The sequence below is a fragment of the Mauremys reevesii genome, unplaced genomic scaffold (genome assembly GCF_016161935.1).
Source record: "Mauremys reevesii isolate NIE-2019 unplaced genomic scaffold, ASM1616193v1 Contig108, whole genome shotgun sequence".
Lineage (NCBI taxonomy): Eukaryota > Metazoa > Chordata > Testudines > Geoemydidae > Mauremys > Mauremys reevesii.
Window position 1 is genome coordinate 104,996 of NW_024100725.1, and position 60,948 is coordinate 165,943.

At 46.6% G+C, this 60,948-nt stretch overlaps 2 protein-coding genes and 1 pseudogene across 2 annotated transcripts; all 3 read left to right on the forward strand.

Annotated features, from left to right (window-relative positions):
- The first annotated feature begins 8,032 nt into the window (after positions 1-8,032).
- LOC120392645 (olfactory receptor 52K2-like) lies at positions 8,033-10,132 on the forward strand. Its single transcript, XM_039517407.1, has 2 exons — positions 8,033-8,103; positions 9,067-10,132. The coding sequence occupies exon 2, from the start codon at positions 9,134-9,136 to the stop codon at positions 10,130-10,132; it is 999 nt and encodes a 332-aa protein (XP_039373341.1). The 5' UTR covers positions 8,033-8,103; positions 9,067-9,133.
- Positions 10,133-25,485: 15,353 nt separating this feature from the next.
- Positions 25,486-26,522, forward strand: LOC120392646 (olfactory receptor 52K2-like; the record flags this gene model as incomplete). Its single annotated transcript, XM_039517408.1, has 1 exon — positions 25,486-26,522. A coding segment is annotated over exon 1 (975 nt), but the record flags the coding sequence as incomplete, so codon positions are not given.
- A 24,493-nt stretch (positions 26,523-51,015) lies between these two features.
- LOC120392659 lies at positions 51,016-51,962 on the forward strand (annotated as a pseudogene).
- The last annotated feature ends 8,986 nt before the right edge of the window (positions 51,963-60,948 follow it).

Below are 60,948 nucleotides of genomic sequence, written 5' to 3' on the forward strand. Positions count from 1 at the left end.
TAAGTAATAGCAGAAAAGAAATGCATTAGATTACCTTTTTTTTAGCTTGTGAATTTTCCCTGTTTTTGTAAGTTTAAGGTTTTCCCTAGAGGGGAAATCCTCTGTGTTCTTGAGTCTTTTGTTATTCTGTAAAGTACTTACCATCCTGATTTTACAGAGGTGATTCTTTTACCTTTTCTTTCATTAAAATTCTTCCTTTAAGAACCTGATTGATTTTTCATTGTTCTTAAGATCCAAGGGCTTGGGTCTGTGTTCACCTGTACCAATTGGTGAGGATATTATTCTCAAATCTCCCCAGGAAAGGGGGTGTAAGGGTCTGGGGGGATATTTGGGAAAGGTAGGGCTCCAAGTGGCCCTCCCTGAATGTTTGTTTAAATCACTTGATGGTCACAGCGATACTAAGGCTAGAAAGGAATTTGTGCCTTGGGGAAGTTTTTAACCTAAGCTGGCAAAAATAAGCTTAGGGGGTCTTTCATGTGGGTCCCCACATCTGTACCCCGGAGTTCAGAGTGGGGAAGGAACCCTGACACCATCTCTTGCTGAGGAGCTCACCTGCTTGACAAACCCAGTGCAATGTGGGTGTGATGGGATGGAGAATAGGTCTGTGGTCCTTTCGTCTCTGCACAGCCATTAAACATGCTGGGGCCCTTGCCACAGGGGATGTGTTTTCTCCAGTAGCACTGGCCAAAATGTCCCACTTTGCTCTGCCCCTGGCTGATGGCCTACAGCTCCGAGGTGGCTGCATTTCAGTGGCACAGGGAATCCTTCAGGATAAAAGCTTTTAGTAGATGGACAATACAAGGCCAAATTCTGAGGCCGTGGTCCATATGTTCTCAGGCTCCACTAATGCAAAACTCCCTTTGGAGTAAGAACTGAGTAAAGACCTCAGGAGCCAGCTGTGTGTGAGTTAATGCTCAGGGACTCTTGCATTTCGGGGCTCTGGCTATTAACAGTGTCTCACCGGACTTTCTGATGGAAAATATGGAGGTGCTGGGGCTCCTCACTGGAATAATTATATGAATTTTTCAACATGGTCAAGACGTCTTTTCTCCTGGCTTCAGGCTTCTCCTGGCTGAACTGTGATGCCTGAAACTTTCCAAAAACAATTCAGCCAGAAGCAGACACCCAGTGTGCGAAATTTCAGTCCAAATGGTTAAAGTTTTGCAAACTTATAAGCAACTGAAAATGATGTCTCCTAATTGAAGGTGTCAGGCAGCTGTTAGGATATAGCTAGTCAGGCCTGTCTGCAAAGGCCCATACTTTAAGAATTTAGGTGCATTATCAGTTAGCTAGCTATTGAGGTACAAAAGAAGGATCAAAATCAGCCTGCCAGTTTATAGGTCTTCTCTCACTAGGATAGTCTGAGGCCTTGTTCTTAGCCTAAGGCCTTTGGCTAAACAGCAGGGGCAGCCTTAAGCTGGGAAGTGAATGGTCATGTCCTCACCAGTCACACTGAAATAAGGCAGTTTTGGGCTGTTAAAAAGGTGATTAATCGATCACCTCCAGAGGAAGGGAAGAGCCTAGCAGATGTAAAAGGAAACTTAGTTTGAGATCATCCTGTCCGGCAAAAACTCACTTATCAATAGCTGGGGTGAAATCCTCATTTCTGTATTGTTCTGTCACTGTAGTCTGCACTTCCCTGTTGTTTGTCTGTATAATCTCTGTCTGGTTCTGTGATTGTTTCTGTCTGCTGTATAATTAATTTTGTTGGGTGTAAACCAATTAAGGTGGTGGGATATAACTGGTTAAAGAACCATATTACAATGTTAAGCTAAGCAGAACTCAAGTTTTACTATATAATCTGCAGTCAATCAGGAAGTGGAGGGGGGATGGAAAGAGGGAATGGGGGTGGGGGAATTAGGATCATGTTTTGATAAAGGGGGGAATGGAAACAGGGACACAGGCAAGGCTCTGTGGTGTCAGAGCTGGGAAGGGGGACACTAAGGAAGGAAACTGGAATCATGCTTGTTGGAAGTTCACCCCAATAAACATTGAATTGTTTGCACCTTCAGACTCTGGGTACTGTTGCTCTCTGTTCACGTGAGAAGGGCCAGGGAAAGGGAGGGTGAAGGGATAAGCTCTCCAACAACAGTCCAAATGGTTAAAGTTTGATAGACTTATAACCAACTGAAAATGAGGTCTCCTAATTGAAGGTGTCAGACAGCCTTAACTAACCATGGTGCCACCAGCATCACCTGCAATGGCCAATCCACTTGTGAATCCCATTCAGCTATGCTCTTTGCTCCAATAATGCGGCAAGGAGTTCCACTGGCCACATATGGATAATGTAATCAATTTTCTTTTCTCAGTGTTATATGTGCAGACTTTCAATGTAATTGAATGATTCCTTGTTCGTGTATTATGAGACAGAGTAAATATAAATGTCTGATTTGCTTTCTTTATCGATAGATTCATAGGGTTTAAGATCGGAAGGGACAATTACATCATCCTGTCTGACCTTCTGTATAACACAAGCCATTAAATTTAGGGTTAGGTTACCCCTGTATTAAGCTCCATACTTGTGTTTAACTAAGACCTGGTCTACACTAGGATTTTACATTGTAGAATCATAGAGCCACATGGGGAGAAGGGACCTGCAAGGGTCAGCTAGTCTAACCCCTGCCAAGATGCAGGATTTGTTGTGTCTAAATGACCCCTAAACCCTTTTTAGGGTCCCTGCATTCCATAATACAGAGCCCTAGTCTGGGGGTCGGGCCTGCATTGCCTGTTCTGACAGGACCACTTTCCATTTGACTGTATTAAAACATTTTGTTTGCATGGGCCCAGCTCAACAAATGCTCCAGATCAACCGTTATGCCTGCCCAGGCCAACTAATTGTAACGACTCTGCCAAGGTTTGTGACGTCCGCAAATTTTACTTGCAATGATTTTCTATTTGCTTCCAGATCACTGATGAAAAAATTGAATATCATCTGGCCTAGAACTGATCCCTGCAGAACCCTACTAGAAACACCCGCATTCGCTAACAGTGGCCCATTGACAACAGCTTTCTGAGATCTGTCAGATAGCCAGCTTTTAGTCCATTTAACATGTGCTCTACTGATACTGTATATTGTTCATTTTTTTTACTGAATGTTTTCCCCTGCTAAATCAAATGCCTCAGAAAAATCGAAGTCTGTTGCATCTGCTTGGTTCCCTAGATCCACCAAATGTGTACTCTCATGAAAGGATGAAATTAGATTTATTTGACAAGACGTGTTTTCCATAAACCATGCTGTTGACTGGCATTAATTATACTCCTAGATTTTTTTTTAACTAATCTCATATCATCTTTTCCATTGTTTCTTAATATTGTCAAATATTTTTTTTAAAACTTTCACTTTATTTTGTAATACTTTACGTTTAACGCAGAACTTTCTTGTTTTTTCTTTGTGGGGGGTGGGGGGCTCTGCTGCTGCCTGATTGCCTACTTCTGCTTTCGAATGAGATGTGTGGTTGATTGGTCAGTTCGTAACTCTGTTGTTTGTAACTCTACTGATTCTACTGGTTCTACTGTAACATAAGAACATAAGAACATAAGAAAGGCCGTACCGGGTCAGACCAAAGGTCCATCTAGCCCAGTATCTGTCTACCAACAGTGGCCAATGCCAGGTGCCCCAGAGGGAGTGAACCTAACAGGCAATGATCAAGTGATCTCTCTCCTGCCATCCATCTCCATCCTCTGACGAACAGAGGCTAGGGACACCATTCTTACCCATCCTGGCTAATAGCCATTTATGGACTTGGCCTCCATGAATTTATCCAGTCCCCTTTTAAACATTGTTATAGTCCTAGCCTTCACAACCTCCTCAGGTAAGGAGTTCCACAAGTTGACTATGCGCTGCGTGAAGAAGAACTTCCTTTTATTTGTTTTAAACCTGCTGCCTATTAATTTCATTAATTTCACTGTAGATGTTGTTTAACATCCTCCATGACTGCTAATGGACTGGAAAGTGTTTAATCACGGCATGTCATATAAGCATCTCCTTCTGCTTCTTTCCAAATGCAGAACAAAAATATTCCTTGAACACACCTACCTTTTCTGCAACATTAACAAGTTTCCTTTCTCCCTCTAGGAATTGGCCTTTACCTTTTCTAGGATTTCTTTTGTTCTTAATATACTTAATAACCTCCTTTTTGTTCTCCTTAGCCCTGCAAAGCATGGATTCCCCCCTGATGTCTGTAACCTCCTGTATCAATTTTCATAATTTCCAATTTGTATTGCTTGCTACCTATTTTCCCTTATTCCTATTTGTTATATGTTGCTTTTCCCGCCTTAATTGCTGCCTTCACTTTCCTACTGACCTGGGTTTTTAACCAAAGTTCCCCACTTTCTTGATTGTGGAATCGTGGCTTTTTAGCTCTTTAATAAAATCTTCTTAAAGAACTCCCATTCTTCATTCCCATTTTTATGTCTAAATTTTTCCTCCCAATCAGTTTTGCTGATAATTTGTCTCAGCTTTGGGGAATTAGCCCTTTGGAAGGGTATCTGTAGATCGCTATTACTGGTTGGGAGCTGTTCTCTGTTTGTCCATTTCAATGTAATCGGTTCCATTCTTTTATTTTGTTCTTCTCTATCCTGTGCTCCCTTATTTGTCTCTTCTCTACACTGAACAGTCCTAGACTTTTCAGTCTGTCCATATATGCCAGCCTCTCCCCTTCTCAAACCCCGTTTCTATCTGTTATATCCTTTATAGAGACTGGGTGACCAAAACTGAGTGCATCTCCAGAGCAGAAACAACGAGGAGTACTTGTGGCACCTTAGAGACTAACAAATTGGTTTGGCTATAAGCTTTTGTGGGCTAAAACCCACTTCATCAGATGCATGGAGTATAAAATACAGTTGGCAGGTATATATACACAGTACATGAAAAGATGAGAGTTGCCTTCCAAGTGGGGGGTCAGTGCTAATGAGACAATTCAATTAAAGTGGTAGTGGGCTATTCTCAACAGGAGAAAAAATCAAACCGTTGACAAGAAGGTTTGAGTATCAGTAGGGGGAAATTAGTTTTTGTAGTGACCCATCCACTCCCAGTCTTTATTCAGGCCTAATTTGATGGTGTCCAGTTTGCAAATTAATTCCAGTTCTGCAGTTTCTCATTGGAGTCTGTTTTTGAAGGTTTTTTTGTTGAAGAATGGCCACTTTTAAGTCTGTTATTGAGTGTCCAGGGAGGTTGCAGTGTTCTCCTACTGGCTTTTGAATGTTATAATTCTTGATGTCTGATTTGTGTCCATTTATTCTTTTGCACAGAGACTGTCCGGTTTGGCCAATGTACAAGGCAGAGGTGCATTGCTGGCACATGATGGCATATATCACATTGGTAGATGTGCAGGTGAACGAGCCCCTGATGGTGTGGCTTATGTGGTTAGGTCTTATGATGGTGTCCCTTGACTAGATATGTGGACAGAATTGGCAACGGGGTTTGTTGCAGGGATTGGTTCCTGGGTTAGTGTTTTTTGTGTTGTGGTGTGTAGTTGCTGGTATTTGCTTCATATTGGGAGGCTATCTGTAAGCAAGGACTGGCCTGTATCTATTCAAGGAAAATATTCCCATGGTCAGAGACATCTGACGTACATTGTATAATATTTGTGAAGGTAAGTGTGAAAAGTTTGCTCGGGGTGCACTGCTGAGACAGAACACTTGGATGCTGATTTTGAGCATCCAGACACCAAGGCTATTAGAGGAGCACAATGAGGGGGCAATTCGAATCAGGGAGGCTTTGTGGCAACACTTTGAAAGTGAGAAAGAGAGTTTGTTGCTATGCTTGGGTTTGTAATGCAGAATGAAGTCCAGTTTTGGTAGGTGGGAAGCAGTTGTGATTGTTCAGGCCCAGGGTTCAATGTAAGGAAATGATACAACTGCCTGCTGGTTTGGTGCTGCCATCTGCTATCATAACTTCAGTGAAAACAAATAAAGAATGCTGATTATTGAAATAACTTTGCTTTTATTGCCAAAAACCCCACCACACTATGCACACACACATAGCTGAGCGTAAGTCCAGCTTTCATTTGAAAAGGTGTCTGCGGCGGTGGAGTGAACGGTAAAGTGAGACGTCCCAGAAATCGGAAAGGAATGTCCAAGTGGAGTTTGGGAAGGACATGGGAAAGAGTTGTGAATGTGCTGAAGGGGAGGGTGGGCACCCATCTGCTCAGTCTGGACCATCAGGAGGGACTGCAGCATGTTGGTTTGCCACAAGAAAAATTTTATCCGCCTCTCCATTGCATCCCTAGTGTATGCCTCATTTCTTTTCTTTTCTGCTTTCCGTCCATCAGAGTACTGCTGCACCTCCCAGAAAATATCTTCCTTACTCTGTCTTGGGTGCTTTCTTATCCAGTGGAAAGGGCTGCCTCCTTTCAAGGACATATCTGGAGAAGCAAAGGTAACATAAACAGAAGTATTATTGTTCAGTACATGTGCAGCACTGAAACACTACATTAAAATACACTGCTGGCAACGCACCAGACTCTTTCCCGCTGACCCTTGACAAGCACACATGCTGGCGAACACTACAAGCATGGTGAGTGTTCCCAGGGGCAGAGGACATTGTGCGTGGGAGAAAAGCAATATGAAAGTGTAGTGGGGCTGCTACCCCACTCCCTGAGAGTGTGGGATGCAGCAGGCCAGCGCGCCTGCTCAGACAGACAGCCAATGAGAGAAGGACTTATTGGGAGCCAATCAGGGCCCAGATTGGAGACAGCCAATCAGGGCCAGGCTCAGCCCTATAAAAAGGCTGCTCAGGGAGAGGAGAGTCAGTCTGTCCCAGGCCTTCAACAGGGGAAGGTCAGTCTCCAAAGCTGGGAGGTTAGCACCACGGACAGCGCAGTGTGGGCCAGGCTCAGGGAGCAGAAGGGAGCTCTAGCCCGTAGCCTGCCAGGCTGCAGGCCCCGAAGGGAAGGGCCTAGCGGGTGCAAGGGGCCGTAGGGGAAGCAGCCCAGGGAAGTGGACAGATGAGGGGAGAGAAGGAGGACAGCGAGGCTGCTGCCAGAGGGTCCCTGGGCCAGGACCCAGAGTAGAGGGTGGGCCTGGGTCTCCTCGTTCCCCCCCTTGCAGTACACCCAGTCATTGGCCATAGGGAGCGGCCATTACAGACTATGCCAGATCCCTGACAGGAGGGATTAGGCTTTGGGGTGTGTGGTTGGACATGGTGGCTGGGGTGTAGAGAGACTGCTGATCACCCCACCACCCCGGAAGGGGGTGTGGCTGGATGGAGGGGCACTGCCGGAGGGCAGTGGTCCTGAAGAGGATGCCGTGAGCTGGAGAGTGATGTGGGCTCAGACGCCAACCAGGGGCGAGATAGCAGGCAGGACACCACCAGGAGAGGGCGCTCCACTGGACTGAGCTAATTCCCAGAGACCACCAGCAGAAGGCGCTGTGGTGGTGAGTTCCAACCTTGTCACAGAAAGAGATCGTGGGGCACTTCTCGGGGGACAATTCTCTAAAGTTTCCCACCGCTTTCCACAGGCGGGGTCATTGTGGCAGATATCTCTTTCCTGAGGGCTAGCAAGGACGCAAGGGTGCATCTATTATATGCTTGTGGTTTCTGCCCCGGTTCCTATGCTGATCACCTGTGTGCTGAGTTGGTCCTTGCCCAAGTAATTGCAGAATGGCGGGAGGAAATGTCCCTCAATGGGGGAAGGAACAAAGAAACTCTGCAAGGAACCTCCAGCAGAGGATTGCAGAGAACCTGCAGGAAGGTTTCCCAGAGGTCTCTCTGGAGGATTCCAGTGAAATCTCGGTGTGCATCAACACCCTGTTCTGCCATACTGCCTAGCTGCACGGGGAAATGCCCAGCACCCACAAACACAGCCAGCCTTGAACATTTCTCTGTCCTCCACCCACCTCTTCACTTTACAGAGCAAAACCACTTACCAGGGGTCTCCTCTCCTGCTTCTGGCCAACCCTGATGGTGACTGCCGAGACTGGCTGGACACCTCCAGAGTGGAGAACAGCTTCTGACTGGACGCAGACTGGGCAACCCTGGCATGGGCTCCGCATCTTCTAATGCCTCCAACTCTTCATCGATGACTTCCTCCTCTGGGTTACGTTGAGTTTCCGTCAGCTCCTGCCCCACCGAAGTATCCACAGGGCTCTTGGTAGTGGAAGGTGAGTCGCCGCCAAGGATATCATCCAACTCCTTATTAAAATGGCAGGTCTCGGGGGCAGCTCCAGAGTGGCCATTTGCCTCCCTTGCCTTCTGGTACTCATGCCTCAGCTCCTTCATTTTCCTCTGCACTGCAGCATGTCCCAATCATAGCCCTTTTCCCACAAGCTGCAAGAAATCTGCCCATAAGTATTGAAATCCCTGCAGCTGGAGCACAGCTGGGACTCCTCAGCCTCCTCTCCCCAAATACTGAGCAGTTCCATAGTGGTCCAGACCATTTGCTGCATGGAGCTGCCATGGCCACCTGGGAAGATGTGATGTGAACACTCCACGCTCAGCAAACAGGAAGGGGAATTTTAAAATTCCTGGGCCTTTAAAGGGGGAGGAGTGGAAAATATTTACCTGGATGCAGGGCAGAAGAGTTGAAAGTCCTGACCAGAGTGGTTAGGATGGGTATTGTGGGATGCCTTCCAGAGGTCAATTCCACTGATGAAATCAATCCCAGGTTCTACACTGGCACTTTGGTGACAAAACTTTTGTGTAAAAAGCCTTACAAGTCTCATCAAAGTGCCTTTATTACATCACTGAACCCGAGGAGTTCTGTCGTCAAAAGTGGCTTTGTAGTGTTTACACCTCCACTATTTCTTCACCAAATGCTGCTTTTTGGCGAAAATGTGGCACTGTAGACAAGACCTAAGGAACAAAGAGGGATAACCAATATTCTCTCATGTTTCCTGCTGGCACCTATTAAGGATTCTCACACTCTGATGTGTAGGAATTATTGATGAAGGAAGCACCATAAAATATGAAATTACATTAGTAGGGTCAGTTGTTCATAATTCATTTTTCTGAATAATGAAAATGTCATTTTTCAGTGTGTGAAGACTGACCAATCTGCTTCATCCGTCAGAACAGCCTCCACTTATGCATGTAGTGTCTCATATTAACATTGTCTCTCCATCCAGCTGTTTGTCCTGCGACCATCACCCTAGATCCTGGGCACATACAGGAAGTCAGGGGAACGTACGGTACATGCAGGAGACACCGTTCTGCCTCAGTGTTGGACACCTTCTCTCCTTCACCATGTCAGACTCCAACTCAACCGACGTCACCAACCCCTCCACTTTCATCCTGCTGGGCATTCCTGGCCTAGAGGCAGCCCATGTCTGGATCTCCATCCCCTTCTGTGCAATCTATGCCATAGCCCTCTTGGGAAACTTTGCCATCCTGTTCATCATAAAGACAGAGCCGAGCCTCCATGTGCCCATGTACTATTTCCTCTGCATGCTGGCCGTCACCGACCTAGTCCTGTCTACATCCATCCTACCCAAAATTCTGAGCATTTTCTGGTTCAATTCCAGGGAGATCAATTTCACTGCATGCCTTACTCAGCTGTACTTCAGTGTCAGCTTCTCTACGATGGAGTCTGGGATCCTCGTGGCCATGGCTTTTGATCGCTATGTGGCCATCTGCGATCCCCTGAGACATTCCACCATCTTGTCAAACCCCATGGTGACCAAAATTGGCCTGGCTCTGGTGCTGCGCGGCGTCATACTCGAACTGCCCTATCCCTTCCTGGCGAGGAGTTTGCCATATTGCAGAACAAACATCATTCCCCACACGTACGGTGAGCACATAGCTGTGGTGAAGCTGGCCTGCGCCGACATCCGTGTCAGTAGTTACTACGGCCTCTCTGTGGCATTCTTCGTAGTTGCTCTGGATGTGTCTTTTATCGCCGTGTCCTATACCCAGATCCTCAGGGCCATCTTCAGACTCCCAACAAAGGACGCTCGACTAAAGACTTTTGGGACCTGTGGTTCCCACCTCTGTGTCATCTTAGTCACTTACATCCCAGCTCTCTTCTCCTTCCTCACGCATCGGTTTGGGCACAATGTGGCTCTGCATTTCCACGTTCTCATGGCCAACATGTACCTCCTGCTGCCCCCCATGCTAAACCCCATCATCTATGGGGCGAGGAACCAACAGATCCGGGATAGGATGCTCCAGCCCTTTACTCATAAAGGGACCTAAACTTTTCTCGTTGCGCTCTGGATCTCAGACCGAGCTCCGAGCTCCGTGCTGAGCTGTCTGGTGACATGGTGCTGGGCCCTCTTCCCTGAATCACTGACTAGCCAGTCAAATGAACTTTAAATCCTTTCCTGACCTGACTGTGCTGTGTCAGCGTGACAAACTGGGGAATCTGCCTATGTACAACTCACAGGGTTGCCCCCTTCCTAATTGCTGGTAACTGGAAGCCTGAGGCCCCACCTCTCTGCCCTGCCTCTTCCCCCAAGTTCCGCCCCTGCTCTGCCTCTTCCCCTCAAGGCCCCGCCCCTCACTCGCTCCTCTCCTCTCCACCCCCTGTCACTCTCTGGATCATCCCTGTGACACTCTGCACCCCAAAGCACCCCATATTTACCATGGCAATGTAATTATGGTATGTCTTGTACAAAGTACGCCCTGTGAGGTATCCTTCTAAAAGTCTTAATCTGCTAAACATTGATATCCCCTCAGATTGTGTGCACTCTCATTGTATGTGAAGCTATGAAATCCTGCTATGTGTGAGTTACTAAAGTGTGATGTGAGGCTGGAAACACCCAAAACCAGCCTTTCAGGTATGTCAAAGGAGTAGCCAGACAGTGTTAATTGCTGTCATGACCACCCATCCAGGGAAGAAACCACTAGCATAGGATATGAAAGCCTCCTCGGAGGGCACACCCCCCATGTCACATACATCAACTTTCCAGCAAGCTGGAAGAAACTATAAAGGATGGGGAGTGACATCAACACTTGTTTTCAGTCCCCCATAACTCAACACCTGCAAGAAGCTCTGAAAGGCAAAGGACTTTGAACGGGGGAGAGGAGCCCAGGCTGCAAAGCAGATACAGCCTGTGCCTAAAGAATCTGTAAGGCTTGTATCATCGGTCAGGGTGACATACTGTTGATTCAAATCCTATCTAATGTGTACAAGTCTTAGACTGCAAGTTTGTTTGCTTTCCAAGGTAACCTGCTTTTATCTCTTTGTTCTCACTTAGATTCACTTAACACCTATCCTTCTGTAGTTAATAAACCTGATTTATGTTTTATGTTAACCAGTGTGTTTTTTGAGTGAGGTGTTTGGGACTCTTAGCTCCGTTAGCAAAGGCTGGTGCATATCTTCCCCCATTGAGGAGGAGTGGACTATTTAATGAGCTTGTGTTGTACACATTCCTCTGCAGTGCAAGACAATCTAATTCTGGGTTTATGCTCTAGCAGGGGTGCAAAGTTGGGGAGCTGGTAAATTGGCTGATGCCTCCATTGTTGGTCCATGAGTGGCTTAGGTAAAGCACTCAGGTAGCTCAGCTGGGTGTGTGGCACCACCTGCTGTTGTGTTGGGTGATAACTGGTCCTGGAGGGGCTGGCTGTGGGTCACCAGCAGAGAAGCGGGAGAGGCCAACCCAGCTGAATGGTTTGGAGGCACAGCGGTTCCAACAGCTTCCAGGCTTCACCCTGGGGGTACATCCCATCACAATCTCCACTTTCCATCCAGCCCCCACAGCTGGGTTCCCTCTGTTCCCGGGCTGGGATGGGAGCTGCTTCAGCCTGACAAGGAGCCTGTCTGTGGGTAGGGGGTGACCCCGATTAATGACTCAACATCTCCCTCTGCCCTGCAGTAGCCGGACATCATTATACATAACGATATGAATAGAATTCTAAAGTCAGTTTCATGGTAGAAATGGTGAGCTTTTGAGTTGCAAAGAGTTCTTTCAGAATTAATCTGCACGTTGCAGTCCAATGTCCAATATCAGGGTGATCCAGAATGGAACTGGAGACCTCGGTATTGAGCTTCCCCTGATGAAGCTTTAGCAGTATTGAGATGACAGGATCAGGACCCAAGTATTTTTTATAGACCACTGGAAGGCTATGATAATAATTAAGAATAGTTGTTTCAAAGGGAAGTATAGATAATGAAGTTATTACACCCAAGTTTAATTTAAATATTAATATTTTCTTTTGATCTTTGAAGCAACAGATATACCAACAAAGAGGAATCATCTGTTTACATGGTTAATATCTAACGTGATATAAGTAAACACTTGCAGTTGGCATTACCTCTAATTCTCTAACAATACAGGTTTGCGTTTCAAAGCTCTAGTCCATTTACCGAGGTTATGTTGCTATTTATAGAGTATGGCCCTAATTGCCATTTATATAGTTCTCTAATATGTCTTTAAAGGTTGAATTTGAGTCAATTAGCCTGCTAGTTGCACAACCCTTTCTGACCCTGTGTCACACCTATTAACTCACGTTTGATTGTATGAACCATCTGTATCCTTATGTCTTTGGGTTTTACTGTACTCTTCACACAGGCTCCTTGTGCTCAGAGGCAAGAGGCTGGGTCGGAGGTATCTATCTATAGATAGGTTGGTCATTTAAGACTATCAGCCCTAACAAGAACTTGCCCGGATAGAAGGAAGGAGTAACTGCATTCTAGATAAAGCCAGTTTTCTCCAGCTTCTCTGCTGAGGGCTGGGCTGGGAAGGAATGGAACCTCCCCAGAAGAGGGAACAGAGGGAGGAGTGGTTGGTCCAGCCCTTTATAAAACACAGAGACTAGATGAGTCAGGAGAAGCTGGGGCAGGAGAGAGGCACAAGGACGGCAGACGGGACTCTTTGGTTTCAGCGCTATGGCTGCAGTTGAGAGACACACTCCAGATGGAGAAGAAGCCAGGAATTACAGGAGCTGGTCCCTGGACACCTTAGAGAGATCTGACCAAATCCCAAAGAACACTCCAGGGCAGTGAGGCCACTGAAGCAGGGAATGGTGGGCAGCTGTTCTGTGTGGTGTTTAACTGGATCTGGGTATCTCTTGTGCTCTCTAAAGTAGAGGAATTGTTTTACAACCCCTTTTGCAAGGACGGGGCTGTTTGCTTTAACGATCCTATGCCCAGAAAGAGAGAAACTGGGAACAGAGCGCGCCCAAGGAGGAGCACTCGTAGGGTGTGTTGAAGCAATGGGAGAGCCTGGGGGATCCCAGCCAAAACTAGTCTCAGGGCCCTGGCGCTTGGCCTGCAGGTCTCTGCTCCCAGAGGGAGGTGCTAGAATGGAAGCTGCACCCCGAGAGTGGGCCTAGAAAACCAGCCCTGGACTAGGGCCTGAACCCTGCCCCAACTCAAAAACACCTGGGTCCAGTGTGTGGGACCCAAACACAGCTGCCTGGCAGGTGTCCGGGTGCGGGAGCTTGAGTGGGGCTGTGACAGCAAACCTGGAGCTGGTGCACGGATGCTAGGGGACTGGGAGTGGACCGGGAGTGGAGCTGGGTGATCCCAAACCTGCAGGGAGGTATCCACAAGATCTTCTCTTCACCATAATGTGGCCCACACTCCTCTGCCCTCAGTGTTTCCCAGGGTGCTTCAATTCCCAGACTGATCCAGCCAGAATCCCTGAAGGAAACATTTCCTGAACTAGGCAGTGCCGGTTTAGGGTCAGGGAGAGGATTTGGGGTCAGGGAGAGGATTTGTCTCTCCCTTGGAAAGTGCTTCCCAGAATGGAAAAGGCAGGGAGTCCCTGTTCTACTGGATATCGTCCCATCTCTATCTCTCACTCTCTCCATCCATTTTGGTTACTTTTCTCTCCTTTCCTTTCTAACTCCCCCCCACACACACACACGCCTCCCTCTCTCTGCCACTTCTAATGTGCATCCCACCCTGGCTGCCAGTTACAAACACTCAAGGGTCTGTAATTCCATCCACTTCAGTGGCTAGTGCAGGTGTAGCACTGTGAACCGCTGCAGCTGAGTGCTGATCTGGCTGGGCAAGAAGCCGGGCGCATTAGTCTGGTTATTAATCCAGGTAAAACTAAGTCCCTGGCCATTACCATCAAGCAGCCTGCAACTGCAAAGCAACCAGCTCAGTATTAACCTGTCTAGAGGGATTGCTGGGCAGTTGGTAGCTACATAGACAGGGCTGGAGGCTGCTTGAAAGATGTGGGTGCTCCGTTCATACAGTGCAGCCCTTGGGGGGAAGTCATGGCCGCAGGCTGCTACAAAGCTTCAGCTCTATAGAACAATGGGTCCCCGAGCTCCAGTGGAGGGAAGCAAAATGTGGGGGACTGAGGAAGGCTGAGGAACTCTGGGCCGATGTTTTCAATGCTCGTGGTCTCCAGCAGCTTCTCCATATCAAAATCATCAGCACAAGATCAGGAGTGAGGATATAGTCAACCCACAACTGCCCCCATCAGCACTGTGTCAGTTTTTGGCAGCTTTCTTGTTGGGAACACATTGCTAGAGTGAAAGACCAGCGAGTTCTGAAGTGAGCATGCCAAGGAATTCCACGATATGGCCTGTGATCACCTGGGTGCCAAAAGCTTTGGTGGCACAACAGACCAGCCGCTGCACGAATATGTAACCTGACCCGCTTAAACACCTTCCCAAAGATCAGTCCGGGCAGCGTTCGGTTTGTAAGGAGACTATGTTCCTTTGGGGTTTCTCATGAAAATGATGATATACCTGATGGGACGAACAGCTCCCCAGTTACTGTGGCAAAAGGTCTATTGATCCAATAATGTGTGTGACGCTGTGGTCTGACAAACAGAAAGTGCAGTGACACTCACTGAACAAGGAAAGTGAGAGGGACATTTTCAGGGGGTCACATATTGCGTGTGTGTTGGGTAGCGGGGAAAACACTCTTTCATATTCCTTTGCTCTGTACCTCAGTTTGGTTTTCTTCTTTGGTACAGACCAGAATGTAGTCTTTTTCAGGACATGGATGAATACCTTATATAAAAACAAAAAATTCGATCTTAGAGAGCTCTAGTTTGATAGATATATTGCTCTGACATGCTGTACCCCAAAGCAACACTCTTACACCCCCATATTCACCACTGTCATATAGTTCCCACAAATCTTGTAGGAACTATGTCATGTACATAAGAACATAATCTACTTTGATCTGTATGCTTATTAGTTCTAATCACTTAAAATCTCTCTCTCTGTACTTAATAAATCTGATTTATATTTTTTACCTAACACAGTGTGTTGTTTGAACTGTAAAGGGGAATCTGCTCAGGAACAGGGGCTGGTGCGTTGTCCTCTCCACAGTGAAGGAGGGACGGGCTGGGTAATAAACTTACTCTGTTCAGGCTTCTGACCGGGGTAAAATGGTGCAGCTCTGGGGTCCTAGGCTGGGGAGCTGGGGGGAATTGGGTGGAACCTCTCTATTGTTGGTTCATGAGTGGTTCGTGAAAGCATTCCTGTGACTCAGCCAGGGGTGTCCCTGTCTATGAATGTTTGTAGGAGTGCAGGACCTGGAGGGTCCTCACCGTGTGAGATGGGACTCAGACTGGTGTGCCAGAGGGCTCAGCAGCACCCCACTTCCAGGCTGTACCTTAGGGAAGTCCTGCACAGTGGCACAGCAAGCAGGGTAAAATGCACAACTTGTTACAGAGTCACAGACTTTAAGGCCAGAAGGGACCATGGTGCTACTAAACAAGGTACAGACCCAATGCTAGGGAGCAAAGGGAGATGTGCTCGGGAGGGGAGCCAGAGAAGGGTGATAGGCTCATAGAAACCACTGAGGAGGTGGGTGTGGGTTCCTTTAACACTGCAGCAGGAGGCAACAGCACCTCGGGAAGGGAGGGGTGTGTGCAGCCTGCCACGGAGACAACTGTCCAGGCTGTTAGCTGTGAGCCCTTCCCGGCTGACGAGGGGAGAGATCCCACTCTAGAGAGCATAGGGGTATGTGTCCTAGAGGGGGGCCCAGTGAGGGAAACTGGGGGAGGAATAGTGGGGGTACAGGAATGTCTCCTCACTGATCACATGGGGGAGGATGCCCAGGACAGAATTGAAGATTCAGCATTTGTGCTCCCAGGCACCCAACCGGTAGCTCAGGCTTTGAGAGGGAACTGTGTAACTGACTTGCTGGAGGGCAGCAGTCACACAACTGACCTCTCTGGGATAGAGAGGGGGTGACGGAGGGTACCACAATCCAGCTCCCGACTTCTCAGGGCTCCTGAGGTGGTTGTGAAAACTAACTCTGTCTCTTTAAGACAGGATGCAGGTCTGTGGTGTCTGTGGAAATGCTAATGACCCAACTGACAGAGGGGAGGAGAAAATTCCCTGGGTTGGGAAGACACAGAAAGCAGCTGTGAAAAGACACACCTGTTAGCCCTGACAGCACAGATCACAACCCTCTAGGAAAGGGGGAGCGGAAGGTTCCAGTGCTGGGAGTGGGGATCACAAGGAAAGTCCAAGAGGGGGGTGGATTATGTCCATGGGTATAACCCTGGGGTTGGGAAGCAGCTCAGCAGAGGGCTAGCCAACATGTAAAGCCCACTTACTTCCTTACCTCATCAGACCCGGCATACCGAGACCCCAAAGATCGCCTTAAGCTGAGATCGCTACTGAAGGGTTGTGACGTTATTGACATTAACTGTGACCGTATAGATCATTGTTGCAACCAATGTCATATAGCAGCACCAAAACTTATACAAAGAAGGTCGAGTCAGGTGTCTATGAAAAGGTTGTAATTTGCTGGTAATGATTATGCTGTCTGTATGTGTGTATCATTTTTGTAGTTGAATTTATGACTAGTGGCTATGCATTTGATGAAATGGGTATAAACCCACAAAAGCTTATGCTCCAGTACGTCTGTTAGTCTATAAGATACCACAGGACTCTTTGTTGAATATTGGCCATGTACTTGTATCTCAATGTGTTTGATTCTACATAGCATCGGTGAAGCATTTAATCAGCTCCTTGAGAAAGGACTATTCTGAGTAAGTGTCAAATCAAGAAACACTTAACTGACAGTGGACCTTGGGAGACCCAATCCACATGTGAGAAGCCTTCCTGGGAACGTTCAAGATAGCAGGGGAGCAATGGCTGCCGCCTTAAAACTGAGTCATGCATGGACATGTGACTTACCCATGTGACTCCAAACTCCATCTTGCTGCTGTGATTTTCCACAGTAAGAACAAAGGGGTGTCCTTCCACCTGGCAGAGGATATAAAAGGCCCTGGAATCCCCTCCATTTTGTCTTCAATCCTGCTTCTGACCTCTGGAGGAACTGTGCTTGAAACTGAAGGTCTGAACAAAGGACTGAACAACCCATCCAGGCTGGGATGTTTTTTTACTCCATAGACTTGATTGGTTTAAATCAGCAGTAATCCCATCAAGCCTGAAACAAGCCTGAACTAAGAACTTTGCAATTGTTGTATGTATTTGATTCCATGTAACCAATTATAACTCTCATCTATATTTCTTTCTTTTTAAAAATAAACCTGTAGATATTAGATTCTAAAGGATTGACAAGCGAGTGATTTGTGGGTAAGATCTAATCTGTAGATTGACCTGAGTCTGCGGCTTGGTCCTTTAGGATGACTAGAACCCTTTTTCTTTTACTGGGGTGTTGGTTTTCATAATCATTCATCCCCATAAGGAGCGGTGCTGATGGTGATACAAGGGAACTGGAGTATCTGAGGGAATTGCTTGTGTGACTTCTGGTTAGCCAGTGGGGTAGAACCAAAGTCCTCTCTGTTTGGCTGGTTTGGCACCTTAAATGTAAAGGACCCCCAGCCTTGGGCTGTGACTGACATGATCTAAGCAATTTGTTCTGAATTGACACTCTCAGTAGTGTCCCGCCAAAGTCCGCCTCCCATTACAAGGGGATACTGAGGGGAAAGGAAAACCAGTAACTAAACACATGTTAAGGTTCAGGGAGGAGTTGAAAGACACAATGGGTATTGAACAAATCAAAGTGTCCAAGCAGAAGGTGTGGTATAATAAAAATACTTGGAAGCGGGGAGGTGTGGCATTCTGCACCCGAAAGCAACTCTCTGGGACTCCCATATTTACCAAGGTGATATGATTATGATGTATTTTATAAAAGTATGTCATGTAAGGTATCAATGAAAAAGTTATGATTTTCAGTGCCATGGTAGTGTTTTAAGTGTAGACGTGACTTACATTCTGTGCCCCAAAACAACTCCCTGGCACTCCCATATTTACCATGATGATATGATATGTAAGGTATCAATGAAAAAGTTATGGTCTGCTGAATATGATTACCCTATTTGTATGCATGTATCATTTTTGTACCTAAAGTTCTGAAAGTGTGCGAGGGCATGTGACCAGCTCATGTGACACTGGATTCCATTTGTGTCTGTACTTTTCCACTAACTGTTCCGGGGGCTTTTGCTTGGAAAAATGAAGTTCCCTCCAAATGGAAGACGCCATAAAAGGTGGAAGTAACAAAATCACTTGGCCTCACTCCTCCCCATAACTCAACACCTGGAAAAACCTTAGGAACAAGGACCAAACTCATGATTTGGTCCCAGGCTGAAGGGATTTCTAGCCTGTGTATGGAAGACAGGTGGAATCTGTCCTTCTGTAGTTAATAAATCAGGTTGATATTTTATTTACCTAATACAGTGTGTTGTTTGAAATGCCAAAGGGAAACCTGCTCAGGGACTGGGGCCAGTGCCTTGTGCTCTCCACATGGAGGGAGGGGCAGACTGGGTAAATAACTGACCCTCACTGGGCTTCTGACCAGGGTAAGACGGTGCAGCTCTGGAGTCCTAGGCTGGGGAGCTGGGGTGGGGGGGAATTGCCTGGAGCCTCTTTATTGTTCGTTCATAAGTGCCTAGTAAAAGCATTCCTGTAACTGCAGCTGGGTTTGTTCCTGGCTGTGTCTGACTGTGGAAGTGCAAAACCTGGAGAGGATTGCAGCTTGTCACAGCCTCACAGTGTGAGCGGGAGCCCAGGTTGGTTTGCCAGAGGGCTCAGCGGTACCCCTGTTCCAGGTTGCAGCCTGGGCAAGTCCATCACACCCACCTAACGAACAAGCCCTGCTATACCATGAATCCATTTCCTTCTTGTCATGCCCTCAGTTACTGACGAAGAGACCGTGGTTACAGCAGGGAAGTCAGGACTCTGTTCTGTCTGTCATTCTTTGTGTGACCTTCACCAAGCCATGTCTCCCTTTGCCTCATTTTACCTATCAGTATAATGGGTATATGTTCATAGCAAATTTCCTTTGCTATTTGTTTTGAATATCCTTCAATGAAGGTTGCTACACAGTATGATGATAAAAAGAACAGGAGTACTTGTGGCACCTTAGAGACTAACAAATTTATTTGATGTATTTAGTATGATGATACTTACTGATGAGAATTACTGATCTCCCCGTGTGCCTGCAGAAAGTGTTCGTGTCTCCCCTCAGTCATCTTTCTCCAGATCTCTCTGTCTACTATCTACCCATTAACACTGGGCCTTTACAGGGTATCAGACCCTATGCAGAGCTGGGCATTATCCTTAGTTTTCTTACTAAGCAACTACTTTTAAAAAATACACAAATACACAGAGCAGCCAATTCCTCTCTGACTCAGCGGAGAGGCCAAGGGTTCTCATCTCCCTTTGGGAACGTTCCTTAATTACTGTTTACTCCTAAGGCTGGATAAATAGCACATAAGCACAAACATTGAATGAGAGACATTGGCTAGAGTGTCTCCGGTCTCCAGCCTGTTTCCATTCAGTTGCACATTCTCCCGTAAAGGCAAAGCGAAGCCCCCTGGGATTACACACAGCTATATTATAAATGGTGCACATCCCTGTGTCAGCTCTCGGAGTGGGATGCTGCTGCAGATGCTGGGGTGAGAGAGGCGTGGGAAGCAGCTGCCTGCGGGGGATTTCCAGGTAAGACACGTCCGTCTCAGAATTCACAGGTACTCAGCTCTTGCTGAGGAGCTCACCTGCTCGACAAACCCAGTGCAACATGAGCGGGATGGTATGGAGAATAGGTCTGTGGTCCTTTCTGCTCTGCAGAGCCATTAAATATGCCGGGGCCCTTGCCACAGGGGATGTGTTTGCTCCAATATCACTGGCCAAAATGTCCCTCTTTGCTCCCCTTGGAGGAAGAACTGAGTAAGCTGTGTGTGAGTTAATGCACAGGGACTCTCACCTCCTCCTTTTGCATTTCAGGGCTCTGGCTGTTAATGGGGGGCGGAGGGGCTCTCACCTAACTTTCTAATAGAAAGCATGGAGGTGCTAGGGCTCCTCACTGGAATAATTGTATGAATTTTTCAACATGGACAAGACATCTTTTCTCCTGGCTTCATTTGAGAAGTCAGCTGAACTGTGATGCCTGAAACTTTCAAAAAACAATTCAGACGGAAGCAGACACCCAGTGTGGGAAATTTCAGTCCAAACAGTTAAAATTTGGCAAACTTATAACCAACTGAAAATGAGGTCTCCTAATTGAAGATGTCAGACAGCCTTAACTAGCCACCAGCACTATCTACAATGGCCAATCCATTTGTATCAGAGGGGTAGCCGTGTTAATCTGGTTCTGCAAAGAATCCTGTGGCACCTTATAGACTAACAGATGTTTTGCAGCATGAGCTTTCATGGGTGAATACCCACTTCTTCGGATGCAAGTAGTGGAAATTTCCAGGGGCAGGTATATATAAGCAAGCAAGAAGCAAGCTAGAGAAGCAATCCATTTGTGAATCCCATTTAGCTATGATCTTTGCCCGATAAAGTTTGTGGCAAGGAATTCCACAGGCCAAATATGGATAATGTAAACAATTTTCTTTTCTCAATGTTACATGTTGAGATGTAACATTGAATGTTCCCTTGTCGTGTGTTATGAGACAGAGTAAATATAAATACCTAATCTACTTTCTTTATTGATAGATTCATAGGGTTTAAGAACAGAAGGGACAATTAGATCATCCTCTCTGACCTTCTGTATAACACAAGACATTAAATTTAACCCAGTTACCTCTGTATTGAGCTCCATAACTTGTTTGACTAAGACCTGGTCTACACTAGGATTTTACATTGTACGTGTAGATGTAGAGTGGGTGAGAAGGGACCTGCAAGGGTCAGCTAGTCTCACCCTCTGCCAAGATGCAGGGTTTGTTGTGTCTAAACCATCCAGGACAGATGACTCCAGTCACCTTTGGAAAACCTCCAGTGAAGGAGCTTCCACAATCTGCCTAGGCAACTGTTCCATTGTCCTCCTGTTCTTACAGTTAGGGAGTTTTTTCTGAGATTTAATCTAAGTCTGCTCTGCTGTAGTGTGACGTTATGAGTGTAAAAGCAGCAAAGAGTCTTGTGGCACCTTATAGACTAACAGACATTTGGGAGCATGAGCTGTTGTGGGTGAATATCCACTTCGTCGTATGCATGTTATGAGTGTAATATAATATCTCATTGAAAGGTGACACAGGGCCAGAAAAAGTTAATTGACTCACAGACTGACCTGACCCATTGCCAGACTTTAAAGATTTGTTAGGAAGAAATGTAAATGAATAGAGTTTTGCAATGCAAGTCTGCATTGTTAGAGATAGAAGGGTAGATGTTTGCTCAGGTGTTGTGATGTAAGGAAACAAGTCTTGTCTATTACTATGGCTTTGATTCAAAGATAAGAAAGGAGTATTAATATTTAGGAGACACTTGAGTGAAATAGTATTATTGTCTATATGTCTCTTTGAAGGTTGTGGTAACCTGCATCTGAACTATTTAATGGATAAATGACCTTGTGCTAATTGCCATGATGTTTGGGAGAAGGAAAGTTAAGCCTATTGTTTTCTCAGGCCAAAAGGCTGCTGGAAATGTATAAAAACCCTGGGACACGATCGTTCTTCATCTCAGATCTGCTTACGGTTTCAAGAAGGAAACCCTCAGCCATAAGAATTGAGATCCCCAGTCACTGACTGAAGTCACCCTGAATATGGACATTGGACTATAACTTGTGGACTATTTCTAAACGGACTTTTGGAAACTACAAACTCATCTCTGCTTTGTATCTGAACCGCCAGAATTGAATTCAAGTCTGTATGTATATTGATCTTTTAACTAACATTCTACCTCTTTTCTTTTTTAATACATTTTTAGTTTAGTTAACAAGAATTGACTATAAGCAATTGACTATAATTGACTATATTTTGGGTAAGATCTAAGGTATAATTGGACTGGGTGTGTGACTGATCCTTTGGGATTGGAAGAACCTTTTGTTTTATATGATGAAATCAGATTTTCAGAATTTATCATATATTTGACATTTGTATCTGGATGGAGGCCTGAGACTGGGCACTTTAAGGGAACTGCATTGTTTGGACTTCTGAGTAGCCAGTGAGGTAACACAGGGATTGTTTTGGGCTGCCTTGGTAAATCTAAATATTGGAATATCCACCAGCATTTGGGGTTTGAGTGACCTAATTGAGTGGCTGACATGGACAGTATCGTTACATGTAGTTTGAACCCATTGCCTTTTGTTCTGCCCTCTGTCTCAAGAGAGAACAAATTTTCTCCATCTTTTTTATGGCAGCCTTTCAAATACCTGAAGACTGCTATCATTACCCTCCTCCTCTTTTCCAACCTAAACATACCCAGTTCCTTCAGCCTTTGCTCCTATGGTTTGCATTCCATCCCTTGGATCATCTTTTTCGCTCACCTCTGGATCCTTTCCAGTTTCTCTACATCCTTTCCAGACAGCAGTGACAAAAGCACAAAGCACTCCAACTGAGACATAACCAGCGCTGAGTAGAGCGGTACTATCACCTACCATGACTTGCATGCTATGCCTTTGTTAATGCAACCTAAAACTGCATTTCCTTTTTTTCCAACAGCAAAAGAATCCACACCCCTGAGAGTTGTTGCTATATCACCCTAACCCCGATGTAAACAGCATGAGGTTGATGGAACAATTCTTCCATCAACCTCGCTGCCAACTCTCGGGGAGGTGAATTACCTACACTGACGAGAGTACTCCTCTTGTCCATGTAAGTCACGTCTACAGTTAAAACACTACCATGGCACTGCAAAGTGCTTAAGTGTAGAAAAGCCCTCAGGCAGATCTTCCAGAGAAGCATCCAGTTTGGATCTGCAGACATGGGGAGTTGAAGAATCCACCACTTCCCTTTGCAGTTTGTCCCAACGGTTAATCACCCTGAGTGCTAATCATTTGGCCCTTATTTCTGATTGGAATTTGTCTGGCTTCAGCTTCCAGCCATTGGGTCTTCCTCTGCCTTTCTCTGCTAGATTACAGAGCCCATTAGTACCCACGGTTTTCTCCCCATGGAAGTCTCTGCTTGATTGTCTTTTTGATGAGATAAATAGATGAAGCTCTTTAAATCTCTCTCTGTCAAGCATCTTTTCCAGTCTTCAATCATTTTTGTGGTTTTTTTCTGCACTGTCTCCAATTTTTCAACATCCTTTTTGAAATGTGGATCCCAGAACTTGACGCAGTCGGTTTCATCAATGCCATTTGCAGAGGTAAAATCCTTCTCCAGCTCCAATGCATTACTCCCCTGATTATGCATCCAAGGATCGCATTAGCCATTTTGGCCAGAGCATCATGCTGGCAGCTCACGATGAGTTTGTTTTCCAAAATGACCCCTAAATCCTTTTCAGGGTCCCTGCGTTCCATAGTACAGTGCCCTAGCCTGGGGGTCGGGCCTGCATTCCCTGTTCCAAAAGGATCATGTTGCATTTCACTGTATTAAAACATTTTGTTCACATGGGCCCAGCTCAACAAATGCTCCAGATCAATTGTTATGTCTACCGTGGCTGCCTCATTGTAACCACTCTGCCAAGCTTTGAGTCGTTAGCAAATTTTATTTGCAACGATTTTCTATTTCCTTCTAGATTATTGACGAAAAATTAAATAGCATTTGGCCTGGAACTGATCCCTGCAGAACCCCACTAGAAACACCCCCATTCACTGACAATGGCCTATTGACAACTGCTTTCTGAGAGCTGTCAGTTAGCCAGCTTTTAGTCCATTTAACATGTGCTCTTTGTAGAGTGTTCATTTTTTAACTGAATGTTTTTCCCTACTAAATCAAATGCCGCAGAGAAATCGAAGTCTATTGCATCTGCTTGGTTCCTTTGATCAACCAAACGTGTACTCTCATGAAAGGATTAAATCAGATTGCTTTGACATGACCTGTTTTCCATAAACCATGCTGTTGATTGGCTTTAATTATACTCCTAGACTTGGTCCTGCTAGAGAAGGCAGGTCGCTGGACTCAATGACCTTTCACAGTCCCTTCCAGTTCTAGGAGATCAGATATCTCCATTAATTTCATTTTATTTTCATTTGAAAAGGTGTCTGTGGCTGTGGAGTGAAGGGGAAAGTGAGACATCCCAGAAATCGGAAAGAAATGTGCGGGTAAAGTTGGGGGAGAACATGGGAAAGAGTTCTGAATGTGCTGAAGGGGAAGGCAAGGACCCATCTGCTCAGTATGAAGCATCAGGAGGGACTGCAGCATGTTGGTTTGCCACTAAAAAAAAATTATCAGACTCTCCATTGCATCCCTAGTGAATCTCTCATTTTCTTTTCTTTCCTGCTTATCGCTTTCCTTCCATTGCCTTCATTCTGTCTTGTCTGCATCAGAGTACTGCAGCACCTCCCAGAACATATCTTCATTGCTCCATCTTGAGCACTTTCTTATCTGGTGGAGACACTCGGCTGGAGTGGAGGGGGTGCCTCATTTCAAGGACATATCTGGAAAAGCACAAGTAGCAATAAAGAGAAGCATTATTGTTAAGTACACGTACAGCACTGAAACACTACATTAAAATACACTGCTGATAACACACCAGTCACTTTCCGGTTGACCCCTGACAAGCACACATGCTGGTGAACACTGGAAGCATGGTGAGTGTTCCCAGGGGTGGGGGACATTGGGCATGGGAGAAAAGCAATTGGCCAATTACAGTGATAACATCAAGAACAGTGTCTACACTGGCACTTTGGAGACAAAAATGTTGCATAAAAACATTGCAACTCTCGTCAAGATGGATTTATTACGTCACTGAAATTGAGGAATTCCGTCATCGAAAGTGGCTTTATAATATTTACACCTCCGCTATTTTGTCACCAAATGTTGCTTTTTGGTGAAAAAACTTGGCAGTGAAGAGAAGACCTAGAGAACAATAAGGGATAACCAGTATACACTCATGTTTCCTGCTGGTGCCTCCTACGTTTTCCCACACCACGATGTGGAGGAACTATTGATGCAAGGAGCACCATAAAATATGGAATTGGCATTAGGAGGGTCAGCTGGGGGGAGGGATAGCTCAGTGGTTTGAGCATTGGCCTGCTAAACCCAGGGTTGTGAGTTCAATCCTTGAGAAGGCCACTGAGGGATCTGGGGCAAAAATTGGTCCTGCTAGTGAAGGCAGCAGGCTGGACTTGATGACCTTTCAAGGTCCCTTCCAGTTCTAGGAGATTGGTATATCTGCAATTATAAATAAAGTTGTTCATAATTCATATATCTGAATAATAAAAATGGTCGCTCTTCACACACTGAAAAATGACAATCTGCTTCATCCATGAGAACAGCCTCCACTTGTGCATGTAGTGTCTCATATTAACATTGTCTCTCCATCCAGGTGTTTGTCCTGCGACCATCACCCAAGACCCTGGGCACATACAGGAAGTCAGGGGAATGTATGGTACATGCAGGAAACACCGTTCTGCCTCAGTGTTGGACACATTCTCCCCTCCACCATGTCAGAATCCAATTCAACTGACTTCATCAACCCCTCCACCTTCATCCTGCTGGGCATTCCTGGCCTGGAGGCCGCCCATAATTGGATCTCCATCCCCTTCTGCACCATGTACACCATAGCCATCTTGGGGAACTTCACCATCCTGTTCATCGTGAAGAAGGAGCCAAGCCTCCATGTGCCCATGTACTATTTCCTCTGCATGCTGGCCGTCACCGACCTGGTCCTGTCTACATCCATCCTACCCAAAATGCTGAGCATCTTCTGGTTCAATTCCAGGGAGATCAATTTCAGTGCCTGCCTCACCCAGATGTACTTCATTCTCAGCTTCTCTGTGATAGAGTCTGGGATCCTCGTGGCCATGGCTTTTGATCGCTACGTGGCCATCTGCGATCCCCTGAGACATTCCACCACCCTGACAAATCCTGTGGTGGCCAAAATTGGCCTGGCCGTGGTGCTGCGCGGCATCATGCTCATACTGCCCCATCCCTTCCTGGCGAGGAGGTGGCCATATTGCAGAACCAACATCATTTCCCATACATACTGCGAGCACCTAGGTGTGGTGAAGCTGGCCTGCGCCGACATCAGCCTCAGTAGTTACTACGGCCTCTCTGCGGCATTATTGGTGACCACTCTGGATGTGTTTTTTATCGCCGTGTCCTATACCCAGATCCTCAGGGCCATCTTCAGACTCCCAACAAAGGACGCCCGGCTCAAGACTTTTGGGACCTGTGGCTCCCACCTCTGTGTCATCTTAGTCTTTCACATCCCACATCTCTTCGCCGCCCTCACACAACGGTTTGGGCACAAGGTGGCCCTGCATTTCCACGTTCTCATGGCCAATATGAACCTCCTGGTGCCCCCCATGCTAAACCCCATCATCTACGGGGTGAAGACCCAACAGATTCGGGTAAGGCTGCTCCAGCTCTTTACTCATAAAGGGACCTAAAGTTTTCTCCTGGTTCTCTGGATCTCAGACCGAGCTCCGTGCTGAGCTGTCTGGTGACATGGTGCTGGGCCCTCTTCCCTGAATCACTGACTAGCCAGTCAAAGAGACATTAAATCTTTGCCTGACCTTACTGTGCTGTGTCAGCCTGACAAACTGGGGAATCTGCCTATGTACAACTGATAGGGTTGCCACCTTTCTAATTGCTGGTAACTGGAAGCCTGAGGCCCCACCTCTCTTCTCTACCTTTTCCCCCAAGTTCCGCCCCTGCTCTGCCTCTTCTCCTCAAGGCCCCGCCCCTCACTCGCTCTTCTCCTTCCCACCCCCTGTCACGCTCTGGTTCATCCCTCTTACACTCTGCACCCCAAAGCACCCCATATTTGCCAGGGCGATGTAATTATGGTATGTCTTGTACAAAGTATGCCCTGTGAGGTATCTTTCTAAAAGTCTTTCTAAATATTGATATCCCCTGGGATTGTATGCTCTCTCATTGTATGTGAAGCAATGAAATCCTGCTATGTGTGAGTTACTAAAGTGTGATGAAAGGCTGGAAACACCCAAAACCAGCCTTTCAGGTATGTCAAAGATGTCGCCAGACACTGTTAATTGCTGTTGTCAACACTCATCCAGGGAAGAAACCACTAGCTCAGGAACTCTGTATAAGAAAGCCTACTCGAAGGGAGTACGGAGACAATGGAGAATGTTTGTCCAATGGAGGCAGACCACCTATGTCACATGCACAGACTTTCCAGCAAGCTGGAAGAAACTATAAAAAATAGGGAGTGACATGATCTCTTGTCTTCATTCCCACACAACTCAACACGTGCAAGAAGCTCTGTAAGACAAAGGACTTCGAATGGGGGAGGGGAACCCAGGCTGGCGGATGTGATTGCAGAGCCATTGGTCATTATCTTTGAAGACTCATGGCGATCAGGGGAGGTCTCAGATTACTGGAAAAAGACTAATATAGTGCCCATCTTTTAAAAAAGGAAGAAGGAGGATCTGGGGAACTACAAGCCAGTCAGCCTCACCTCTGTCCCTGGAAAAATCATGGAGCTGATCCTCAAGGAATCAATTCTGTAGGACTTAGAGGAGAGGAAAGTGATCAAGAACAGTCAGCATGGATTCACCAAGGGCAAGTCATGCCTAACTAACCTAATTGTCTTCTATGAGGAGATAACTGGCTGTGTGGATGAGGGGAAAGCAGTGGCTGTGTTATTCCTTGACTATAGCAAAGCTTTTGATTTGGTTTCCCACAGTATTCTTTCCCACAAGTTAAAGAAATATGGGCTGGATGAATGGACTATAAGGTGGATAGAAAGCTGGCTAGATCATCGAGCTCAATGGGTAGTGATCAATGGCCTTAGGACGGAAGAATCCCATTCACTGTTACAGACTAGAGACTGAATGGCTAGGCAGCAGTTCTGCAGAAAAGGACCTAGGGGTTACAGTGGATGAGAAGCTGGATATGAGTCAACAGTGTGCCCTTGTTGCCAAGAAGGCCAACGGCATTTTGGGTTGTATAAGTAGGTGCATTGCCAGAAGATTGGGAGACGTGATCATTCCCTCTATTCGCCATTGGTGAGGCCTCATCTGGAGTACTGTGTCCAGTTTTGGGCCCCACACTACAAGAAGGATGTGGAAAAATTGGAAAGAGTCCAGCAGAGGGCAACAAAAATGATTAGGGGGCTGGAGCGCATGAGAGGCTGAGGGAACTGGGATTGTTTAGTCTGCAGAAGAGAAGAATGAGGAGGGATTTGATAGCTGCTTTCAACTACCTGAAAAGGGGTTCCAAAGAGGATGGATCTAGACTGTTCTCAGTGGTATCAGATGACAGAACAAGGAGTAATTATCTGAAGTTGCAGTGGGAGAGGTTTAGGTTGGATATTAGGAAAAACTTTTTCACTAGGAGGGTGGTGAAGCACTGGAATGGGTTATCTAGGGAGGTGGTGGAATCTCCTTCCTTAGAGGTTTTTAAGGTCAGGCTTGACAAAGCCCTGGCTGGGATGATTTAGTTGGGGATTGATTCTGCTTTGAGGAGGGGGTTAGACTAGATGACCTCCTGAGGTCCCTTCCAACCCTGATATTCTATGATTCTATCTAATGTGTTTAAGTCTTAGAATGCAAGTTTGTTTGATTTATAAAGTAACCTGCTTTGATCTGTTTCCTATCTCTTATAATTACGTAACATCCATCCTTCTGTAGTTAATAAACCTGATGTATGTTTTATCTTAACCAGTGTGTTTTTGAGTTAGGTGTTTGGGAATCTTAGCTCTGTTAGCAAAGGCTGGTGCAGATCTTCCCTTCATCAAGGGTAATTTATCCATTAAACAGTTCAGGTACAGGTTACCACAACCTTCAAAGAGACATATAGACAACAATACTATTTCCCTAAGGTATCTTCCTAAATGTTAATATTCCTTTTTTGCTCTTTGGCCTGGTCTACACTAGGACTTTAATTCGAATTTATCAGCGTTAATTCGAACTAACCGCTCAACCGTCCACACCAGGAAGCCATTTAATTCGAACTAGAGGGCTCTTTAGTTCGAATTTGGTACTCCACCCCGGCAGGTGGAGTAACGCTAAATTCGCACTTGCTAGCTCGAATTAGGCTTGGTGTGGATGCTAATCGAACTTAGCAGCTCCGGGAGCTATCCCACAGTGCACCACTCTGTTGACGCTCTGGACAGCAGTCCGAGCTTGGATTCTCTGGCCAGCCACACAGGAAATGACCCGCGAAAATTTGAATTCATTTTCCTGTCTGGGCGGTTTGAATCTGACGTTCTGGTTGCACATCGGGGCGAGCTCCGCAGCACCTGCAACGATGCAGAGCTCTCCAGCAGAGGAGTCCGGGCAATCCCAGAATAGAAAGAGGTCCCCAGCATGGACTGACCGGGAAGTCCAGGATCTGATCGCTGTGTGGGGCGAGGAGTCTGTGCTTTCGGAGCTGCGCTCCAACAAGCGGAACGCGAAGACCTTCGAGAAGGTCTCTAAAGCCATGAAAGAGAAAGGATACAGCCGGGATGCGATGCAGTGCCGCGTGAAAGTGAAGGACCTAAGACAAGGGTATCAAAAAGTCAGAGCGGCAAACGGACGCTCCGGAGCCCAGCCCCAGACATGCCGCTTCTACGAGGCACTGCATGCCATTCTAGGTGGCTCTGCCACCAGTGCCCCACCAGTGACGGTGGACTCCGAGGACGGAATAGTGTACCGGGACAGTTCCTCCTCCCTGTTCGCCGATGGGGAAGATGAGGAAGGCGACATCGAACCCACTCCCGCTTTCCCTGACAGCCAGGATCTCTTCATCACCCTCACAGAGATCCCCTACCAACCGTCCCCACCCGTTAACCCGGACTCGGAATCAGGGGAAGGATCAGGCGGTAAGTGCTACAAACAGGGAAACATTTATTTTTTTAAGAAACAGGGATATATATAAAAAATAGAAATACTATATAAAAATTTTTAAATATGAAACTATACAAACAGCAGGTCTACACATATAGGAATGGAGCAATAGTCCTCTGGGGATAGTTCAAAAAAGCTCTCAGAGAGCAGCTGGAAAAGCCTCAGCAAGAGGTTTCTTGGGAGAGGTGCTTTATTGGGTGCTCCGTTGAAGCACACTCTTCGCGCCATGCCATCCTCAGGTACAGGGGGACCATCGCCTCTACGAGCATGGCAGCGTAGGGTCCTGGTCTGTGCAGGGCTTCTGTTAACATCCGCTCTCTCTGTGTGCGCCTGACACGCCTCAGGGTGATGTCGTTGTGGAAGTGCTGCATCTAATTAGTGGAATTAGTGTACTGTTACTATTGTGCATGGTAGACTTTTACTTTGCATAAGAATGACCCTCGCTTAACAGAGTTTTACTTTGCATAAGAATGACCCTCGCTTAACAGAGTTTTACTTTGCATAAGAATGACCCTCGCTTAACAGCCACTTGTGGCAGGCCTCAGAGGAAAAGCATACAGGGTCTTTCCGTTCACTGGCGGGAGATGCCGCATAACGCTCATCTTTTCTGCTTTGCACATTGCCTCCAGCAGGAGAGCACAGCTAAGCACTAACTGATAAGCACACTGTACTGTAAGGCTTACCAGGACTTTGTGCAAGAGGATGCAGCTATCTTTCCTCGCTTGTGCGCTCTCCAGTGCAATGGCGCCGCCAATGAGAGCGTATTCCGAAATCTCGGACTAGTTCTGAGATCTCCTGAGACTTGGTTCCCTCTTTGGTCTTGTTCACTGAAACTGACTAGACTGTGTTTACTGTTGGCAAACATGTATGTGTTCAAGGAAATCACCTACTTTTTCACATCACACAGCTTCGGCTCCTTCCCGGACTGCCCCGCCATCCTCCTCGCAGAGGCTGGCTCGGATTAGGCGCCGAAAGAAAAGACAAGGGACGACATGTTCCAGGAACTGATGGCCAGCTCCAGAGCGGAGGCGGCAGAGCAGAGACAGTCGAGGAGAGCCTGTGTCAGCAGCATCGCACACACCTGGAACGGGAGGATAGGTGGCGGCAGGAAGACCAGCAGGCGACTCAAACGCTGCTTGGTCTAATGAGGGAGCAAACGGAGACGCTCCGGCGCCTTGTAGATGTTCTTCAAGACCGCAGTCAGGAGGAGAGAGCCCCCCTGCAGTGCATCTGCAACCGCCCTCCAACGCCAAGAAGTCCTGTCCCCTCACCCAAAGTGACAAGACGGAGGCGGTAGGGGCCGTGAGAACTGTCCCTGCACCGCAGCACACCGATAATGTTAGAGACAACTGTCGCTGTAAATTTGTACAAGCTCTTTCTTTACAGCATCAACCAGTCCCAACTCCAAGTTCAAACCCCCCACTGTGTATTACATTATTAAAAGCGGTTTGGTGTTACTGACTGTTTCTGTCACGTTTCTGGTGTCAGAAGACTTTCTGTTGTTCTGTGGGGGGGGGGGGAATTGTAATGTCACTGCATAGCCCACAGTGCCATGCTACAGACTTGGCTGCAGGGTCAACTGCAGGGCACACACAGACTGCAGTCACTAGGCACCAGGAACAGTCTGTGTGGTGTATGCTGCCCCGGGTCTTTCCTTGAGGTGTATGCTTGTGCAGGGTCCTGGTGCCTGACATCCCCGAATGTAAAGGCAGGCTTCCCTTCACATGCATTTGGACCGTAGTCACGATCCTCCCCGGTGCCCCGAGTCCCAAAAATAGACCTCATCCAGGGGCAGATACTCACCCTTCCCCCACACCCCTCACCCCTTCCAACGCCCAAACCCACAGCCGTCATGGTAACCCCTATCCAAGGACGGCACCCCTCGCCACTTCCTGCAAACCCACCCATCAGTGCACACCTTAACCAGCACAGAATGCTTCCATGTTTCAACGAATAAACAGAAATGCAAAGTCAACGAAAGATTTATTATTAATTACTAAAACATGTCCTTAGTTTTAAAACGTCCTTGGGAAGTGGGGAAAACTTGGTTTATGATCAGGCTCTCTTAAAATCAAGTGGACAGTCACAGGTTACCCTGCTCTGCGAGGAAACTCGCTTTCAAAGCCTCCTGATGCATATCGCTTCCGCTGGGAGAGTCTCTCAGCACGGGGGTCTGGCGGATCGTAAACAGCAGCCAGGCGATTTGCCTCAACCTCCCAAGCGGCCAAAAAGGTCTCGCCCTTGCTCTCACAGAGATTGTGGAGCACACAGCAAGCAGCAATAACTACGGGATATTCTTTTCGCTGATGTCCGAGCGAGTCAGTAAGGTCCGCCATCTCCCTTGAGACGTCCGAAAGCACACTCCACCACCATTCTGCACTTGCTCAGCCGGTAGTTGAAGAGTTCCTTTTCAGTGTCCAAGGCGCCTGTATAGGGCTTCATGAGCCAGGGCATTAGCGGGTAGGCCGGGTCCCCGAGGATCACTGTAGGCATCTGCACATCCCCAACCGTTATTTTGTGGTCCGGGAAGAAAGTGCCTGCCTGGAGGCGTCTAAACAGACCAGAGTTCCTGAACACACGCGCGTCATGAACCTTGCCCGCCCACCCGACGTTGATGTTGGTAAAACGTCCCCTATGGTCCACCAAAGCTTGCAGCACCATTGAAAAGTAGCCCTTTCGGTTAATGTACTCGCTGGCCTGGTGGGCTGGTGCCAGGATAGGGATGTGAGTCCCATCTATAGCCCCACCGCAGTTTGGGAATCCCATCGCGCGAAGCCATCTATGATGGCCTGGACATTTCCGACAGTCACTACCTTTGAGAGCAGTTGCTCAACGATTGCGTGGGCTACTTGAATGACAGCAATCCCCACGGTAGATTTGCCCACGCCAAAGTGGTTCGCTACTGACCGGTAGCTGTCTGGCGTGGCAAGTTTCCAGAGGGCTATGGCCACTCGCTTCTGCACAGTCAGGGCTGCTCGCATCCTTGTGTCCTGGCGCTTCAGGGCAGGGACAGCAAGTCACACAGTTCAAGGAAAGTGCCCTTACGCATCCTGAAGTTTCGCAGCCACTCTGTGTCATCCCAGACCTGCAGCACTATGCGGTCCCACCAGTCTGTGCTTGTTTCCCGGGCCCAGAATCGCCGTTCCACACCATGAACTTGACCCATTGCCACCATGATCTCCACTGCCCGGCGTACCCTGCTTTGTGAGAGGTCTGCGCCACTCTCCTCACCGTGCTGCCGGAGCCTCCTCGCCCGGTTTCTCAGCATCTGACTGTGGAAGAGGTGTACGATAACGTGCGAGGAGTTGACAATGGCCATAACTGCAGCGATGATCGCAGCGGGCTCCATGCTCGCAGTGCTGTGGCGTCCACGCTGTAACCGACCAGAGAAGGGCGCGAACAGATTTCCCGCCGGCGCTTTCAAGGAAGACAGGGAGGGCGGGATTGACGGTTCAATGACGACACATTTTTCCCCCCAGCATGCATTGGGGGGAAATCCCACAATTCAAATGGGCAGCGGGGAGTGCAGGAACTGTGGGATAGGTTCCCACAGTGCACCGCTTCCAAAGTCGAAGCTGGCCCTGTGAATGTGGACTAAGAAGTTCGAATTTGTGTATTTAGTATGGATACACAAATTCGACTTATTAAGGTCGAATCCACAAATTCGACTTAAGTAGATTCGAAATAGTCCTGTAGTGTAGACAAGCCCTTTGAATCAAAGCTACAGCAATAGACAAGACTTGTTTGCTTACATCCCAAGACCTGAGAAAACACCTACCCTTCTGCCTCTAACAATGCAGACTTGCATTTCAAAGTTCTATTCATTTACATATCTTCCTAACAAGTCTCTAAAGTTCGGCCATGGATCAGGTCAGTCTGTGAGGTAATTAACTCTTTCTGGCCCTGTCACCTTTCAATGAGGTATTATATCACACTCATAACATCACATTCCCCAGGTTGCACTCTGGGGAAGTCTGGCACAGTGAGTAGAGTGAAATGCACAACTTGTTGTTCTGAGTGAGATTTGCACTTCACACACTGGTGTAGAGATTTTAAGTGAGATTTTAAGTGTGGTGGCTGGAGACCAGTCAAAGACGTTACCAGTTTGTTATTTTCTGTTTGCTTATTTTGGGAAAAGGAAGTAGAGACAGAAAAGCAGCAAGATGAGTGCAACCAACGAAAGGATTGTGAAATTCACATTGCAGGCAGAGGCTGCCAGAGAGGAGGCAGAACACAGGTGTCTATGGAACTAAAACAACAAGAAACTGAGGAGAAAGAGAGAGAGTCGAATCATCAATTGGACTTGCTGGAAAAGCAGAACCAGAACATTCCCACTCCACTGATTCCCACCTCTCCAAAAATCCTCAAATGGGAACAGCTGTGTCCTGCATACAACGAGGCAGGGGATATTGCTAAATACTTCATTACCTTTGGGAGGCTGTGTGAGATTCATGGTGACCAGAAGATGCCCACTTTAGTTGCTAATTTAACTGGTAAAGCTCTGGATATATTCAATAAAATGCCCGTTGATGATGCTTTAGATGATTGTAAATTCAAAGAAATGGTTTTGAAACAATTTCAGATTACCCCTGAAACACATAGAATGAAATTTAGGAATCTTAAGAGTGGTGCTGGTGTGTAACATGAAATATGTAAACAAAATGAAAGATTTGACGAGTAAGTGTGTAAGGGACACCGGTGTTAGAAGCCTTGAAGCAATGTTTGACCTAATTGGTCAGGAGCACTTCTTAAACATATGTGAAGATGATGACGGTGTCTATGGGACAAAAAGGTGTAAATTGTGGATAGATGGCTTCTCTAGCTGATAATTTTGAGCAGACAGAAGCATCTATTGTGAATAAACTACAGACAGAAAAAATGGAAGACTGCAGGAGGTACTATCATTGTAATACCACTGATCACCCGAGGGGTATATGCCCTGTGGTCAGAGGAAGCAGGCAGCAGGTAGCCCATTGAAATGCTGCGATTCTGAGCACAGAAGCCCCTTAGGCACCTGTCACGTATCATACTAGGTTTGTAAAATTAGCCTCTGCCCGACAGATATGAAGCGCTTATTGGCAGGGGACACCTTGGGTGTGAAAATACAGGGACAGACATTTCTGTAGTTAGGAGGAATATAGTACAACAAGGTGACATACTGACCGGACAGATGGCAGAGATTTTATTATTTGGTAGTTACAAAATCCTTGTGCCTTTGGCTAAAGTGAACATAGAAACTGAGGGTTTGGAAGTTGTAGTATCAGAGGGGGTGGTAGACGATACTCCTATTGGTATGCTAATTGGAAATGATTCCCTCCATGTAGCTCAGGCTGTTAAAGTGTCTGCCTGCAGCAAAAAGGAGCAGTCTGCTGGGACCTCAGATGGAAAGGGGAAAGTCCCAGGAACTGGTGAAGGAAACAGAGCCTCCTTGATTCCCCTGCAGCAGTGGGAAGCTGCATGCTTCCAGGGGTGGCGGTGGTTGAAACCAGCTCCTGCCCTTCTGCTGCCTCCGGGAAAAAATGTCCATGTTGCTGCTAAACAAGGGACAAACCCAATGCTAGGGAGTATAGGGAGATGTGTTCCAGAGGGGAGCCCAGTGATAGAATCATAGAAACGACTGAGGAGGTGGGTGTGGGTTCCTTTAACACTGCAGCAGGAGGTAACACCACCTCAGGAGGGAGGGAGGGGGGTGTAGAACCTGCTACTGAGACAACTGTCCAAGCTGTTAGCTGTGTCTGAGCCCTTCCCGGCTGATGAGGGTAGAGAGCCCACTCTAGAGAGCACAGGGGTATGTGTCCTATATGGGGGGGGCAGGGGAGAAACTGGGGGAGGGATAGTGGGGGTACAGAAATGTCTCCTCACTGATCACATGGGGGAGGATGCCCAGGACAGAATTGAAGATTCAGCATTGTGCTCCCAGGCACCCAACCTGTGGCTCAGGCTTCGAGAGGGAACTGTGTAACTGACCTGCTGGAAAAGCAGCAAAGAGTCCTGTGGCACCTTATAGACTAACAGATGTATTGGAGCATAAGCTTTCGTGGATGAATACCCACTTCATCGGATGACGCGCTGGAGGGCAGCAGTCACACAACTGACCTCTCGGGGATAGAGAGGGGGTGACAGAGGGTACTCCAATCCAGCTCCCGATATTTCAGGACTTTGTTCCTGACATGCTTGTAAAAACTAACTCTGTCTCTTTAACACAGGATGCAGGTCCAACTGAATCAATAGTTGTCTGTGGAAATGCTAATGAGATTACTGGCAAAGGGGAGGAGGAAATTCCCTGGGTTGGGAAGACACAGAAAAGAGTTGTGAAAAGACACAGCTCTTGGCCCACAGAACACAAATCACAAACCTCTAGGAGAGGGGAAGGGAAGGTCCCAGTGCTGGGAGTGGGGATCACAAGGAAAGTCCAAGGAGGGGTGGATTATTTCCATGGGTACAACTCTGGGATTGAGAAGCAGCTCTGCAGAGGGCTAGCCAACATGTAAAGCCAACTTATATCCTTATCTCATGAGACCCCAGCATACCAAGACCCCAAAGATCATCTTACACTGAGATCCCTACTGAAGGGGTGAAACATTATTGACATGAACTGTGACCATATAGATCATTGTTGCAACCAAAGTCCTATAGTGGCACCAAATCTTGTACAAAGGTGGTTTCAGGTGTCTAGGAAAAGGTTGTAATTTGCTGGTTATGATTTTGCTGTCTGTATGTGTGTATCATTTTTGTATTTGAAGTTATGAATATTGGCTATGTACTTGTATCTCAATGTGTTTGATTCTACGTAGCATCAGTGAAACATTTGATCAGCTTCTTGAGAAAGGACTATTCTGAGTAAGTGCCAAATCAACAAATATTTAACTGATAATGGACCTTGGGAGACACCAATCCACATGTGAGAAGCCTTCCTGGGAGAGCAATGGCTCTTAGCCAGCAGGAGAGCAATGGCTGCCACCTGCAAACTGAGTCATGCATGGACAGGTGACTTACCCATGTGACTCCAAACTCCATCTTGCTGCAGTGATTTTCCACAGTAAGAACAAAGGGGTGTCCTTCCACCTGGCAGAGGATATAAAAGGCCCTGGAATCCTCTCCATTTTGTCTTCAATCCTGCTTCTGACCTCTGGAGGAACTGTGCTTGAAACTGAAGGTCTGAACAAAGGACTGAACGGCCCATCTAGGCTGGGACGTTTGTTCTCCAGAGACTTGATTGGTTTAAATCAGCAGTAATCCCATCAAGACTGAAACAAGCCTGAACTAAGAACTTTGCAATTGTTGTATGTATTTGATTCCATTTAACCAATTTGAACTGTCATCTATATTTCTTTCTTTTTATAAATAAATCTGTAGATTTTAGATTTTAAAGGATTGACAACAGAGTAATTTGTGAGTAAGATCTAACTTGTATATTGACCTGGGTCTGGGGCTTGGTCCTTTGGGATCGGGAGAACCTTTTTTCTTTTACTGGGGTGTTGGTTTTCATAACCATTCATCCCCATAAGGAGCGGTGCTGGTGGTGATACAAGGGAACTGGAGTATATGAGGGAATTGCTTGTGTGACTTCTGGTTAGCTAAGTGGGGTAGAACCAAAGTCCTCTCTGTTTGGCTGGATTGGTGCCTTAAATGTAAAGAACCCCCAGCCTTGGGCTGTGACTTCCCTGCTCTAAGCAATTTGTCCTCAATTGATACTCTCAGTACTGTCCCGCCAAACGCTGCCTCCCATTACAAGGGGATACTGAGGGGAAAGGAAAACCAATAACTAAACACATGTTAAGGCTCAGGGAGGAGTTGAAAGACACAATGGGTATTGAACAAATACTTGGAAACACCTACCTATGATAAAAGATTTGGTGTTATTGTTAAATCTCATGATGCAATGTCTGTTGCTAATGGGAAATCTTATAACAAAGAATTTGGTACTGATGGCAAATCCTATGAAAAGGTGTAACATGCATGATTTTTGGGGAAAGCTTTCGGACATGCTACAAATAGTAAACAAGAAGCCGTATGAGGATACTGCTTCTCAGCTATCACCTGTAAACAGGCTCAAAGCTCGTCACAGCAGGGAAACCATAATAAATCTGGTCTTCTGTGTGGAAGGGGAAACTGAGGCACACCACTGCATGGCATTGATGAATATCTGTATTGAGTTATCACCAGTTAGAAAAGCACAATGGTTTTACAATGCCGCACAGATACAAAGAGAGGTTTTCTAGTGACGCAGAGAAGGCACACAGAACTTTTTAAAAACACATGTGGAGAACACTACAATGTTTGCAACACTTAGGTGTTGAATGTTCCAAACCTTGAGAAGGCCTTGTGCACACTCCCTCCCAATTAGTCAATGACAAACACTCCTGCAGTAAACTAAGTGGGGAGGTGTGACATTCTGTGCCCCAAAACAACTCCCTGGCACTCCCATATTTACCATGGTGATATGATATGTAAGGTATCAATGAAAAAGTTATGGTCTGCTGAATATGATTACCCTATTTGTATGCATGTATCATTTTTGTACCTAAAGTTCTGAAAGTGTGCGAGGGCATGTGACCAGCTCATGTGACACTGGATTCCATTTGTGCCTGTACTTTTCCACTAACTGCTCTGGGGACTTTTGCTTAGAAAAACGAAGTTCCCTCCACATGGAAGAAGCCATAAATGGTGGAAGTAACAAAATCACTTGGTCTCACTCCCCTCCACAACTCAACACCTGGAAAAACCTTAGGAACAAGGGCCAAACTGGGGATTTGGTCCCAGACTGAAGAGATTTCTAGCCTGTGTATGGAAGGCAGTTGGACTGTCCGTACCATCAGAGTGGCACACTGTATGGTTCAAATCCTGTCTAGTTTCTAGAACTCAGATTGTCATTTTGCTTTATTTCTTAGGTAATCTACTTTTATATGTACACTTATTACTTATAATCACTTAAAATCTGTCCTTCTGTAGCTAATAAATTGGTTTTATGTTTTTTTACAGTGTGTTCTTTCAAATGCAAAAGGGTAACCTGCCCAGAGACAGGGGCTGGTCCATTGTCCTCAATACACTGAGGGAGGGGCGGACTGGGTAAAATCTTACACTCACCAGGCTTCTGACCAGGGTAAGACGGTGCAGCTCTGGGGTCCTAGGCTGAGGAGCTGGGGTGGGGGGGAATTGCCTGAAGCCTCTCTATTGTTGGTGCATAAGTGCCTAGTGAAAGCATTCATGTAACTGCAGCTGGGTGCGTCCCTGGCTGTGTCTGGTTGTGGAAGTGCAAAACCTGGAGAGGATTGCAGCTTGTCACAGCCTCACAGTGTGAGCGGGAGCCCAGGTTGGTTTGCCAGAGGGCTCAGTGGTATCCCCATTCCAGGTTGCATCCTGAGATGTCTGTCAGATCCACCTAAGGAACAAGCCCTGCTATACAATGAATCCATTTCCTTCTTGTCATGCCCTCAGTTACTAATGGAGAGACTGTGGTTACGGCAGGGAAATCAGGACTCCTCGGTTCTGTCTGTCATTCTCTGTGTGACCTTCACCGAGTCACATCTTCTTTGCCTCATTTTACCTATCAGTATAATGGGTATATTTTCATAGTCACTTTCCTTTGCTAGATGTTTTGAAGATCCTTCAATGAAAGTTGCTACACAGTATGATGATAGTTACTGATGAGAATTACTGATCTCCCCATGTGCCTGCAGAAAGTGTTCGTGTCTCCCCTCAGTCACCTTTCTCCAGATCTCTCTGGCTACTATCTACCCATTAATACTGGGCCTTTACAGGGTATCAGACCCTATGGAGAGCTGGGCATTATCCTTAGTTTTCTTACTAAGCAACTACTTTTAAAAAATACACAAATACACAGAGCAGCCAATTCCTCTCTGACTCAGCAGAGAGGCCCAGAGTTCTCGTCTCCCTTTGGGAAAGTCCCTTAATTACTGTTTACTTCTGAAGCTGGATAAATAGCACAGAAGCACAGACAAGGAAAGACAGACATTGGCTAGAGAGTCTCCGGTCTCCAGACAGTTTCCATTCAGTTGCAGCTTCTCCCCTAGAGGCAGAGCGAGCCCCCCTGGCATTGCTCACAGCTGTATTATAAACGGTGTACACCGCTGTGTCAGCTCTCGGTGTGGGCAGCTGCTGCAGATGCTGGGGTGAGAGAGGTGTGGGAAACGGCTGCCTGCGAGGGATTCCCAGGGAAGACACGTCCGTCTCAGAATTCACAGGTACCAGCTCTTGCTTAGGAGCTCACCTGCTCGACAAACCCAGTGCAATGTGGGCGTGATGGGATGGAGAATAGGTCTGTGGTCCTTTCTGCTCTGCAGGGCCATTAAACATGCCAGGGCCCTTGCCACAGGGGATGAATTTGCTCCAATATCACTGGCCAAAATGTCCCTCTTTGCTCCCCTTGGAGGAAGAACTCAGTAAGCTGTGTGTGAGTTAATGCACAGGGACTCTCACCTCCTCCTCTTGCATTTCAGGGCTCTGGCTATTAACGGGTTGGGGGGGATTCTCATCTGACTTTCTGATAGAAAGCATGGAGGTGCTGGGGCTCCTCAGTGGAATAATTATATGAATTTTTCAACATGGGCAAGACGTCTTTTCTCCTGGCTTCATTCGAAAATTTGGCTGAACTGTTATGCCTGAAACTTTCAAAAAACAATTGAGCCGGATGCAGACACCCAGTGTTGGAAATTTCAGTCCCTGGCTGTGTCTGGCTGTGGAAGTGCAAAACCTGGAAAGGACTGTAGCTTGTCACAGCCTCACAGTGTGAGAGGGAGCCCAGGTTGGTGTGCTAGAGGGCTCAGCGGTATCCCCGTTCTAGATTGCATCCTGAGCAAGTCTGTCACATCCACCTAAGGAACAAACCCTGCTACACCATGAATCCATTTCTTTCTTGTTATGCCCTCAGTTACTAACGGAGAGACCATGGTTACAGCAGGGACATTAGGGCTCCTGGGTTCTGTCTGTCATTCTCTGTGTTACCTTCACCAAGTCACCTCTCCCTTTGCCTCAGTTTACCTATCAGTATAATGACGATATGTTCATAGTGACTTTCCTTTGTTAGGTGTTTTGAAGATCCTTCAATGAAACCTACTGCACAGTATGATGATAGTTACTGATGAGAATTACTGATCTCTGATCCCTTAGCGATAGCCCCATGTGCCTGCAGAAAGTGTTCGGGTCTCCCCTCAGTGACCTTTCTCCAGATCTCTCTGTCTACTATCTACCCTTTATACTAGGCCTTAACAGGGTATCAGACTATTATGCCTAGTTTGCTTACTAATCAACTACTTTTTAAAAATACACAGATACACAGAGCAGCCAATTCCTCTCTGACTCAGTGGAGAGCCCGAGGGTTCTCATCTCCCTTTGGGAAAGTCCCTTAATGACTGTTTACTTCTAAAGCTGGATAAATAGCATAGAAGCGCAGACAAGGAAAGAGAGACATTGACTAGAGTATCTCCAGTCTCCAGCCTGTTTCCATTCAGATGCTGCTTCTCCCTAGAGGCTGAGCAAACCCCGCTGGGATTGCGCACAGCTATATTATAACGGTGCACCCCACTGTGTTGGCTCTCAGTGTGGGATGCTGCTGCAGATGCCGGGGTGAGAGGGGTGGGAAACGGCTGCCTGTGGGGATTCCCAGGGAAGACACGTCTGTCTCAGAATTCACAGGTACCCATCTGTCATAAACATACAGCTAAGGGCAGTATAAAATCCCTCTTTACCCTGTAAAAGGTTAATTCCTCTTTTGCCTGTAAAGGGTTAAGAAGCTCAGATTACCGGGGTGGCACCTGACCAAAAGGACCAATAGGGGGAGAAGTTTTTCTGTCTGTGTCTCTCAGAGCCAGCCAGGAAACAGGGCAGGGGAAAATATATCTGAACTAAGCATCTAGTCTTGCAGAAGTAGTAAGTAATAGCAGAAAAGAAATGCATTAGATTACCTTTTTTTTAGCTTGTGAATTTTCCCTGTTTTGGTAAGTTTAAGGTTTTGCCTAGAGGGGAAATCCTCTGTGTTCTTGAGTCTTTTGTTATTCTGTAAAGTACTTATCATCCTGATTTTACAGAGGTGATTCTTTTACCTTTTCTTTCATTAAAATTCTTCTTTTAAGAACCTGATTGATTTTTCATTGTTCTTAAGATCCAGAATACAGGCTTGGGTCTGTGTTCACCTGTACCAATTGGTGAGGATATTATTCTCAAATCTCCCCAGGAAAGGGGGTGTAGGGGTTTGGAGGGATATTTGGGGAAGGTAGGGCTCCAAGTGGCCCTCCCTGAATGTTTGTTTAAATCACTTGGTGGTGGCAGCGATACTAAGGCTAGAATGGAATTTGTGCCTTGGGGAAGTTTTTAACCTAAGCTGGTAAAAATAAGCTTAGGGGGTCGTTCGTGTGGGTCCCCACATCTGTACCCCGGAGTTCAGAGTGGGGAAGGAACCCTGACACCATCTCTTGCTGAGGAGCTCACCTGCTTGACAAACCCAGTGCAAGGAGGGCGTGATGGGATGGAGAATAGGTCTGTGGTCCTTTCGTCTCTGCACAGCCATTAAACATGCTGGGGCCCTTGCCACGGGGGATGTGTTTCCTCCAATATCACTGGCCAAAATGTCCCACTTTGCTCTGCCCCTGGCTGATGGCCTCCAGCTCCGAGGTGGCTGCATTTCAGTGGCACTGGGAGTCCCTCAGGATAAAAGCTTTTAGTAGATGGACAATACAAGACCAAATTCTGAGGCCGTGGCCCATATGTTCTCAGGCTCCACTAATGCAAAACTCCCTTTGGAGTAAGAACTGAGTAAAGACCTCAGGAGCCAGCTGTGTGTGAGTTAATGCTCAGGGACTCTTGCATTTCGGGGCTCTGGCTATTAACAGTGTCTCACCGGACTTTCTGATGGAAAATATGGAGGTGCTGGGGCTCCTCACTGGAATTTTTCAACATGGGCAAGACGTCTTTTCTCCTGGCTTCAGGCTTCTCCTGGCTGAACTGTGATGCCTGAAACTTTCAAAAAACAATTCAGCCAGAAGCAGACACCCAGTGTGCGAAATTTCAGTCCAAATGGTTAAAGTTTTGCAAACTTATAAGCAACTGAAAATGACGTCTCCTAATTGAAGGTGTCAGGCAGCTGTTAGGATATAGCTAGTCAGGCCTGTCTGCAAAGGCCCATACTTTAAGAATTTAGGTGCATTATCAGTTAGCTAGTTATAGAGGTACAAAAGAAGGATCAAAATCAGCCTGCCAGTTTATAGGTCTTCTCTCACTAGGATAGTCTGAGGCCTTGTTCTTATCCTAAGGTCTTTGGCTAAACAGCAGGGGCAGCCTTAAGCTGGGAAGTGAATGGTCATGTCCTCACCAGTCACACTGAAATAAGGCAGTTTTGGGCTGTTAAAAAGGTGATTAATCGATCACCTCCAGAGGAAGGGAAGAGCCTAGAAGATGTAAAAGGAAACATAGTTTGAGATCATCCTGTCCGGCAAAATCTCACTTATCAATAGCTGGGGTGAAATCCTCATTTCTGTATTGTTCTGTCACTGTAGTCTGCACTTCCCTGTTGTTTGTCTGTATAATCTCTGTCTGGTTCTGTGATTGTTTCTGTCTGCTGTATAATTAATTTTGTTGGGTGTAAACCAATTAAGGTGGTGGGATATAACTGGTTAAAGAACCATATTACAGTGTTAAGCTAAGCAGAACTCAAGTTTTACCATATAGTCTGCAGTCAATCAGGAAGTGGAGGGGGGATGGAAAGAGGGAATGGGGGTGGGGGAATTGGGATCATGTTTTGCTAAAGGGGGGAATGGAAACAGGGACACAGGCAAGGCTCTGTGGTGTCAGAGCTGGGAAGGGGGACACTAAGGAAGGAAACTGGAATCATGCTTGCTGGAAGTTCACCCCAATAAACATTGAATTGTTTGCACCTTCAGACTCTGGGTACTGTTGCTCTCTGTTCACGTGAGAAGGGCCAGGGAAAGGGAGGGTGAAGGGATAAGCTCTCCAACAACAATCCAAATGGATAAAGTTTGATAGACTTATAACCAACTGAAAATGAGGTCTCCTAATTGAAGGTGTCAGACAGCGTTAACTAACCATGGTGCCACCAGCATCGCCTGCAATGGCCAATCCACTTGTGAATCCCATTCAGCTATGCTCTTTGCTCCAATAATGCGCCAATGAGTTCCACTGGCCACATATGGATAATGTAAACAATTTTCTTTTCTCAGTGTTATATGTGCAGACTTTCAATGTAATTGAATGATTCCTTGTTCGTGTATTATGAGACAGAGTAAATATAAATGTCTGATTTGCTTTCTTTATCGATAGATTCATAGGGTTTAATATTGGAAGTGACAATTACATCATCCTGTCTGACCTTCTGTATAACACAATCCATTAAATTTAGGGTTAGGGTTACCCCTGTATTAAGCTCCATACTTGTGTTTAACTAAGACCTGGTCTACACTAGGATTTTACATTGTAGAATCATAGAGCCACACGGTGAGAAGGGACCTGCAAGGGTCAGCTAGTCTAACCCCTGCCAAGATGCAGGATTTGTTGTATCTAAATGACCCCTAAACCCTTTTTAGTGTCCCTGCATTCCATAATACAGAGCCCTAGCCTGGGGGTCGGGCCTGCATTGCCCGTTCTGACAGGACCACTTTCCATTTGACTGTATTAAAACATTTTGTTTGCATGGGCCCAGCTCAACAAATGTTCCAGATCAACCCTTATGCCTGCCCAGGCCGACTAATTGTAACGACTCTGCCAAGGTTTGTGACGTCCGCAAATTTTACTTGCAATGATTTTCTATTTGCTTCCAGATCACTGATGAAAAAATTGAATATCATCTGGCCTAGAACTGATCCCGGCAGAACCCTACTAGAAACACCCCCATTCGCTAACAATGGCCCATTGACAACAGCTTTCTGAGATCTGTCAGATAGCCAGCTTTTAGTCCATTTAACATGTGCTCTACTGATATTGTATAGTGTTCATTTTTTTTACTGAATGTTTTCCCCTGCTAAATCAAATGCCTCAGAAAAATCGAAGTCTGTTGCATCTGCTTGGTTCCCTAGATCCACCAAATGTGTACTCTCATGAAAGGATGAAATTAGATTTATTTGACAAGACGTGTTTTCCATAAACCATGCTGTTGACTGGCATTAATTATAGTCCTAGATGTTTTTTAAACTAATCTCATATCATCTTTTCCATTGTTTCTTAATCTTGTCAAATATTTTTTTTAAAACTTTCCCTTTATTTTGTAATACTTTACGTTTAACGCAGAACTTTCTTGTTTTTTCTTTGTGGGGGGTGGGGGGCTCTGCTGCTGCCTGATTGCCTACTTCTGCTTTCGAATGAGATGTGTGGTTGATTGGTCAGTTCGTAACTCTGTTGTTTGTAACTCTACTGATTCTACTGGTTCTACTGTAACATAAGAACAAAAGAACATAAGAAAGGCCGTACCGGGTCAGACCAAAGGTCCATCTAGCCCAGTATCTGTCTACCGACAGTGGCCAATGCCAGGTGCCCCAGAGGGAGTGAACCTAACAGGCAATGATCAAGTGATCTCTCTCCTGCCATCCATCTCCATCCTCTGACGAACAGAGGCTAGGGACACCATTCTTACCCAACCTGGCTAATAGCCATTTACGGACTTGGCCTCCATGAATTTATCCAGTCCCCTTTTAAACATTGTTATAGTCCTAGCCTTCACAACCTCCTCAGGTAAGGAGTTCCACAAGTTGACTATGCGCTGCGTGAAGAACTTCCTTTTATTTGTTTTAAACCTGCTGCCTATTAATTTCATTAATTTCACTGTAGATGTTGTTTAACATCCTCCATGACTGCTAATGGACTGGAAAGTGTTTAATCACGGCATGTCATATAAGCATCTCCTTCTGCTTCTTTCCAAATGCAGAACAAAAATATTCCTTGAACACACCTACCTTTTCTGCAACATTAACAAGTTTCCTTTCTCCCTCTAGGAATTGGCCTTTACCTTTTCTAGGATTTCTTTTGTTCTTAATATACTTAATAACCTCCTTTTTGTTCGCCTTAGCCCTGCAAAGCATGGATTCCCCCCTGATGTCTGTAACCTCCTGTATCAATTTTCATAATTTCCAATTTGTATTGCTTGCTACCTATTTTCCCTTATTCCTATTTGTTATATGTTGCTTTTCCCGCCTTAATTGCTGCCTTCACTTTCCTACTGACCTGGGTTTTTAACCAAAGTTCCCCACTTTCTTGACTGTGGAATCGGGGCTTTTTAGCTCTCTAATAAAATTTTCTTAAAGAACTCCCATTCTTCATTCCCATTTTTATGTCTAAATTTTTCCTCCCAATCAGTTTTGCTGATAATTTGTCTCAGCTTTGGGGAATTAGCCCTTTGGAAGGGTATCTGTAGATCGCTATTACTGTTTGGGAGCTGTTCTCTGTTTGTCCATTTCAATGTAATCGGTTCCATTCTTTTATTTTGTTCTTCTCTATCCTGTGCTCCCTTATTTGTTTCTTCTCTACACTGAACAGTCCTAGACTTTTCAGTCTGTCCATATATGCCAGCCTCTCCCCTTCTCAAACCCCGTTTCTATCTGTTATATCCTTTATAGAGACTGGGTGACCAAAACTGAGTGCATCTCCAGAGCAGAAACAACGAGGAGTACTTGTGGCACCTTAGAGACTAACAAATTGGTTTGGCTATAAGCTTTTGTGGGCTAAAACCCACTTCATCAGATGCATGGAGTATAAAATACAGTTGGCAGGTATATATACACAGTACATGAAAAGATGAGAGTTGCCTTCCAAGTGGGGGGTCAGTGCTAATGAGACAATTCAATTAAAGTGGTAGTGGGCTATTCTCAACAGGAGAAAAAATCAAACCGTTGACAAGAAGGTTTGAGTATCAGCAGGGGGAAATTAGTTTTTGTAGTGACCCATCCACTCCCAGTCTTTATTCAGGCCTAATTTGATGGTGTCCAGTTTGCAAATTAATTCCAGTTCTGCAGTTTCTCATTGGAGTCTGTTTTTGAAGGTTTTTTTGTTGAAGAATGGCCACTTTTAAGTCTGTTATTGAGTGTCCAGGGAGGTTGCAGTGTTCTCCTACTGGCTTTTGAATGTTATAATTCTTGATGTCTGATTTGTGTCCATTTATTCTTTTGCACAGAGACTGTCCGGTTTGGCCAATGTACAAGGCAGAGGTGCATTGCTGGCACATGATGGCATATATCACATTGGTAGATGTGCAGGTGAACGAGCCCCTGATGGTGTGGCTTATGTGGTTAGGTCTTATGATGGTGTCCCTTGAACAGATATGTGGACAGAATTGGCAACGGGGTTTGTTGCAGGGATTGGTTCCTGGGTTAGTGTTTTTTGTGTTGTGGTGTATAGTTGCTGGTATTTGCTTCATATTGGGAGGCTATCTGTAAGCAAGGACTGGCCTGTATCTATTAAAGGAAAATATTCCCATGGTCAGAGACATGTGACGTACATTGTATAATATTTGTGAAGGTAAGTGTGAAAAGTTTGCTCGGGGTGCACTGCTGAGACAGAACACTTGGATGCTGATTTTGAGCAGCCAGACACCAAGGCTATTAGAGGAGCACAATGAGGGGGCAATTCGAATCAGGGAGGCTTTGTGGCAACACTTTGAAAATGAGAAAGAGTGTTTGTTGCTATGCTTGGGATTGTAATGCAGAATGAAGTCCAGTTTTGGTAGGTGGGAAGCAGTTGTGATTGTTCAGGCCCAGGGTTCAATGTAAGGAAATGATACAACTGCCTGCTGGTTTGCTGCTGCCATCTGCTATCATAACTTCAGTGAAAACAAATAAAGAATGCTGATTATTGAAATAACTTTGCTTTTATTGCCAAAAATCCCACCACACTATGCACACACACATAGCTGAGCATAAGTCCAGCTTTCATTTGAAAAGGTGTCTGCGGCGGTGGAGTGAACGGTAAAGTGAGACGTCCCAGAAATCGGAAAGGCATGTCCAAGTGGAGTTTGGGAAGGACATGGGAAAGAGTTGTGAATGTGCTGAAGGGGAGGGCGGGCACCCATCTGCTCAGTCTGGACCATCAGGAGGGACTGCAGCATGTTAGTTTGCCACAAGAAAAATTGTATCCGCCTCTCCATTGCATCCCTAGTGTATGCCTCATTTCTTTTCTTTTCTGCTTTCCGTCCATCAGAGTACTGCTGCACCTCCCAGAAAATATCTTCCTTACTCTGTCTTGGGTGCTTTCTTATCCAGTGGAAAGAGGTGCCTCCTTTCAAGGACATATCTGGAGAAGCAAAGGTAACATAAACAGAAGTATTATTGTTCACTACATATGCAGCACTGAAACACTACATTAAAATACACTGCTGGCAACGCACCAGACTCTTTCCCGCTGACCCTTGACAAGCACACATGCTGGCGAACACTACAGGCATGGTGAGTGTTCCCAGGGGCAGAGGACATTGTGCGTGGGAGAAAAGCAATATGAAAGTGTAGTGGGGCTGCTACCCCACTCCCTGAGAGTGTGGGATGCAGCAGGCCAGCGCGCCTGCGCAGACAGACAGCCAATGAGAGAAGGACTTATTGGGAGCCAATCAGGGCCCAGATTGGAGACAGCCAATCAGGGCCAGGCTCAGCCCTATAAAAAGGCTGCTCAGGGAGAGGAGAGTCAGTCTGTCCCAGGCCTTCAACAGGGGAAGGTCAGTCTCCAAAGCTGGGAGGTTAGCACCACGGACAGCGCAGTGTTGGCCAGGCTCGGGGAGCTGAAGGGAGCTCTAGCCCGTAGCCTGCCAGGCTGCAGGCCCTGAAGGGAAGGGCCTAGCGGGTGCAAGGGGCCGTAGGGGAAGCAGCCCAGGGAAGTGGACAGACGAGGGGAGAGAAGGAGGACAGCGAGGCTGCTGCCAGAGGGTCCCTGGGCCAGGACCCAGAGTAGAGGGTGGGCCTGGGTCTCCTCATTCCCCCCCTTGCAGTACACCCAGTCATTGGCCATAGGGAGCGGCCATTACAGACTATGCCAGATCCCTGACAGGAGGGATTAGGCTTTGGGGTGTGTGGTTGGACATGGTGGCTGGGGTGTAGAGAGACTGCTGATTACCCCCCCAACCCCGGAAGGGGGTGTGGCTGGATGGAGGGGCACTGCCGGAGGGCAGTGGTCCTGAAGAGGATGCCGTGAGCTGGAGAGTGATGTGGGCTGAGACGCCAACCAGGGGCGAGATAGCAGGCAGGACACCACCAGGAGAGGGCGCTCCACTGGACTGAGCTAATTCCCAGAGACCACCAGCAGAAGGCGCTGTGGTGGTGAGTTCCAACCTTGTCACAGAAAGGGATCGCGGGGCACTTCTCGGGGGACAATTCTCTAAAGTTTCCCACCGCTTTCCACAGGCGGGGTCATTCTGGCAGATATCTCTCTCCTGAGGGCTAGCAAGGACGCAAGGGTGCATCTATTATATGCTTGTGGTTTCTGCCCCGGTTCCTATGCTGATCACCTGTGTGCTGCGTTGGTCCTTGCCCAAGTAATTGCAGAATGGCGGGAGGAAATGTCCCTCAATGGGGGAAGGAACAAAGAAACTCTGCAAGGAACCTCCAGCAGAGGATTGCAGAGAACCTGCAGGAAGGTTTCCCAGAGGTCTCTCTGGAGGATTCCAGTGAAATCTCGGTGTGCATCAACACCCTGTTCTGCCATACTGCCTAGCTGCACGGGGAAATGCCCAGCACCCACAAACACAGCCAGCCTTGAACATTTCTCTGTCCTCCACCCACCTCTTCACTTTACAGAGCAAAACCACTTACCAGGGGTCTCCTCTCCTGCTTCTGGCTCACCCTGACTGTGACTGCCGAGACTGGCTGGACACCTCCAGAGTGGAGAACAGCTTCTGACTGGACGCAGCACTGGGCAACCCTGGCATGGGCTCCGCATCTTCTAATGCCTCCACCTCTTCATCGATGACTTCCTCCTCTGGGTTACGTTGAGTTTCCGTCAGCTCCTGCCCCACCAAAGTATCCACAGGGCTCTTGGTAGTGGAAGGTGAGTCGCCGCAAAGGATATCATCCAACTCCTTATAAAAATGGCAGGTCTCGGGCGCAGCTCCAGAATGGCCATTTGCCTCCCTTGCCTTCTGGTACTCATGCCTCAGCTCCTTCATTTTCCTCTGCACTGCAGCATGTCCCAATCATAGCCCTTTTCCCACAAGCTGCAAGAAATCTGCCCATAGGTATTGAAGTTCCTACAGCTGGAGCACAGCTGGGACTCCTCAGCCTCCTCTCCCCAAATACTGAGCAGTTCCACAGTGGTCCAGACCATTTGCTGCATGGAGCTGCCATGGCCACCTGGGAAGATGTGATGTGAACACTCCACGCCAAGCAAACAGGAAGGGGAATTTTAAAATTCCTGGGCCTTTAAAGGGGGAGGAGTGGAAAATATTTACCTGGATGCAGGGCAGAAGAGTTGAAAGTCCTGACCAGAGTGGTTAGGATGGGCATTGTGGGATGCCTGCCAGAGGTCAATTACACTGATGAAATCAATCACAGGTTCTACACTGGCACTTTGGTGACAAAACTTTTGTGTAAAAAGCCTTACAAGTCTCATCAAAGTGCCTTTATTACATCACTGAACCCGAGGAGTTCTGTCGTCAAAAGTGGCTTTGTAGTGTTTACACCTCCACTATTTCTTCACCAAATGCTGCTTTTTGGCGAAAATGTGGCACTGTAGACAAGACCTAAGGAACAAAGAGGGATAACCAATATTCTCTCATGTTTCCTGCTGGCACCTATTAAGGATTCTCACACTCTGATGTGTAGGAATTATTGATGAAGGAAGCACCATAAAATATGAAATTACATTAGTAGGGTCAGTTGTTCATAATTCATTCATCTGAATAATGAAAATGTCATTTTTCAGTGTTTGAAGACTGACCAATCTGCTTCATCCGTCAGAACAGCCTCCACTTGTGCATGTAGTGTCTCATATTAACATTGTCTCTCCATCCAGCTGTTTGTCCTGCGACCATCACCCTAGATCCTGGGCACATACAGGAAGTCAGGGGAACGTACGGTACATGCAGGAGACACCATTCTGCCTCAGTGTTGGACACCTTCTCTCCTTCACCATGTCAGACTCCAACTCATCCGACTTCACCAACCCCTCCACTTTCATCCTGCTGGGCATTCCTGGCCTAGAGGCAGCCCATGTCTGGATCTCCATCCCCTTCTGTGCAATCTATGCCATAGCCCTCTTGGGAAACTTTGCCATCCTGTTCATCATAAAGACAGAGCCGAGCCTCCATGTGCCCATGTACTATTTCCTCTGCATGCTGGCCGTCACCGACCTAGTCCTTTCTACATCCATCTTACCCAAAATGCTGAGCATTTTCTGGTTCAATTCCAGGGAGATCAATTTCACTGCATGCCTTACTCAGCTGTACTTCAGTGTCAGCTTCTCTACGATGGAGTCTGGGATCCTCGTGGCCATGGCTTTTGATCGCTATGTGGCCATCTGCGATCCCCTGAGACATTCCACCATCTTGTCAAACCCCATGGTGACCAAAATTGGCCTGGCTCTGGTGCTGCGCGGCGTCATACTCGAACTGCCCTATCCCTTCCTGGCGAGGAGTTTGCCATATTGCAGAACGAACATCATTCCCCACACATACTGTGAGCACATAGCTGTGGTGAAGCTGGCCTGCGCCGACATCCGTGTCAGTAGTTACTATGGCCTCTCTGTGGCATTCTTCGTGACTGCTCTGGATGTGTCTTTATCGCCGTGTCCTATACCCAGATCCTCAGGGCCATCTTCAGACTCCCGACAAAGGACGCTCGACTAAAGACTTTTGGGACCTGCGGCTCCCACCTCTGTGTCATCTTAGCCTCTTACATCCCAGCTCTCTTCTCCTTCATCACACACCGTGTTGGGCACAATGTGGCCCTGCATTTCCACGTTCTCATGGCCAACATGTACCTCCTGCTGCCCCCCATGCTAAACCCCATCATCTATGGGGCGAGGAACCAACAGATCCGGGATAGGCTGCTCCAGCCCTTTACTCATAAAGGGACCTAAACTTTTCTCGTTGTGCTCTGGATCTCAGACCGAGCTCCGTGCTGAGCTGTCTATTGACATGGTGCTGGGCCCTCTTCCCTGAATCACTGACTAGCCAGTCAAGGAGACATTAAATCCTTTCCTGACCTTACTGTGCTGTGTCAGCCTGACAAACTGAGGAATCTGCCTATGTACAACTCACAGGGTTGCCCCCTTCCTAATTGCTGGTAACTGGAAGCCTCAGGCCCCACCTCTCTGCCCTGCCTCTTCCTCGAAGTTCCGCCCCTGCTCTGCCTCTTCCCCTCAAGGCTCCGCCCCTCACTCGCTCTTCTCCTTCCCACCCTCTGTCACTCTCTGGATCATCCCTGTGACACTCTGCACCCCAAAGCACCCCATATTTACCATGGCAATGTAATTATGGTATGTCTTGTACAAAGTACGCCCTGTGAGGTATCCTTCTAAAAGTCTTAATCTGCTAAACATTGATATCCCCTGGGGTTGTATGCACTCTCATTGTATGTGAAGCTATGAAATCCTGCTATGTGTGAGTTACTAAAGTGTGATGTGAGGCTGGAAACACCCAAAACCAGCCTTTCAGGTATGTCAAAGGAGTAGCCAGACAGTGTTAATTGCTGTCATGACCACCCATCCAGGGAAGAAACCACTAGCACAGGATATACAAGCCTCCTCGGAGGGCACCCCCCCCCATGTCACATACATCAACTTTCCAGCAAGCTGGAAGAAACTATAAAGGATGGGGAGTGACATCAACACTTGTTTTCAGTCCCCCACAACTCAACACCTGCAAGAAGCTCTGAAAGGCAAAGGACTTTGAACGGGGGAGAGGAGCCCAGGCTGCAAAGCAGATACAGCCTGTGCCTAAAGAATCTGTAAGGCTTGTATCATCGGTCAGGGTGATATACTGTTGATTCAAATCCTATCTAATGTGTACAAGTCTTAGACTGCAAGTTTGTTTGCTTTCCAAGGTAACCTGCTTTTATCTTTGTTCTCACTTATATTCACTTAACACCTATCCTTCTGTAGTTAATAAGCCTGATTTATATTTTATGTTAACCAGTGTGTTTTTTGAGTGAGGTGTTTGGGACTCTTAGCTCCGTTAGCAAATGCTGGTGCATATCTTCCCCCATTGAGGAGGAGTGGACTATTTAATGAGCTTGTGTTGTACACATTCCTCTGCAGTGCAAGACAATCTAATTCTGGGTTTATGCTCTAGCAGGGTGCAAAGTGGGGGAGCTGGGAAATTGGCTGATGCCTCCATTGTTGGTCCATGAGTGGCTTAGGTAAAGCACTCAGGTAGCTCAGTTGGGTGTGTGGCACCACCTGCTGTTGTGTTGGGTGATAACTGCTCCTGGAGGGGCTGGCTGTGGGTCACCAGCAGAGCAGGGGGAAAGGCCAATCCAGCTGAATGGTTTGGAGGCACAGCGGTTCCAACGGCTTCACCCTGGGGGTACATCCCATCACAATCTCCACGTTCCATCCAGCCCCCACAGCTGGGTTCCCTCTGTTCCCGGGCTGGGATGGGAGCTGCTTCAGCCTGACAAGGAGCCTGTCTGTGGGTAGGAGGTGGCCCCGATTAATGACTCAACATCTCCCTCTGCCCTGCAGTAGCCGGACATCATTATACATAGCGATATGAATAGAATTTTTAAGTCAGTTTCATGGTAGAAATGGTGAGCTTTTGAGTTGCAAAGAGTTCTTTCAGAATTAATCTGTAGGTTGCAGTCCAATGTCCAATAGCGGGGTGATCCAGAATGGAACTGGAGACCTCGGTATTGAGCTTCCCCTGATGAAGCTTTAGCAGTATTGAGATGACAGGATCAGGACCCAAGTATTTTTTTATAGACCACTGGAAGGCTATGATAATAATTAAGAATAGTTGTTTCAAAGGGAAGTATAGATAATGAAGTTATTACACCCAAGTTTAATTTAAATATTAATATTTTCTTTTGATCTTTGAATCAACAGATATACCAACAAACAGGAACCATCTGTTTACATGGTTAATATCTAACGTGATATAAGTAAACACTTGCAGTTGGCATTACCTCTAATTTACCGAGGTTACATTTACCGAGGTTATGTTGCTATTTATAGAGTATGGCCCTAATTGCCATTTATATAGTTCTCTAATATGTCTTTAAAGGTTGAATTTGAGTCAATTAGCCTGCTAGTTGCACGACCCTTTCTGACCCTGTGTCACACCTATTAACTCATGTTTGATTGTATGAACCATCTGTGTCCTTATGTCTTTGGGTTTTACTGTACTCTTCACACAGGTTCCTTGTGCTCAGAGGCAAGAGGCTGGGTCGGAGGTATCTATCTATAGATAGGTTGGTCATTTAAGACTATCAGCCCTAACAAGATCTTGCCCGGATAGAAGGAAGGAGTAACTGCATTCTAGATAAAACCAGTTTTCTCCAGCTTCTCTGCTGAGGGCTGGGCTTGGAAGGAATGGAACCTCCCCAGAAGAGGGAACAGAGATAGGAGTGGTTTGTCCAGCCCTTTAAAAATACAGAACCTGGATGAGTCAGAAGAAGCTGGGGCAGGAGAATGGCACAAGAACGGCAGAGGGGTCTCTTTGGTTTCAGAGCTATGGCTGCAGCTGAGAGACACACTCCAGATGGAGAGAAGCCAGCAGTTGCAGGAGGTGGCTCCTAGACACCTTAGAGAGATCTGACCAAATCCCAAAGAACGCTCCCAGGGCAGCAAGGGCACTGAAGCAGGGAATGGTGGGCAGGTGTTGTGTTGTGTTTAACTGGATCTGGGTATCTCTTGTGCTCTCTAAAGCAGAGGGATTGTTTTACAACCCCTTTTGCAAGGCTGGGGGCTGTTCGCTTTAATGATCCTGTGCCATGAAAGAGAGAAACTGAGAACAGAGCACGCCCAAGGAGGAGCTCTCGTAGGGTGTGTTGAAGCAATGGGAGAGTCTGGGGGAGCCCAGCCAAAACTAGTCTCAGGGCCCTGGCGCTTGGCCTGCAGGTCTCTGCTCCCAGAGGGAGGTGCTAGAATGGAAGCTGCACCCCGAGAGTGGGCCTAGAAATCCTGACCTGGACTAGGGCCTGAACCCTGCTCCAACTCAAAACACCTGGGTCCAGTGTGTGGACCCAAACACGGCTGCCTGGCAGGTGTCCGGGTGCGGAGCTTGAGTGGGGCTGTGACAGCAAACCTGGAGCTGGGGCACGGATGCGAGGGGACTGGGAGAGGAGCTGGGCGATCCCAAAACTTCACGGAGGTGGCCACACCGACTTCTCTTCAGCCTAATGTGGCCCACTCTCCTCTGCCCTCAGTGTTTCCCAGGGTGCTCCAATTCCCAGACTGATCCAGCCAGAATCCCTGAAGGAAACATTTCCTGAACCAGGCAGTGCCGGTTTAGGGTCAGGGAGAGGATATGGGGTCAGGGAGAGGATTTATCTCTCCCTTGGAAAGTGCTTCCCAGAATGGAAGAGGCAGGAGTCCCTGTTCTACTGGATATCGTCCCATCTCTCTCTCACTCTCTCCATCCATTTTGGTTCCTTTTCTCTCCTTTCCTTTCTAACTTCCCCACACACATGCTCCTCCCTCTCTGCCGCTTCTAATGTGCATCCCACCTTGGGTACCAGTTACAACACTCAAGGGTCTGTAATTCCGTCCACTTCAGTGGCAAGTGCAGGTGTAGCACTGTGAACCGCTGCCGCTGAGCGCTGATCTGGCTGGGCAAGAAGCCGGGCGCATTAGTCTGGTTATTAATCCAGGTAAAACTAAGTCCCTGGCCATTACCATCAAGCAGCCTGCAACTGCAAAGCAACCAGCTCAGTATTAACCTGTCTAGAGGGATTGCTGGGCAGTTGGTAGCTACATAGACAGGGCTGGAGGCTGCTTGAAAGATGTGGGTGCTCTGCTCATATGTAGCTCTTTGGGGGGATGACATGGCTGAAGGAGGCTACAAAGCTGCAGCTCTATAGAACAATGGGTCCCCCAGCTCCAGCGCAGGGAAGCAAACTGCAGGAGACTGAGAAAGGCTGAGGAACTCTGGGCTTTCTTGCTGAGGACACATTGCTAGAGTGAAAGACCTTCCCAAAGATCAATCCGGGAGGCGCTCGGTTTGCATTCCTTTGGGATTTGCCATGAAGATGATGATGATGCCTGATGGGACGAACGGCTCCCCAGATACTGTGGTAAAAGGTCTGTTGATCCAGTGATGTGTGTGAGGCTGAGATCAGACAAACAAGAAGTGCAGGTGCCACTCACTAAAGAAGGAAAGTGAGAGGGACATTTTCAGGGGGTCACATATTGCATATGTGATGGGTAGTGGGGAAAACACTCTTTCAATTGCCTTTGCTCTGTAGCTTGGCTTCCTTTTCTCCTGTGGTACAGACCAGAACATAGTCTTTTTCAGGACATGATGTATGTCCTCGATAAAAAATACAAAATTAGATCTCAGAGAGCTCTGGTTTGATAAATATTTTGTTGTGACAAGCTGTACCCCAAAACAACACCTGGCACCCCATATTCATCACTTTTACATAGTTGCCATGTGAGGTATTAATGGAAAAGCTGCAGTTTGCTGAATATGATTATCCTATTTGTATACATGTCATTTTCCTATCTGAAGTTATGAATATTGACTATGTACCTGTATTTCAAATGTGTTTGTTCCTGTAGGTAGTTTACATCCAGTCGAGCCAGCACACTGTGAATGGACTATTCAAGTTGATGGCCTATCAATGAGCACAATGGGCCATGGGAGAAGCTTATCCCCACCTGATGGACTTTCCTCTAGACGTTGTAGCCAGAATACAGGTATGGCCCCTGCTATGACTCATTGAAGCACGCAAGGGCATGTGACCAGCTCATGTGACACCAGACTCCGTCTTGTGCCTCTACTTTTCCACTAACTGTGCTGGGGGCTTCGTTTGGGACAATGAAATTCCCTGCACCTGGCAGAAGCTTTAAAAGGGGGAAGTGTCATCATCACTTGGGCTCACTCCCCCCACAACTCAACATCTCAAAACACGGCTAAAGGGAAAAGATTTTAACTGGGGAGCTGGTCCCAGGCTGGAAAGGAGAAATCCCACCTCGTGAATGGAAGATTGGTGAACTGTTTGTACCATCAGTGAGATACTGTTTGATTCACACCCTGTCTACTTCATAGAACTCAGATTGCGATTTTGCTTTATTTCTTAGGTAATCTACTTTGATCTGTACATTTATTACTTATAATCACTTAAAATCTATCTTTCTGTAGTTAATAAATCTGTTTTATGTTTTTTACCTAATACAGTGGGTTGTTTGAAATGCAAAAGGGAAATCTGCTCAAGTAGAGGGGCTGGTGCATTGTCCTCTCCACATGGAGGGAGGGTCGGACTGGGTAATAAACTTACTCTGGTCAGGCTTCTGACCAAGGCAGGACGGTACAGCTCTGGGGTCCTAGACTGGGGAGCTGGCGGAACTGGCTGGAGCCTCTCTATTGTTGGTTCATGAGTGGCAGGTGAAAGCATTCATGTCACTCAGCCGGGTGTGTCCCTGCCTGTGAATGTTTGTGTGAGTGCAGGACCTGGAGGGGTCTGCAACTTTTCACATAATCACAGTGTGAGAGGGGATTCAGATTAGTCTGCGAAAGAGCTCATGGGTACTCCAGTTCAGGTTTCACGGTGGGAAATTCTGGCACAGCGAGTAGGATGAAATGCACTATTTTGTTGTTCTGAGTGAGATTTCCACTTCTTACACTGGTGTAGAGATTTTAAATGAGATTTTAAGTGTGGTGGCTGGAGATCAGTCAAAGAGGTTATCTGTTTGTTATTTTCTGTTTGCTTATTTTGGGAAAAGGACATACAGACAGGAAAGCACCAAGATGAGTGAAAACAGCAAAATGATTGTGAAATCGAAGCTATTCAGATTGCAGGCAGTAGAAAAAGAACATAGGAGAATTTTGCAGCTAAACCCAGCAGAGGCTTCCAGAGAGGAGGCTGAGCACAGAAGGGCTATGGAACCAAAACAACAAGAAACTGAGGAGAAAGAGAGAGCACGGAATCACCATTTGGACTTCCTGGAAAAGCAGAACCAGAACCTTCTCACTCCACTGATTCCCACCTCTCCAAAAATTCTCAAATGGGAACAGCCGTGTCCTGCATACAACAAGGAAGGGGATATTGCTGAATACTTGACTACCTTTGAGAGGCTGTGTGTGATTCATAAGATTCCTGATGACCAAAAGATGCCCACTATCGTTGCTAATTTAACTGGTAAAGCACTGGATATGGTCAATAAAATGCCAATTGATGGTGCTTTAGATTATTGTCAATTCAAAGAAATGGTTTTGAAACAATTTCAGATTACCCCTGAAACATATAGAGTGAAAATTAGGAATCTTAAGAGGGGTGCTGGTGTGTAACGTGGAATATGTAACAAAATGAAAGATTTGATGGGAAAATGGGTAAGGGATAAAGGTGTTACATGCTTTGAAGGAATGTTTGACCTTGTTTCTCAGGAGCACTTCTGAAATATATATAAAGATGATATAAAACAGTGTCTATGGGATAAAAAGGTCAAAACTGTGGATAAATGGCTTCTCTAGCTGATGATTTTGAGCAGACACACACACTCCTATTACTTGACACTCCTATTGTAAATAAACTGCAGTGATACTTGACACTCCTATTGTAAATAAACTGCAGACAGAGGGGTTTACACTGGGCGGGAAGCATGGTCACATTTTACCCCATTCCTCTAATCCCCAACCCTAATCTGCTGGAAAAACAAGAGAGTCCAGAAGGTGCTACCATTGTAATTCACTGATCACCTGAAGAATAAATTCCCTGTGCTCAGAGGAAGCAGGCAGCAGATAGCCCAGGTCACTGCTGAGATTCTGAGTGCACAAGCACCTCAGGCACCTGTCACTTATCATTCTAGGTTTGTAAAATTAGCCTCTGCACAACTAGGGATGAAGCACTGTCAGCATTAATGGCAGGGAACACCTTGCGTGGGAAGATACAGGGGCAGAAATTTCTGTGATTAGGAGGAGTGTAGTGCAACAAGGTGACATATGACAGGACAGATGGCAGAGCTTTTATTATTTGGTGGTTACAAAACCCTTTTGCCTTTGGCTAAAGTGCACATAGAAACGGAAGGTTTGGAAGCTGTATGATCAGTGGGGGGTAGTAGAAGATAATCCTATTGACATGCTAATTGGCAATGATTTCTTCTATATTGCTCTGTCATTCTCTGTGTGACCTTCACCAAGTCATGTCTCCCTTTGCCTCAGTTTACCTATCAGTATAATAGCAAATTTCCTTTCCTAGGTGTTTTGAAGATCCTTCAATTTAAGGTGCTGCACAGTATGATGATAGTTACTGATGAGAATTACTGATCTCTGATTCCTTAGCGATAGCCCCATTTGCCTGCAGAAAGTGTTTGTATCTCCCTTCAGCCATCCATCTCCAGATCTCTCTGACTTCTATCTACCCATTAACACTGGGTACTTACAGGGTATTAGACCCTATGGCGAGCTGGCCATTATCCCTAGTTTTCTTACTAATCAATGACACCTTTAATATATACACAAATACACAGAGCAGCCAATTCCTCTCTGACTCAGTGGAGAGCCCAAGGGTTCTCAACTCCCTTTGCGAAAGTCCATTAATTACTGTTTACTCCTAAAGCTGGATATATAGCACAGAAGCATAGACATTGAACGGGAGTCATTGGCTAGAGTGTCTCCGATCTCCAGCCATTCAGATGCCGCTTCTCCTCTAGAGGCTGAGCGAACCCCCCTGGGATTGCTCACAGCTATATTATAACTGTGTCAGCTCTCGGCGTGGGCAGCTGCTGCAGATGCTGGGGTGAGAGAGGTGTGAGAAACGGCTGCCTGTGGGGGATTTCCAGGTAAGACACGTCTGTCTCAGAATTCACAGGTACCCAGCTCTTGCTGAGGAGCTCACCTGCTCAACAAACCCAGTGCAACGTGGGTGTGATGGGATAGAGAGTAAGTCTGTGGTCCTTTCCACTCTGCACAGCCATTAACCAGCCCAGGGCCCTTGCCACAGGGGATGAGTTTGCTCCAATATCACTGGCCAAAATGTTGCTCTTTGCTCTGCCCCTGGCTGATGGCCTCCAGCCCCGAGGTGGCTGCATTTCAGTGGCACAGAGAATCCTTCAGGATGAAAGGTTTTAGTAGCTGGACAATACTTGGTATTCTGAGGCCGTGGCCCATATGTTCTCACACCCCACTGAGGCAAATATCCCCTTGGAGTAACAACTGAGTAAAGATCTCAGGAGCCAGCTGTGTATGAGTTAATGCACAGGGACTTTCACCTCCTCCTCTTGCATTTCAGGGCTCTGGCTGTTAACGGGGTGGGGGGGAAGGGGCCTCTCGCCTGACTTTCTGATGGAAAGCATGGAGGTGCTAGGGCTCCTCACTGGAATAATTATATGAATTTTTCAACCTGGGAAAGACGCCTTTTCCCTTGGCTTCATTTGAGAAGTTAGCTGAACCTTTATGGCTGAAACTTTCAAAAAACAATTCAGCTGGAAGCAGACACCCAGTGTGAGAAATTTCAGTCCAAACAGTTAAAGTTTGGCAAATTTATAACCAACTGAAAATGAAGTCTCCTAATTGAAGGTGTCAGACAGCCTTAACTAGCCACCAGCACCATCTACAATGGCCAATCCATTTGTGAATCACATTCAGCTATGCTCTCTGCTCCAATAAAGTCTGTGGCAATTAGTTCCATGGCCAAATATGGATTATATAAACAAGTTTCTTTTCTCAGTGTTATATGTTCAGATGTGCAGTGTAATTGAATGTTCCCCTGTTTGTGTGTTATGAGCCAGAGTAAATATAAATGCCTCATCTACCTTCTTTATCAATAGATTCATAGGGTTTAAGATCAGAAGGGACAATTAGATCATCCTGTCTGACCTCCTATATAACACAAGCCATTACTTTTAACCCAGTTACCCTTGTATTGAGCTCCAAAACTTGTGTTTGGCTAAGACCTGGTCTACACTA

What these genes read in the sequence shown, in the direction of transcription:
- LOC120392645 (XM_039517407.1), top strand. Translation starts at nt 9,134, where the DNA reads ATGCAGGAGACACCGTTCTGCCTCAGTGTTGGACACCTTCTCTCCTTC.